Source organism: Lagenorhynchus albirostris, chromosome 8 (assembly GCF_949774975.1).
Source record: "Lagenorhynchus albirostris chromosome 8, mLagAlb1.1, whole genome shotgun sequence".
NCBI lineage: Eukaryota > Metazoa > Chordata > Mammalia > Artiodactyla > Delphinidae > Lagenorhynchus > Lagenorhynchus albirostris.
Window position 1 is genome coordinate 65039908 of NC_083102.1, and position 72089 is coordinate 65111996.

At 35.7% G+C, this 72089-nt stretch overlaps 1 protein-coding gene across 1 annotated transcript; it reads right to left on the reverse strand.

Moving 5' to 3' along the window:
• Positions 1-1917: 1917 nt before the first annotated feature.
• On the reverse strand, positions 1918-44021 carry VWDE (von Willebrand factor D and EGF domains). Its single transcript, XM_060156178.1, is given in 23 exon segments — positions 1918-2052; positions 4588-4691; positions 7327-7419; positions 8061-8156; positions 8263-8358; positions 11512-11607; positions 12866-12961; positions 13543-13636; positions 14140-14180; positions 14658-14753; positions 14835-14930; positions 19173-19210; positions 19440-19540; positions 27908-28044; positions 30307-31079; positions 31081-31259; positions 31261-31273; positions 31428-31481; positions 32048-32132; positions 32313-32443; positions 33749-33849; positions 35149-35333; positions 43964-44021. Coding segments are annotated over 23 exon segments (2778 nt in total). The 3' UTR covers positions 1918-2037.
• Positions 44022-72089: the final 28068 nt, after the last annotated feature.

Consider the following 72089-nt stretch of genomic DNA (forward strand, 5'->3'; position numbering starts at 1 on the left):
TGGGATTCTTGGTGTGGATCTAGGAAATATTTATGAAGATTTTAAAGTATTAGTTTAGACATTTCAGAATAAATCCTTCAGCTGTTATAACATTTTAACCATAAAAAGTGTACACTGAAGATCAACTTAGTAAAGCTACTAATAAAATTGCAATGTTGTATACTCAGCAAAGGAGGCAGAAACAGTTTAAAAATTATAGCTGGGCTTCCCTGGTGGCGCAGTGGTTGAGAGTCCACCTGCCGATGCAGGGGACACGGGTTCGTGCCCCGGTACGGGAGGATCCCACATGCCGCGGGGCGGCTGGGCCCATGCATGCGGAGCCTGTGCTCCACAATGGGAGAGGCCACGACAGTGAGAGGCCCACATAACGCAAAAAAAAAAAAAAAAATCATAGCTATTTCATTTAACTATTTTTGTAGGAATTTCAATTCTAATTATTAACTTAAAAAAATATTCACTTTTATCTAGAGTACTTTTTTCTTTCTAGTATTCATATTTTCACAGCAGCTTAAAAATTTAAGCACACACTAATTGTCAAAGGTTTATTTTGCATTTATATTTCTGTAATTTTGGTAATAAAATAAAACATATTAAAACATGTTATATTCTCTTAAATGATTCTTTAAAACTACCTTTCAGCAAATATTGAAATGATAAAATCTAATTGTGACATTGAATGCTATTACTTAAAAAGATTCTTATCAAAGTTAGCAATAATTTTATTCTAATAATGTCTTACTTTATCTTATAATTTTAGACATGGCTTAGAAATGCTTAGTCTTTCCACTTAAAAGAACAAAATGAGTTTTGTAAACTTACATGATTTAAAATAGGCATGTTCAAATTAAAATGTTTTTTGAAAAAGATAATGAAAAGTTTGAGGTCAAATATAAGATAGTAGAGAAAAGGAAGTTTTATAACTCTAGTTAACGTGTAATTATTTTCATCTCTGAGACAGATCTTTCAATTATTTGTATATTCCCTGTTGACATTCCCACTTCCTCAACAATCATGTCATTTAAATGTTCTTTTATTAAGCATCCAATTCTCTTTTGATATTTATAGAAGGATTTGATTTTGTGATAGTTTCTCTCTTGCTTCTGCACCAAAACAGATCAAGGTACTGAAAGAACAGATAAATAAAAGACATTTTCACGTAAACACAATGACTAAGTAAGTCTTTTAAAACACCCAATTACATTTTTTCTTCCCCTCTGTTCAGAAATGGTACAGGTCAGAGCAGCAGAAAGAGTAGAGGTGAAAAATAAACAGATGAAACTAAATATGATGTTTTATCAGTGAAAAGTAATAGCTTTATCTCTGGAATACAGTCCAAAGCAATAAGATGCAGAACTTTTATTATGTCTTGTGTTAGCTCACTTTCGTCCCTTTGGCACCACTGTCACTTCCTTCTAAGGCTAGGGTCTACATTTTCCAGAATCCCCTTCTCTGTGTGGTTCTGGGTTAGAGTTCACCAATGAAGAAAACTTTCTAGAGAGTTAGAAGATGGAAATGAATAGGAAGCCATTATTTTTTCAGAGGTGTTTGCAGCTGGATGCTTGGAAACAGGCTGACATCTTCATTCTCGGTCTCTGACCTTCAGCAGCTGCTTTCTGACCTCTACCCTATCCTTCCCCCATCTTTTACCCCAGCTCTTCCAACAGTCCTGAGAGTCCCTAATTCCGCATTAACACTTTATATCTGGATACATCAAATGGCTTCTGTTATGCTGACTGATCCCTGATAATAAAAACACCATCACAGTAAGGACTGGGAAAATGTTCAGTTTATTAAATATTGTGAATGTCAGGAATATCAGAAACATCGTTTCAATATGTAAATATCAAATCACATTTCAAAGTAAATTTTTGATTATCTGGATTTCTTCTTTGCTTTTCTCTAACAACTGAGACCAGTCTGTATTTATTAGTTTCTTCAGCCTTTAAAATAGCTTTAAAAATGATGTTCAAATAAACTTCAAGTAGTTAACTTCAATGTTTTCTGAATAAAAATTTCCATTCTTATACTTGATACTACTCAATGGTGTTTTATCTGTAGTAGGAAGAGGGAAATCAAATTTCAAAGAATGTTAAAAAACCAGTTAACTCTGACTCATTATTTGCTACTTCCTTCCCCCTGACATGATACATAAAGCTCTTTCAGGTTCTGTGTTTGCCACTAGAGACTAAGTACTGCTTTCATAAAACTGAGACCTAATCAAGATCATATTTAAATGTCACAACAGTTGTGACTGAATGGAGCTTGGATACTACATGACTCCATCTTGGCAGAGTTACATTCAAGAAACATCCATGCTCAATTAAACCAAATAAAATTTTTTATATCCTTCAGGAAACGACTTTTGATATTCATAACACATTGCAACATTTCTCTCAAGTCTCTTTGCCCATCCTTGTCCTTCTCCACCTCTCTCTATTCCTCTATTCAATGCAACTACCAACGAACTTACATAGTATTTTCTACATACCAGGCACTGTTCTAGGTACTTCACATATATTAACATATTTAATCCTTACAACAACCCCATGATAGGTGTTACTATTAGCTCCATATTACAGATGAAAAAAATTAAGGGTCAGGGTGGCGTACCTTGCCCAAGGTCACAGAGCAAACAAGTGGCAGGGATATGGTAAGTACATTTAGCAGCTAGGCAGCAAGTTATGAAACCTCTCAAAGCTGTTCATCAACCCACCCTCTTTAGCACCATCCTTCCCCATTTCCTCTTTATTTGTGTCTTTTGTTTCTAGCCGGTAATTCCTGGTCTCTTTTATTGAAATTCTAGCAATCCATAAGAACTTGGGAGAGCAGGTTATAGTAAAGCAGGACTTGAGGTCCTTGGGCTAGTCTTTTTGTTTTGTTTTCCTTCTCCTTCCCCATGACCTTCTGTTCTTCTTTCCTTAATATGTTTCCAGATGCAGTCTCAGAAGCAACATTAATGGGGATGAGGATGATCTGCTATTAATCACATGAGGAAGGATTCAGGCAGTAAAGAAATGCATAAAAATAGAATATAGAGAAGTAACCTAGTTTAGTCTGTCAAAGTGGAGTTAAAAGCTTTTGAGGTCGTAGGGTTTTCTGTGCCATAAAAATCTCAAATAAAATAAAAAAAATATATTTAGGCTGCCTACAAACCCAGGTAACTCAAACTTTTATATTTATTTTTCTCAACAATAGCTGATCAAATAGTCAATAACTTTTGTTTCCTAGTTTTCAAACCATAGTACTATTATAATCTTGTTTTTTTCAAAATGGGGGACATATCCTTCCAGGATGAACACCAGTGCTAGAAGAAAAACATATATATACATCCACTTTGCCGCTAAGCCAGACTGATTCAGTATCTTGCTTTGGGAAGAAAATTCCTTATCATTTTTCAAAATATAATACTCCAGCATACTTTGATATTCATGACCCTTGGGTTTTTTGAAGTGCTAAATAGCATATAATTGTGGGTTTTTTTAAGATTTTTTTTTTGATGTGGACCATTTTTAAAGTCTTTATTGAATTTGTTACAATATTGTTTTGGTTTTGTGGCCACAAGACATGTGGGATCTTAGCTCCCTGACCAGGGATGGAACCTGCATCCCCTTCACTGGAAGGCGAAGTCTTAACCACTGGACCACGAGGGAAGTCCCTATAATTGCTTTTTAAATTAAATCTAATACAGATTAACTTTAAGAAATTTTTGGAGAGTTCTGCTGCAACTGTTTTTTTTTGTGTGTGTGTGTGTGTGTGTGATCGTTAGAGTCACCCTGGTATATGTAGGCATTAGGACAGAAAAAATATCTTGGCTATTGATATTTAGAAATTTAAGATTGGAGACCTAAAAAATTCAGTTTCATTTTATAAGTACCGATATGATCACAGAAACTTTTAAAATAGATGTTTACATAGCACTGGCCTTGTAAGTTAAGTGTGGGGCAACTGCAAGAAAGCCTTTCTTCTTCCTTTGCTTTCTTGATTTTCCAAATACAAATAAATCCTAATTGTAATGATATGAAGAGTTTTTTATTGCTTTCCCTGAAATGGATTTTAATAGGGAGTAAATGAAGAGAGAACTACTATCAGGGAAAAGAATGAAGATATTCAAGGCTTCAGTGGCATATGATTCACTGAAAATGTTTAGAAACACGCACCCACCAAAATCAATGAAGTCGTGATTCATTGATATAAAAGTGGGGAATTTTTTTAAAGGGTGAAGGTGGTCTTTTTACCTAGTATTTGACCAAATATAAATTATTAGTGTCTTAAATCCATATTGTGAGGTATTTGCTTTCTTTCAGCTCTCATGCCATGATATATTGCATTATGTTTGATGGTTGTTATCTACACACTGAAATTCCTTAAGTGCACATCAAAATTTTGAATAATAAGATAACTCTATAATGATACAAGAATGATATTACTTTTAGTTTTGGGGGCAAATAGAAAAATCTTATATGTTTTCTATTTTGGAAGTAAAAGAAAATAAAACATTAACAGATAGGTTAAAATCACTAAGTAGAATATCTGAGTAGATGGCATATGTCGACATCTAACATATACTTTGTTTAAAATGTAAAATACCTGTATTTTCTTTTCACGTTTGACTCCAGTATATCCAGTGCAGCAAGAACATATGTTGGGGAGTACGCATCTGCCTCCATAAAGACACTTTTGATAGCAGATTGCTGCAATACACAAGTTTTTACAGTTACCACCTTTCGACACAAATGCTTGTGACATATTCTATTCCAATGGTCTGAAGCCATTCAGCAACTTGACTATAAAAATAGTCATAAGAGTCTATGAATGACCAATTGCACTCCTGTATTTCTGCAGCCAGTGTGCAAACACACACATACATACACATATCAAAAGACAAAACACCCCCAAACTCAACACAACAGTTTCAGTATTTTATAAAGATATTATTAAAGCAAACAAAATTTTCATTGGCTACATTTTAAAGTATTTAAAATACATCTTTTTGTTTTCTATAGAGAGAAGATTCAAATCAGTAATATACGATAGCATTCATAATTTGCTTTTTAATAAAAATTTTTTTAGCAAAAATTTAAAAGGGACAATTCAGTACTGACCAATGTATGGAAAAACAGACAATTTTATATACTATCAATGGAAGTTTAATGTGAAACAACTCTATTGGAAGCTTCCTAAAGATCTTCACACTACCTGTACTAGAAATTTCTTCTTTAAAATCTCTCCCTATGCAATTTTTAAATACTTGTATCTATTTATCTTTTGTCTTTTCTTTCTTTCTTTCTTTTCTTTCTTTCTTTCTATCTACCTACCCACCTACAGAGCAAAATGCTTATAATAGTAACAATTTCTAAATAACAGAAATGTTCAATATGAGAGGAAAGGTCAAGTGAATTATAGTATTTATATTATGGGATTTAATATATCATTTAAAATTACATCTTTAAGGACATGGAAATGCTTTTAAGTAATATTGACTAAAAATAGGAATATAAAATTATATACAATACACTTATTTTTCATGGGAGAGGAATCTGTTTCAAGAGCTCGTATTGGAAACTTGCATAATTCAGGAATAATATTCCCTTTAATATAAATGCAACGTTGAAAGGTATGTTTTCATCAGAGCTATTGTGTATGGCTGAGCAGGTTATGTAATGCACAAGATTCCACAGCTAAGGAAGCACTGTTCATATCACAGACATCATAGATTCAAATATTTATTACAACAATTTTCCAGAAGATGGCAGTAAGACATCTTATATAAATAACATCATCAATATTTAGACTGTTTCCAGACAGATGGAAGTAAAGCATTTTGAGGAAGGGGACTTCAAAAAATTCACATAAAGGTGCAAGGTGGAAACACAAGGTGCAAAAACAGGGTGCACATCTTCAGGCTGTGCTCAGAGTACCTTAATCCACAATTACTGGAGCATATTTCCACATTAATGTGCTTTTAGCATCTTATCATTCTCTCTCATGTTCCATACAAACTCTCTTCAGAATGAGTAGCCCAAACTGAGGTTGCTAGTTCTTTTTTCTAGCATTTTATCCCATCTAACTTTCAATGAAAGTTATTTATTTTTGAGCGCATAATTCTTATGTAAGTACTAGTACTTAATGAATTCTTTGAAAATATTTTCCTAGGATGAGAAATGTGTAAATTATAATAGCAATTACTAATAAAATAAAGTCTAAGAGTCATAAAAATTATATGCAGAATCTCTGATACATGAAAAGCAGAGCAGGTATTTCTAGTAAAAAGGCACAGTCATTTTACAATTGTGCTATTTCAGTTTACAATACACTTGGATCACCAGTTTTGATATTATGTAATTATTGAGCATTTGAAAATATTTTGAGGAGATTTTCCATTTTTCCCATTGAGTTATTAATCTTTGTTAATATTTTAACATGTTATTTCAAGTTTTCATAAATTTCATAATTGCATTAAATTTGATTTTCCTTTATACCCTGTGATCCCATCTATGTAAAAATTTATGACTAAAACTGAATGGAAATAACTAAAAATGCTAAAATCAAGGCAGAAACTAGTTCTGGGTGGTGGAATTTGGAGTGATTAATTTTTAAAAACTTTTTCATATTTTCTATAATTTCCATGATATATACCTACCTTATAATATGGAAAAACATTTAAACTTATATTAAAACCTTCTTTATCCAGTTCCCCCTTGGATGAAAATAGTCAAAAGATACAAATTTCTAGTTATAAGTTAAATAAGTACTAGGGATGTAACATACAACACAATAAATATAATTAACACTGCTATACATTATATATGAAAGTTTTAAGACAGTAAAAGTTCTCATCACAAGGAAAAACACATTTTTTTTCTGTTTCTTTAATGTTGTAGCTATATGAGGTGATGGATATTCACTAAACTTATTGTGGTAATTATTTCATGATTTATGTAAGTCAAATCGTTATGCTGTATACCTTAAACTTATACAGTGCAGAATGTCAATTATATTGCAATAAAACTGGAGGAAAAAGAAAGATCTTTTAAAATAAAAAAAAAAACCTTCTTCAGTCCACCTAAGAGAACTTCACTGGCAACCCACAGATCATAATTTGGAGTTATCTATGTCACATAAAATATTAATATACTATACCATACTTTCTTTTTTAAAATGGGTATAGAAATGGATGATATCCTTTTATTTCTAAAACTCTCTTTTTAATGGATCAGCATGCTGGGATTTATTTTACCCTGTATATTTCTCCTAAAGCTATACTTTGATAATTATAATAGATTCAAATTCAGAACATAGATTAGAAAGCAAATTCTGTAGCCTTATGTATTTGACGCTGTGCTCCTTCCCATGTCGTAGGACAATGGCATATGATAGCAATACACTCACCACCATTTTTACATTTCTGAAAGCAGATAGCTGCAAGTAGAGAAATAAGTTAATAATTTACTAGTCAAATCCTATCATAAACCATAAAAATTTTCATTAAAAAAAGAGAAACAGTTAAAAATCAATGATTAAAGGATCTTTTCCCTTAAAGCTTTTCCCCAATTGTTAGACATTTATGTTGCTTCTCATTTTACACTTCGGCCAATACATTATAATAGCTGCTAATTTTAAATAATTATAAAAAGAAAAAAATGAAACATTTGAATGAGGAGAGCTGCCATCATCTTAAAAACTAGCAAGACTTGAAAGCAGTGGTACCCCATCTCAGGAGGTTCTGAATTGGTCTGAGATGGGACCAAGGAATCAGTAATTTTTTAAAAACCTTCCCCTGACTCCTACTTAAGACTGAGAGACCAGGACTTAAAGACTTGTCATTTATCCTGGCAACTGTAGTGAACAGACCGGAAAATACAGGATATCCTCTACCTCCACTAACCTGAAAGAATGAGTTCAGAGGACTTGGCATTTTACTCTTTCTATTTCGAAAAGATATATTCTAAAGTAGGAACAAATAAAAACAGGGAAACAGAAAACAAGGAAAATGCTCTTTGTCTGAAATTCTGCTTTATGTTCCCATGTAGACTTCAGCATTTTAAGAGTATTTCTCTTACGTGTGTTGCATTGTTTCCCTGTCCAGCCAGAAGGACAACAGCAAAGACTTGGTCCCACGCACTTTCCTCCATTAATGCATATGGGATCACAGATACGTTAAGGTAAAGGGATGAAATATCAGTTCTTAAATATCAATAGTTTTGCTATTTAATATGTTTGCTTTACATGTAGTTGGCAAACACATTTAGTAGTGTCTTACTTTTTTAGCATCTCCTACCAGTGTATATCCTTGAGGACAGGCACACACGTTATTTCTCATGCAGTGACCACCATTCTTACAGGGAGGGTGACAGATAGCTAAAGGAACACATGACAGCAGTCTGTGAATATCACATATTCAATTATTATATATTACATATTGCATCATGTGCTTATATCTATGGGGACATAAGGCAGAGAAATGTGTTATTAAAATAAAAGATCACCACTGCAAGTCATTAAAACCGTCCTTTCTAAGTCATAAAATACAATGCTTATAGCTGTAAGTTGCTAGTGGGTTAGCACAATTTGAAATGTATTGGTGAATTATGAAATGTGTTGTTCGTAACCAGTGGAGCCTTCAGTATTAGAGTGCATATAGAGTGAAATGACCTGGGAAAAACCAAGAAAATAAGTCAAAACCGAGCTCAAAATAAGAATATCTGTTCCTGTGGAAATTAGAAAAACTCAACATTGGTCACATGATGTTTAGAAAAAACTTTGAAGTTAACTTTTGGATACCTACTGAGGTCACGAAGGCAGAGCTTTATATGTGACTTATTCCTGTGAATGCCTGGCAAAAAATCTTTTTAACAATAAATCTTTGGCTTTGTCAGGAATATTTATTGGATAATCCTGAATACGCTGTACTAGTATCTTCTATGTATATGATTCTGTTCCATGGAGTTCAGAAGTTAATGTTTATAATCTTTTATGAGAGGATTTTTATTGCTTCATATTTCTTACTGATATGACAATTAAATGCAGTTATTTAAAAAACAATAATACGTAGGCAAACCTGCCTATAAATTATTTAATTTAATTTTCCTTAAATGATGATTAAGTGGATTTTAGTTTGTGTTTTAAAAGTGAATGTCAAACTAACTGGTTTTGGTAATAGGGCCTTGGTAGACAGACCCCCATTTGAATTGAATTAGATCCATCTTTAATAGCTGCTTTTTAAATTTCCAAACACTAAGAAAACTTCAGCTGATTTCAAATAGATTTATAAGTGAAAATAATGAAGTACTTATGTATAAAAACAATATTAACTGAATGTTTCAGCAAATGGATAATTTCCACTATTTTAGACTGAGCCGTTTCTGGTTAATGATTGAGTTTACTTTCTCTGGCATTTTTATTGGTACTTTTTATTATGGAGAAATGCTTTTACATTTTCTGCTTCCTAATCTTTATACAATTTAAGATTATTTCTATTTATTAAGAAAGGTGTACTCTTTCCATTACAAAAGCACCATGGGAAATACCTGTGGTTAGAAATTTAAAACTTGCAAAGAATAAAAGACCCTTTTATAATGGATAGCCTTGTTATAATCAATACTCATCTACTCTACAAAACTTGAGTGTAGAGATAAATACTACCTGTATACAGAAAAGTATATATAATTAAAGTAATATAGAGAAATGACATAAACTTGGGCTCGGTCATGCCCACCCCAATCACATTTTAAGAAAAGGAGGTTTAGGATAAAACCCAGTTTCATGTATATATTCATGAGATTCTCCAGGCCTCAGATGGATCTTCCACCAAACTCCAAAATGAGCCAAGTAATCTGGCCTCACTTTCTGTATGGAATGGGCTCATGGCATTTAAGGGATGAAGGAAACTGGAAGATACATTTAATCATCTCTCCAGCCACACATTTTAAGTCTTGCTTATTAATAGAGTAGTTTCACCTTTCATGATGTTTCCAGCTCAGTGTCTGTCTTCCTCTTTTGAAATCCTATAGAATACACAGAATATACTCCTCATATTACTTTTAACCATATTCTGCCTAATTTTATTCAATGGCTTTCCATGTGTATACCATCTTCCCTTCCCTTCATTCCCTCACAAGGGGATGTGATCTAATAAAAATAAAGATCATGTTCTCATTTCTTCTGCACTTTCTGTAACATGTCTTATGACAATACCATTACTTAATGGTAGCTAGCCATGTGCTGACTGTACTTGCAGGTGGTCCACTGTATGTGTCATTTGCACTTGACAGCAACTGTCTAGTTCAAACTTGAAAGTAAAGAAGTCTGAGGCCTGGAGACTATAAGTAAATTTCTGATATCCATGCCACTAGGAAATTGTAGAGACTGCTAATTCCAAAAACTATAACATGACATATGTTCATTAGATAATTTTTAGTTCAATTTAGTAATTTAGAGTCCCTGCTTTACCCAGTTATATCGTTGGCATATACATTTTACAGAACTTTTCTTACTGTATCTTACATCTACTGCAAATAGCATGATAGACATGCTTTTTATTTACCTCCTTATATTCTCCACTCAAAACCCTACCTAAAACTCTTAAACGTGCATATACTAAGTCTCCTAGTTTTCAAGATTTGCCTTAATTTAGTCTTAACTTTCCATTTTCATAACCTAGTTTCTTAACAGAAATCTGAACTAGAAAAACTCATTTGTGTGCTCAAATTTCTAGTATTAGAATGATGGTTTCTTCTCCACATTAATTTCAATCTCAGAATCCTAGCTAACCTCCAAGTTAAAAAAAATAGGATTGCAAATCAAACTGTAACAAGACAAAGAAAGTGTATATTTTAGGAGTTAAATTATGACATATTCTGACATGTTTTATACTAAAAATCTACTCTATATTTGCATACACTCAAAAATATGAAGATGCAGAAGATACATTTAAAATTTCATTTATTGACATTATTTCATGCCTATGTGCTCAACTTCAGGTCGTGCCCATTATTCTGAAAAAACTTGTAGCATTAACTCTATGAAGGAAAGTGTTAAAATAACAGGCCATGAGGGGGGAAAATGGTACATCTTTATGTCCCCATATCACCTTGCACAGTGCTGTGCATAGCTGGCTCTTCATAAGTGTTTAATGAAACTGAAGCATGAGAGATCATGAGATAACAGTGGACATTAGATTGACAGTAAATCAAAAATTTTTGCTGAGAAGGCAACAAAAATTACATCATTTCACATGAAAGACTGCAAGAGAACTTTGCTTTTTTGTTTCACATCTTGGTCCTACAAATGTGCCAGGGTCGTGAGCCTAACATATGTTGAATAAATAAACATTTTACATAATAACTCATATATTTCTATGAACTGGTCATTTGGTGACCAAAACTGCAACAGAACAAGAATTAGAGTAAATAAATAGCATCTTCCCTTTGAAACTTGTCTTGTGCTTAATCAGAGCTCTGTTTGTGTCTAACTTTCCCTTTGCCTTTTTATTTATAAAGAAAGAGTAATTACCATTCTGACACTGTGCACCAAAGAATCCATTTGGACAGAGGCAAGTGTTTGGCTTATTACAGGAACCACCATTGAGGCAAACCGGGTCACACAAAGCTAATGAACAGCAGGAGGAAGAAAGACCATAAAAGTTTTATTATTTAAAAAAATGAAAGCTGTACTGAAGTACAAAATGGTGCATAATGAAATATTTTATTTTCACTGCCAGTAAAACCCATAACCTATAGTTACTTAGACTTTGCCAAACATAAGAGAAGAGAAATAACTGGATAATAGCTTTGAAAGTTTGTTCATTAAGTTTACAGATATTACCAAGCTAAGAATGTGGAGGCTTTGATTAGAATTCAGAATGCCCTCGGTAAGCTGGAAAAATGATTGGAAGCTAGGAGAAGGCAATTCAACAGCACAAACAGGATAGTCTGTAATCTGCTCAAATACATGCAGCCATGTGTAGCTCTTTAAGTCACCTTCCCAATTCAAATAGGAACACTGCATTTAAGTCCTAGCACACTTCGAAAACATGCTTTGTTTTTGCTTCTTTACATTTGTTTCACTTTGAAAGTCACCTCCAATTCCATTTTTCAATGCAGATTTCGCCAGTTCTCCAAAGTCTACACAATTTTCTTCCTAACTGCACTTGCCAGAATTAATTTCTCTTTTCTCTGCTTCCAAGGAGCTGTGCATTTATTACATCACTTGTAACACAACTTGTATCATAGTCTTTTTTATAATTGTATCCCATGTCTCCTTCACTGATATGCTACTTGAAATTGGGGAAAACATGAAATTGATCTTTGTTCCCCCCTGCATCATGCTTCATACACAGTTGTCAAGCTATGAACATTTAATTAAATTAATGTTGAGAAAAGGCATTAGATCATAATGGATTAAATTAAACATAGATAATTGCAAACACCGCTGCCAAAGAATTAAGCCTGATACTGTGAGAAATAATAGAATAATGTATGGTGTCCTCTTAACTCAGAATTGCTTGAATGTTTAATGAAATAGAATGTGTATGTTGTGATAAAAAACTTGAAAGAGACCTGAATATGTAACACAGATATGATTCTCTCCACTATAAGGCAAGCGGATGAGGGAAAAATAAAGGCCAAAAAACAAAGTATTGGTTGGGTTGGATAACAGTAAAGCTGGAATACACTCTGTGGTCTAATACAAGAAGAAAAAGAATGAAGATGAGACATTTCTGTCTGAAATAAAACCTTTATTTGTCAGACTCGCTTTATGTTTTTGTCAGACTAGTTTTATGTTTTTGGGTGCAAGTCCTTAGGACACTGATGAATTTTAAATTTCTTTTAAACGACATATTTATTGAAAATATTTCTGATTTTACCTATGCTACAGGTGGGTCCATAGCAGCCAGGCTTGCACTGGCAAACATCTGGTGTAAGGCACTTGCCTCCATTTTCACAGTGCCTGTTACAAACTGCTAAGATCACAGGATAAAAATAAAAGAAAGGTAAATTAGGCTTGGAATTGGTCATATTATTGGCTATGACCTAGTTGCTCATAACTGCCAATCACATCATCTAATGAATAAGATCAGAGAGAGATAAAAACAATTTATATTTTGGCTTTAAATGGTTTCCAGTTTTCACGTTCAGTTATGTTTTGTTGTTGTTGTTAATAGACCTGGGGAAAGTAGAAACCCACTCAGATGAATGGTAAACAAGATTTGGCTATTTGGGAAAATTATTAGTTACTGATGAAAGTAATCATAGACATAAATTAAATGAGATAAATTTATATACAAGCGAACAAATTAGAATTCTTGTTATCTCAAAAAGTGGTCATGGATAGGGTCAAGAAAGCAGTTGTTTCTAAGAACAAGCTTCTTTATCTTAGTACTAGCACCCAGTGCTCCCACTGGTAGGCAGAATGGTAATCGTCATAGTAGATCAGGAAGAAGGTATATTTTTTGTTTAGGGTTTGGGTTTATCTCAGTTAGCATTAAAGCAATCAACTATTCAAAGGAGCAGTTATATTAGAGTGCAAGAGAGCTTTGCTTACTTGTTTCACACCTTGGTCCTACAAAACCATAAGGACAAGTGCAGAGATTTCCAGCCAAGCAGGTGCCACCATGTTGACAAGGTGGTCTACAGTTCTGCAGACACAGATTATGTTAAGTCAGCTCTTAATTAAGAAGAAGTTAGTTTATATTTATGAAGCACAGCCACCATAAAACCTTCTGGTAAGAGCAATTTGTAGTACACTCAGTTCTATTTTAGCATGAAATTTAGTTCTGTGGGATTGACTGTGAGTTCACACTCTAAAAACACCTATAAATCATCAGCATGCTTTGGTTTATAAAACTTTTGGTTAACTGGATGGAAATATACAATCTTAGGTTTCTTCTGAAAATTGAAACTTGGACTTAGGTATTCCTGCCCTACAAATAGTTATATTCCTATAATTATTTTCATATGCAATTAATATTGAATGTTTCTGTTAGTTCACTCCATTTACTGTAATTTGTTAATTTGTGCCTTGCCTTGTCACGAAAACATTTAACATTGCTCTCAGTTTATTAATAATTATACATCTACAATCTACTAAAATACATTCTTTTAAAATATTATTTAAAAAATAACAAATTTGTTTCCTTACAATATTATCCATTTTAGGAATGCCATTTCCTAAACTCTCCACTTAAGATTTCAACCAAGGCAATAAAATTATATGGCTATAGACATGTGTTTAAAAATCAGTTTTTAGGTTTCTTCCTACTATCTGATATCTTCTAATTATTTGGTATTTAAGAGTTTCTTGGAACCATGCCTGACAAGTTATTCAATAAGCATGTGTCCTTTGTTTGAAGCTAAAATATTTGTTAGGGATATGGTACCATATAACTAAAAATATAACAAAAAATTATTTCTGAAGATACTTTTACCAAGGATGAGTGAGCTACTGCTCTTTGACTCTCTGATTTTGTAAATTTAAGTTTTTAAAATCTTCAATAAATTATTTTTAATAAATATTAACAAACCTGGATTCCCTCACCAGCATTAATAAGTATATATTAATATGTACACAGTAAATGTGAATTATCTTTAAAAAAAGTTTTTAAAGAAAAGATTGAATTATTTTGGCTTTATTATTTGATTTTTAATTTGAATTATCACCTTCATCACAGGTAGCTCCACCATGTCCTGGGGGGCATTCACAAATGTTAGGCTTAATACATTTTCCATGGTTTCTGCAATCAGGATGACATATAGCTGTGTAGAATAAAGCTCATGGTTTAGAAATATCAATTATCCATTAAATTTGTTATGCAGACTAATGAGTGCTGTACCTACTGGTTTGGCAGTTAGAACCAGCGTAACCAGGTTTACGTTCGCATATGTTTGGGGCAACACACTCCCTGTTTTTTCCACATGGATGCCTACAAATGGCTGCAGAAATCAAGGGAAAAGGCTGAATTGTAGATACAGTATGTACACATTGCCTGTAAGCTTAATTGTATAATAAAAGTAAAATTCTCTGAAATTGAAAATTTTGGACATTGCTATTAAACAGTAACGACTGCATACATCCATAAAATTATTTTTTCCCCTTATATTTGTTTTACTACTAGAATGACTGAGGTAAATGATTAATAGGGTAAGAAAAACATACCATATGAGGAAATTACTCCCATAGCAAAACCTGATGTTGGAGATGGCTGCTAACCATAAATGGAATTACAGTCTTTCAGAGAGCAATGAAGTTTCAGATACCAATTAGGTAAACGTTGGTGAATGGCAGGGATAATCAGAACGTAAAACAGCAAGATGCCAGGACCACATCATAAGCTTATAGGTTCGTATTTCTTAAGCTTCTCTAACAACCTGAAATATTCTAACTATTAGTCATTTAACACTTCCTGAGGTAACTGAAATGCATGAGGTTTTTTTCTGTTTTATTTGCTAATAATAAGGAATTTTATACTATAAACATGTAAGAATTGAAGGTTATTATCATTATTCCTACAGAAGAAAGAAAAAATGAAGTTCCTCTAGGTAACTGAGAACAAAGGAATACTCCAACAGCTTTGTTGCTTAAGTTGGTCTCAAACAAATCAAAACACAAACAAAACAAAACAATAACAACAGAACAATATCAACAACAAAAAGTAGCTTCTAAGCCAGAAATTTGATTTGTATCAAAGAAAACAATGCTGATGATTGTGAAAAGAAGTAAACACTCCTTTCAAAATTAAAGTGATGCCTAACTTGTTTTATTCTCAAGAGGTGGAGGAATTACAGAGAAACCTAGTTTATACAAATAAGCAAATATGCCAAAATTAGTAATTTAAAGTGCTAAATACCCTCTGTGAGCTGAAAAGAACCCAAACCACAGTGTTATTCACACCATTATTTTATATCTAGCTGCTTATTGCCAGGAAAGTCAGTTAACCCTGTAAGGCTCTGCTTTCTCTTCTGTATAATGGGAAAAATAATACCCAGTATATGGGGTCCTTGTGGATTATATGACATAATTGATACAAAATTTTTTCCAAAGGCCCTAGAACACAGTAGGTACTTAATACATATATTTATAATGTATTATATAGTTATAATGCTATTTAATATTAACTTTATGAAAAAAATTAAGAAACATCAATATTTTTTTTGAAATGTGAAAAGAATATGCACAAATAGTAAATAAAATGAATAGAAATTAGTGAACTAAATAGAGTAAACAAAAATTAATCAATAGAAGAGCATATCTTCTTAAGTACTTAAACGTGAACTGGATAGTTTTCTTTTCTTTGTAAGTTTTGAAGAGTTTTCATACTACCTCTGCATTTGATACCATCTGCGTAATATCCAAAGGGGCAGCATCCACACTGGAAGTGACCATCTTTGATTGGCACACAGGAAACACCAAGAAAGCAAGGGGATTCAGCACAACTTAATATTTTGGTCAATCCAGGCTTTTCTGGCAAAATAGTGATGGCTCTAGTAAGTGATGATGCAAACCCATCCTAATACTGTGTGTAACCTTGGGGAGACCTGTTAGTTTGAGAATTATATCCTCCTGCCTCTGTTTGGATGGGGCCCTGGATAACATCCTTTACTTTGCCATGGAAACTATTCAGGTTAATGCTTAAAGAACTACGGTTGTTTGTAGGAACTTCCAACTCCTCCAGACTGAGGTTTGTACTGTGGGGGTATGATCCACATGTTCAAAATCTGATATCTGATGGGAAATAGCCTTCTTTGAATGATTCATTCGAGTTGTGACTGATTTTAATGAGAATTGTGAGATGTCGATTGTATCCAAGAACTTTTTCATAGTTGCAGAACTGTGGATAGAGCTTGCATCAATTAGTGAATGTTCTGTTGATAGTTGTTGCAAATTTATGTCTAAACAACCAAAAAAGAAAAAGAAATGTTAGTCAATAACATCTGTTAATGCTCTGCTCTCCCCACAGTATTTAACATTAGGTAATTCATTCCTTCATTTAATGTCTGTTACTTATATAAACACTATACTAAGATTCTTGCAGCAATAAGAAGTCATCACATGGTTCCTGCCTTCTAGGAACTTAAATAATCTATTTGGATATACAAGATAACACAGAATATTAAGCAGTATATTGACTACGTAAAATCTTAATATAAAGACAACATAGATAAGGCAAGCCATAGAGATAAAAAAGATAATTTCAAGTACACATTATGTAAAGGATCAGTGGCCAGAATATGTAAAGTACTCTTACAAATCAACAAAAAGTCAAAAGTTACAGATAATTAACAGAAAGGCAAATTTCAATGATTATTTGAAAAAAACAATTAAATAGATAACCCTTGGCAAGTTGTATCTGGAAAAAAAACAATGGAAAGATATAACTAAACTACTTTGAAGATGAGAAAACAGAAAAAAGTATATATATGAAAAGAATTTTAAATTATATAAGAATACTACATATAATTTTAAACTAAGAATTTGAAATCTCAATGAGATAAATGATTTTTTTGCAAAATATAAATGATTAAGTTGACTGAAGAAGAGATAGAGTAGATGATAGAAAAATTACTGTGAAAGAAATAGAAAAATAATCTATAATAACCTCCTAAGATGATGCCAGGACAGCTGATCTAATGGAAAAAAATTAACCAAATTTCAAGGAAAGAATATTTTACAGAACTGTTGCAACACACACAAAGAGATGAAACATAAACATTTTGTCAGAGTGGCATAATCTTATAGCCAATATTATTTATGAAAATACATAAAAATTTAAAATGAAATACTAGTATTTCATTTAAATCAGATCAAGTGCAGCAGTGTAGTTATATATTATCACATCAGGATAAAATAGACTTGTATCTCAACTAACATAATTATATCAAGATATTAGTGAAGAAAATAATATAAAATAATGTTGTAAAGTAATTTGATACATCAATTTTTTTTGTTAAAAACATTCTGAGAAAGTTAATCCATGGAAACATTAACAGAAATTGTAGCAAGTAATAATTGATCTGAAAAAGCATTTGATAAAATGTAAAACCCACTCATGACTTAAAACTAAAGAGAATTCTGAGAAAGCAATCAGTGAAAGGAAAATTCTAGCAGAAACCTACAGTGATATCATATTCACTGGTGAAACATGAGAAGAATTCCCATTGAAACCATTAAGAAACAAAGCTATTCCAATCCCTACACACTTTGAACTGAAGGTCCCAGCCACTACAATCACAGCCTAAGTTTGAGAACTGGGACAGGTCCATTAGATTGCTCAGGTTCAAGTCTTGCCTCTGTAATTTACAAACTCTGTAAATCTGAATAGAGTGCTTAACCCATAGACGCCTCTGTTTACTCATCTGTAAAATGGAAATAAGAAGAGTTACTATATATAGCTATCTATTAGGATCGAATGAAATAATATATTAAAAATATTTTCCTAATGCTGGCACATTATAAATACAGACAATCTTAGTTACTATAAGAAAGTAAATGAGAGACAAACTCAGTATTTGCAAAAAATATTATTTTACCTATAAAATTAAGAAGAGAATCAACTATAAAAAATAGTGTAAATAAGAGTATTTAGTAAGGCAACCAGATGCATGAATAATATTACAATCAAGATAGCTTTCCTATATTGCAGTAATAGACAGCACCTTGCAAAATGAACAAATGCAATGATATCTTGCAAGATAAACAGCTGATATTACAGTATGCAAAGGCATAAAGAAAGGTAATGAGAAATGTGGAAGACTGTTATGAAGACACTAATAGAGTATTATTGAATAAAACAAAGAGTTATAAAGAAAACACTATGAAGAAGAAAAGGCCTTATGAAATAATGAGCCTCTCATACGTTTAGAGTTTGAGTAGATGATGAATGACCAGGGATTTATAGAATGTAAGTTTGAAATGGTCACTTCCAACCATAAGCTTCTCTGAAATCACCTTAATTAATGATATAATTTGTTCATTACACAACATGAATCACTTTTCTAGAATATAAGCCAGAGGATTCAAAAGATTAGCAAGAAAAAGAATAATTTGTAAACTGCATTATGTAATCTTAGGTGAACTTTTTGAAAATAAAAATTCCTGACGAGTAAATACGGTAATCTTCTGGAAAACAAATGAGAGGTATTACTTGTCATTAGAGTTTAACTAAGACCATTACTTACTAGAGGCATTTCCATTTGTTGGCTTAACATTCCTCTCCCTCTGATTGGCATATATATATATATATTTTTTTTTTTTTTTTTTTTTTTTTTTTTGCGGTACGCGGGCCTCTCACTGTTGTGGCCTCTCCCGTTGCGGAGCGCAGGCTCAGTGGCCATGGCTCACGGGCCTAGCTGCTCCGCAGAATGTGGGATCTTCCCGGACCGGGGCACGAACCCTGTCCCCTGCATCAGCAGGCGGACTCTCAACCACTGTGCCACCAGGGAAGCCCCTGATGGGCATTTTTACCATCCTCTTCCTTAGTTACACTGTTGTCAGACCTTGTGAGAACCACAGTATGTGTAGTAAATTTATTTAAAAACTGTTTCAACTGTAAATGTATACATGAAAAACAGATCAGAATTAAACTGTTATAAAGCTAAAGCACTGTGAATAAGAACATAAAATAAAAATGTCACTTGGATTGAACTCCTTGCAAATTAGATCAGAGAACTAGCTTAAATGTCACATCTTCAGCAGATGCTTCTGTTAGGGACTGAATTGTGTTCCCCAAAATTTCTCTGTTGAAGTGCTAACCCTGAATGTGACTGTATTTGGAGACACTTTAAAGGAGGTTATTAAGGTTAAATGAAGTCATGAGAGTGGGGCACTAATTCTGTAGGAATGACGTCCGTCCTTATAAGAGGAGAAAGTACATGAAGAGTGTACATGTGAGGGTACAGTGAGAGAGCAGCCATCTGCAAACCAAGGAGAGAGGCCAGAAACCAATGTTGCTGGCAACTTAATCTCAAGCTTCCAGTTTCCAGAACTGTGACACAACCAGTTTCTGCTGTTTAAGTGACCCAGTCTGTGGTGTTTTGTTACAGCAGCCTGAGCTAACTAATGAATGTTCCTAGAGTCACACTCACCCACTCAATCAGTGTCACCCATCTGTGTTCATTCACAGAACTTTGTCCTTCACACTTATGTGTCTCTTTACTACACTAGTTAGGAACTTCAAGAATAAGAACTGCACTTTATTTTATAGTCATTGACTCTGGTGCCTGCCATAAAACAAAGTAACCAACAATAAAAAATTACTTTGTCTTAACAAGCATTTTCCTAAAATACACAAATGCCTCTGATAGGGTTAAGAAACTTACTAGTCACTCACGTGTAATGGAATTTGGTTCAATGTGCTTTTGTCTTAAATTCCACTTGATAAAGGTCTTATTGAGAAAATGGGCCACTGTTTGGAAAAGACGGATGTTAGATCACTTTAGTGCGCAGAGTGGAAGGTTCAGTATTTGAGACTGGATATTGATGTGAGTAGCTGAACTAGTAGGGAATTTCTCTCACCATCCTGCAGTGTGCTCTTCAAATCTGTATCTCCCGTGCTAGACAGGTCCACCGCAATTTGAAGCACCAGGTGATATCATGTAATTAATATATATTTTTCATCAAAATATGCCTTGTTTGCTTAATAATACCAAAGATACTGACGTTTTATTTATTTATTTATCTGTGCCAGGTCTTTGTTGCGGCATGCGGGATCTTCATTGCGGCATGCAGGATCTTTTTAGTTGCAGGATGTGGGATATTTATTGTGGCATGCATGCAGGATCCCTGACCAGGGATCGAATCCAGGCCCCCTGCACTGGGAGCACTTAGTCTTAGCCACTGGACTGCCAGGAAGGCCCCAAAGATACTGACGTTTTATAATTTACTTTTCTTTGACATTAACTTTTTATAATTTACTTTTGTCTTTGTAAGTTTTTAAAAGGTTGATATCCACCAATGTTTTTCCTCTTTTCTCTAATTCTAGGTGCTCTCCCTGGGAAGTTTCACCCCTGACTGGTGACCCTAAGAATTATATCTTTAACGTTATCCCCCTTCCTGAGCTCCACTTGGCTATTCCATAGTCACCTCAGTGTCTGTGTTTCCAAACTGAATTCCTTATCTTTCCTCTCCGAAACTATTTCTTCTTCCTCATATTTCATGTGTGTCTTAGTCAGCTCGAGCTGCCATTACAAAATATCAGAGTAGGTGGTTTAAACAACAGGAATTTATTTTCTAACCATTTTGGAGGGTGGGAAGTCCAAGATCAAGGTGCAGGCCCATTTGGTCCCCGGTGAGAGAGCTTTCTTCCTGCGTCCCGGACAGCTGCATTTTCCTCGTGTCCTCACCTGGCAGAGAGAGAAAGAGATTAAGTTCTCTGGTGTCTCCTCTTAGAAGGACACCAACCCTGTTGGATCAGAGCTTCTCCCTTATGACCTCATTTACCATTAACTACTTCCTTACTCCAAATACAGCCATATTGGGGGTTTAAGATTCAATATATGAATTTTGGGAGGACATGATTCAGTCCTTAGCAATATGAATGTCAATTCTGCCCACTCAATTTGCCTAAACCAAGCACTGTAACTCTCTCCCTCACCGTGCTAATCCCAATCGCTGACCAAGTACTGTCAACTTGCTTTCTTTTTTTTGAAGTATAGTTAATTTACAGTATTGTGTTAGTTTCAAGTGTATAGCATAGTGATTCAGTATTTTTGCAGATTATACTCCATTATAGATTATTAAAAGAAAATCGGTATGATTCCCTGTGTCACACAGTATACCTTGTTCCTTGTCTGTTTTACATATAGTAGTTTGTATCTATAATCCCATACCCCACATTTGTCCCTCCCAACTTCCCTCTCCCCTATGGTAACCACAAGTTTGTTTTTTACGTCTGTGAGTCTGTGGAAACAGACTCAACTTTCTTCTTTAGTGTCTTTTTCATCCTCATCTTAGGTCGGAATATCTTCATGCCTTTCCTATGTTTGTAATATTGTCTTAACTCTTCTTCCCACCTTCACACTTGTACAGTTCCTTACCTGCAAGTGGTCCATCCTCTACACTGCTCTTAAGTAGACTTTCTCAGATGTAAACCTTATCATGTTTCTCATAGTTTGTCAGTGATCTGTCCACTGGATACCCCTGCTACTCTTGTAGCAGTCCCCTTACCTTCTCTATTCCAAGCACACTGAATCCTTCTCAGTGCCCAAGGGGATGTTACATGCCTCTGTACCTTTGCTCATGCTGTTTCTTCTGCCTAGAATGTCTCTCTCTTGATCAGATACATCAGATTCAGCTGTAGTGATACTTCCTTTTAAAAACTTTTCCTTGTCCCTCAAGGTACTATTCCTACTATTCTCTCTAGACACTTCTATCGAAGGACACAGAACATCATATTGAACTATGTGATTACGTGTCATATTTGCTGCTACTATACTCAAACCTATTAGGTCAGAGGACATATCTTATATATTTCTGCATCCTCTGCATCTAGCTTAGTGCATGACCCTGAATGAATTCATGAGTACAAGAGAGAATGGAACTAAGTGACCTGAATTAATTAAATGCAGCAAAAACAGAAACAAAAACATTTCACGCCAGAAAATAGGGACTTTTACCATGACATATTTTTCCATCGCCGTAAAATGCTTTTGGACATGAACACAATGATAAGAACCAAAGGTATTGAGGCACTCTGCTCCTGAAAAGCAAGGCCTGGATTCACACTCATCAACATCTTCCTGGCAGTTTTTGCCTAAATAAAATATAGATTGAGAATTCAAATTATTTAATTTGAAAAACATTACATGTCAAATCAGAGATTCATTTCTTTTACTCTTTATGTATGTCCTGGTAACTCTCCCAAAGCTGTCATATATAAAGAGGAGAGAAGTGTACTGTTTAAAAAATTTACTATATAATTAAACATAAGGTTATTAATTAGATTCTATTTAACATTAAGCAAGACCCTTCAAGTTTAAAAGCTTTTCCCTATAAATAAGACTTAAGAAGGCCATTAATATTTTAAGGCAAAAATTATCATATTATAGCAGTAATTTGTACTTTGTTAAAAAACTCAATGATTCTTTAAGAAGTTATTAGAATGGTTGCCTGCTTAGCTTAAGGACAACAATTCAGTCCAGTTATTGAATTGGCTGTAAAAATCCATAAAAATTTTACAGTGTGCTAGGAAAGTCAGTCTTTCTTCAGTAAAAATTTTTGAGATGAGGTGTTGCTCTTTGAAATGTTTAACAACTTATTTGAATGAATATACTGACAGTCATTAATGATGGTAACCCCTATTATAGTAAAATCCATGAAGAAATCAACATCTGAATTCTTTCAAAGGTAGTCTGTAGCAAAATAGCCCCAAATAATGAAAATTTTTATTTTAGATATGCTGAAGAAAATTAGAAGACGTAAATGTCCTGCCTAGTTCTATTATTATGTTAAAATAGATGTCTTCAAGGAAAATATCATCTCAGTAACTGCACATTTACTTATTTAATATTTATATCTATTTTAATTAAAGAAAATATTGGTATGAGTTTTTTAAAAGCCTTGGGAAGTTAAAATTGTCAATCATATACTTATTTGGGGTTTCTGGAATCAGACATTTTGGAATAATTAATGAGTTAACAAATATTCTAACATTTCATTTGATTTCAACTCTTATGATATTTTTAAGTTAATGAATTATCATTAAATTTTTAAATGATAATTTTTATATTTCCCATGGCAAATTTCTTTATTATTCTATACTATATTTAAATAGTAATACATTTAAATATATTTCTACCTACCAAATATAGATAGAAATGTTTAGGAACCTGCAAAATACAATATAGACACAGAATATTGCCAAACTATAGAAATGAGCAAAAATTTAAGAGTATATGTAAGCAGGGCTTCCCTGGTGGCACAGTGGTTAAGAATCCGCCTGCCAGTGCAGGGGACACAGGTTCGAGCCCTGGTCCGGGAAGATCCCTCATGCTGCGAAGCAATGAAGGCCATGCGCCACAACTACTGAGCCTGTGCCCTAGAGCCCGCGAGCCACCACTACTGAGTCTGCGTGCCACAACTACTGAAGCCCACGCGCCTAGAGCCCGTACTCCACAACAAGAGAAGCCACCACAACGAGAAGCCCGCGTACCGCAATGAAGAGTAGTCCCCACTCGCGGCAACTAGAGAAAGCCCATGCACAGCAACAAAGACCCAACACAGACAAAAATAAATAAATAAAATAAGTCAATTTATTTTAAAAAAAGTTATGGAGCTGTTGATGGCCACGTTTTTCACTATGTGGAGAAAGCTAATATCTAATGAAAGGGAAAAATGAAACCCACAAACAGAGAAAAGCAGAACTGTGACAGATACACACACATACGCACACACACACACAAATGCAGACAAACTGAGTCTTTGTGGTGTTCAAGTCCCAAGTTTAAGCTTTTTTTCCTGAGAATTCAGCAGTCATACTCTATCCTGATTCTGTGAAAAATGCATTATCCTCATAATAAATATCATTTTTGCTCAAGCTAGTTCAATTGAATCTATGTAACTTAAACTAAATAAATTCTAACCAGTTCACCCTATATAATAACTCAATGGCATATCATATTTAAACTTTGAGTACTATTTTTCAGTATTGAAATGCATTGTTGTCTAAAGAAGAAAAGCAAGGATAATGTTCTGGGTACTGATAACTACACAGAAAACTAAAAAGATGTATCTTATTACTAAAATTGAGATTCAGATTTTTAAAAAATTTATGACTGTGTAATTCTTTCAGTGGCTCAGAAATAGTAAGTGTGCTGATGCTTTAATATTGTAGGTCAGCAGGAAAAAGAATGGAAGGCAAGAACACACTAGTCTGTGGCTAGTAGAAACTATGTTGCTGAAAGAGTGAGCCCTAGAACAAATCTCCGTATTTAAGGGAGTGTATACAGTCTGGTCTAGCAGATACATCAGTGGTTCCCTTCTAGCAGAGGGGAATGACAACAATGTCTCAGGGTAGTCATGATGTCGACACTTAGATGGGTACAGGGTCTCTTGGTTTTGTGTGTAGAAACAAGACTCCAGGCAATGACTGGGAATTTAGGGGTTATTTCCACCCCTCTGTGTGGAGAGCCTACCCCAAATGAGGAATAAACAGGGTTCTATTTCTTTTCCATTCATCAATATTTTGGGAATATCTATAGGTACTGAGGATATTCTGATGAAAAGAGATCACAGAGAAAAAGACAAACAATAAAACATTTTCTTATTGCTATAACCAAGATTCAAATAAGGTGTAATGAGAGAGAAAGAAGCCACTAAGTCTAACCAGCACAGTCACGAAGCCTTTGAAAAAGAAGACAGCACTTCTCTTGAAAGTAAAAAAGGAGACTGCCATTTGGACACTGGGAGCAGAAACAGAGTGAGTGCGAGTTAGCAAGGTTGGAGTGAACACCATGTGAAAAGACAGCGATGCATGAAATAGCATGGGATTTTCCTAGAGCACATGCAGGAAGTTCAAGCCTCTAAAAACAGACAAGAGCTGGATCATGAAGGGCCATTTGTTTCTAGGATAACAACTTGGATTTAATCCTATAAGTAAGTTGTTTAAAAATTGGATTCTGTAAAGTCCTAGCAGCTTTGGGGGAGAGTGAAGGAAATGATTGGGTGGTTGGCTCTCTGGCTAAAAACTTGTCTAAAATTATTACTGCAAAAGTAGAAAAGAACATACATAATGTGCTAGTATTCATATAAAAAAAGAAGGAATTTACCTTCTCCTTTGTGCAAAAGAAACACAGTAAGGAAAAACTAGAAAATAATGAGAGTGGATACCTTCAGGGGATGGATGGGAACAGGATGGAGAGAAGGGGTAATGGGAAGAGGGTAATGGGAAGAGGGATAGTGACATTTCTCTGTGTTGTATACCTGTTGTATGGCATCAAGTGTTAGAACCATGATAATATTTCACATACCTTCCAAATAAGTATATAACTAAAATCAACCAGAGTGTGAAGGAAATTCACAATGGAATATAAATATTAAAAAATAAACCTAATTGTATTACAAATAAAATACATAAACATTCTAAACGGGGTGAGAAAGAAAATAGTTAATCTATGTAAGATTGTTTTGGCTAGTGAATATATTTTCTTCCTTTCTATAGTGCTGTATAGTGTTAATGAATTCCAGAGTGTACTCTTTATTGATAAGCTATTTGGAGGAGGGAAGTAGTATGAGAAAAATATCACAGGAAAATATATATCTGAAAGTAAGAATAAAATGTACTTTCCAAGAAAATATAAACCTATAAAATTCTCTCTTGTCAAATTGCTTAATTATAGTGTGATGTCATATGGTTTATTCTGCCAAGAACAATGTAATGACAACTCTCTTGAGCGACTTTGAAGTGAATGAAATAATACATATATATTACATTTTCTATTATGTGTCTTATTTCATTGGGGTTAGAATATTTCATGGCTCATTTAGAAAGGCTCTGCTCATAAAATCAGGAAATAAACATAGTTCTTGTGTATAACTATTTGATAAAGACACAAACAAAAGTTATTTCCTTCTTAAATTCTCAATCTCAGAATCAATTTAGAGAAAAGGTAAAAAGAATGCCAAAATATGATTTTCTGTTTTAAGTTTTTATCTTATCCATGTAATAAGTACTTTCTAAATTCAAAGTGCTTTCCTTAAAATAAAATTCCACTTAAATAAAGAAAAGGAAGACCATATAAATAATCATCAAAAATAAGGTGTACACAATGTTCATTGCAGCTCTATTTACAATAGCCAGGACATGGAAGCAACCTAAGTGTCTATCAACAGATGAATGGATAAAGAAGATGTGGCGCATATATACAATGGAACATTACTCAGCAATAAAAAGAAACGAAATTGAGTTATTTGTAGTGAGGTGGATGGACCTAGAGTCTGTCATACAGAATGAAGTAAGGCAGAAAGAGAAAAATACCGTATGCTAACACATATATATGGAATCTAAAAATTTTAAAAAATGTTCATGAAGAACCTAGGAGCAGGACGGGTATAAAGACGCAGACCTACTAGAGAATGGACTTGAGGACACGGGGAGGGGGAAGGGTAAGCTGTGACAAAGTGAGAGACTGGCGTGGACATATATACACTACCAAATGTAAAACCGATAGCTAATGGGAAGCAGCCGCATAGCACAGGGAGATTAGCTCTGTGCTTTGTGACCACCTAGAGGCGTGGGGTAGGGAGGGTGGGAGGGAGACGCAAGAGGGAAGAGATATGGGGATATATGTATATGTGTAGCTGATTCACTTTGTTATAAAGCAGAAACTAACACACCATTGTAAAGCAATTATACTCCAATAAAGATGTTAAAAAAAAAAAGGTGTAATTTGATACACCATTGTTCAAACTGAGTGATCATGTCTGTCTTTGGTGGTCTCAAGAAAGAAAAAGGCTATTTTTTTTTTTTTTGGTAATTCTCCCATATGAAATCCATAGTAAAGGAAATATAAAGGATGAGCACAATTTGTCCGAACTTTCTGGTTTGTAAAGGGGAATTGTTCCTATCTCTAAATCCTATAATTCATGCAGAGTCTTATATAAAAATGACCTCCGTTCTTTGTGTTTTTACATTTCAGTAAATACAGAAGCTTATATATCAAGTTTGATATTATTTTAGTTTCTGATTATGGCTTAAATAGTGAGTCAATACCTCAATAAAAATTATATAAAACAGTTTAATAGAGTTGGCAAATAGGGAAGATTTAAGGTTAAGCAACTTAATAATTTTCCTGTTCAGCTCTCTGAGGATATGACATCCTTTGGGATTATGTTGCTAATTGATACTCCAAATTAATCTAAGAAAATTAATCTGAATAACTCATAAACTTAATTGTTGTCAACATTATAATTAACATACCTTCAGTTTAGTAACTTCACATTTAATTGAAGGTGATTCTTTGAAGCCTTGACCAAAAACTCTCACCATCATACAGTTATATTTTTGAATATTACACAATCCAGCATTCTCAAGTTCTATAATTTCAGGAACCTTGTCTTTGGAAAAAATAGGACATATTTGCTTTAATTCCAGAAAACTAATTATTTTTCAAGGCCAAAATTAAAAGCATATATAAACTAATATTTTAAAGTCTACCCCCAATAATATTTAGTACATTAATTAAACTGTTACATGTTAAGAGTGATCTGGTATTAAAAGAAGTGTTACCTACTATTCAACTCAATAGAAATAGCATTACAGATACTACCAGTGCCTAACTATACAGGTTTAATTAGTGTTTTAATAATATTTGATACCAAATAAGTATGAGTACTAACAAATTACTTCTACCATGGCCTATGTTTTGGTTTTACGATTTTGCTTTATGTCATAGAGATAGATTATAGAAAAAGTGCTTTTGTAATAATATAGTGTACTTAGCAATGTGATGTATTAAAATTTTTTCTTTAAATTCTTAATTTGTTTTAGAAAAGAATTATCAAAATTTGTGCATGCTGTTGTCCCAGTACTGTTGATATTTTTGTGTATTATTGCTCTCCTACATGCTACCATAATCTTAGGTGTACTTCTCAGTCATAGGAGAAAAAATTTCTTTTATCAGTCAGTTAACTGACCTTCATATGGTTATTTCTGTGGTTCTGGTCTTGGTAAGATCATTCATTATGAGCAAGATCTGGTGGTCAAAATAGATAAATGCAGTATAAAAACAATTGAGTCCTTTGTCTAAGTAGTGGCAAAATCCAAGTGAATATAACTTTAATAGCAATAGGATATAAAAATCCGGTTACATGTATTCAGAACCCTAAAATATTTACGAAAAATTTAAAAAACACGTATAATTCTTTCATATATTCAACAGATGTTTACTGAGCAACATCTATTTTTCTGGTGTTATTCCAAATATTGGAGATATAGTAATGAACAAAATAGTCCCTGCCTTCATGTAACTTACATTCTAATATGGGAGGACAAAAAAACAAACCAATGAAAAAATAAAGTGTATCACGTAAGTGTTTTTGAGGTAATGGGGAAAAAGCATATAAACTATATTAAGGGAGATAAAGGCCATGGGGTTGTGTGAGAAAAACTACTTTATTTAGAATGATGATGGAAGGATTCTATGATAATATGATATTTGAATAGAGAAGAGAAGGAAGTCAGTCATGAAGATATGTGGTAGAATGTGCCAGTGAGAGGGAGCAGTAAGTGCAAATGTTCTGATGTAGAAGCAGACTTGGCCTTTTTTGAGGAACAGCAAAGCAACCACTAGAGAACTCTGGAAAGTAATGACCTATGGAGACAATGGTAGATGAATTCAGTGAGAGAGGAGTCTCAGACTATATGTAGAATAGTAAACAGAATTTTCTAGGCCATAGTAGGGCCTGCCAATTTTATGCTGAAGGAGATGAAGAGCTAACAGAAGGATTTAAGCAGGGGAGTAATACGATCTGACTTACATTTCAAAGGAATCACTTTAGCTGCTGCATGGAGAATAAACTTTGAGAGAATCTATAATAATCCAGGGAGAGAGAATAGTGGCTTGGACTAAGCTGATAGCAGGGAAAGATATGAAATTCTTTGAAGCTAGAGCTGGATTTGCTGCTAATGGATCAAATATGAGGCTTGATATAAAAAGAAAAGTCAGTGACTACAAGTTTTTAATGTGAACAATTAGAGGAATGAAGTTTGCATTTACTGAGATAGAAAAGGGCAGATGGGTGGTGGTAGGAGCAAAATCAGGAGTTACTGGTTTAATAGTTAAGAGAATCAAATTGACTTTTTGAAATGTCTTTCTCTAATATATTGGGACAAAATAATTTGTACCATTTAGATAGGTTAGAGAAAAAAATTAAGCATATTAGTAAAATTAGCAAAATATAAACAGTGCTTCAAAAATACTAAATTTGAGTTCTAGAAGAATGATTATCCTCTGCAAGTAGAGGGATCAGCTATGTGCAAAGGCCCTGAGGTCAAGAGAACTGGCATTGTAAGGAACAGCACAGAAACCAAAGTGGGTGGAGTGGAATGAGTGAGGGTGATAGTAGTAGGGGATGAGTCTCAAGAGATATTGTGTGCCTGATCACATTGTGTCTTATAGGCCATTATAAGTACTTCAGCTTTTATTCTAAGATGAGACTGTTTTGGAATATTATTAACATATTGATTAATATAATTTGGGTTCTTTTCCATATATAATCTGAATAAAGCCTGTTAGGATACTGAAGGTAAAAAAGAACAAAGAAGGTTTCATAATTAAATAACATACACAAGATCAAAGTTGGAGTGTATTTACTTACTGTGTGAATCACTGCAATCATAGGAACTAAAGCCTGGGGAGCATGCACATCCCCATTCCATACACTGCCCATGGCCACTGCATAAATTGGGGCATTTTAATGACAAGAGAATGTCTTTAATTGACTTGATGTATTCTTCTCTGTTATATTTCCCCTCTTCCAAAATCCTCTTTTCACATTCATTTTCTAAAAGGGCCACACCTGCTTCTGCCCAGCTAAGATGATCTTTTAGGAGAACATCCTTAAAACACATCTCGATCACACTGTCTAGTCTCTTGCCAAGAAAGGCAAGACAGTGCATTCCTATGCTGGAGTTGGCAAGAGTGTGCTGGCATAGTGCCGATGTGCTGTATTCGGTGTGGCCAGATGGTGTGGGCCACGTGGGGACAAACTCTTGGTGGACATCCTCAGTATGGTCCTCAGGGAAAAAGTAAGTAAACTCTTCTAGGTCACTTTGGCTGAGACTTTGAAAAGCAAACAAAGGAAGAAACTCACTGAAGTTTTGCTGTTTCCATCTGTTTTGTCGATCCCACCTTATTTCTTGGCTGTGATTACCCTTGTCCTGTGTACGTCTCCCCTTGTCCAAAGTTTTTGATGCATCTTGTTTTTCATTCCCAGGATGTTTTTGTAAATTTAAGTCCAGACTGGTTAGATTCACATGCTTTTTTTCTTGAGGAAAGAAATCCAAATTATTTTTTTCTCGAGATGTATGCTTGTTTATTCCTCTGACAGGAGCTTCTGAATTAATATATTCAGAGGTGACATCTAGCTCTTATCAAGGAAGCGAATTTGACATGTTTGGGGTCTTTGCAAGCTGAAACAATCTCTGATTGAGAAACACTTTCCAGATGATTAGAAGATGGATACAATGAAGTAGTGTCCATTGAGTAGCTACAATAGGATTGTTTTCTAGGTGATGGCAGAGAAACTGGCATTGTGTCAAACATGCTTTTTTCCTGGTAAAATCCTTCCAGATGGAAAACAGAAAAGAATAGTAATTTGGACAAGAACAATTTTTTCTCAGTAACGTGTTGCAAAAAAAGCAGAGCGTTGAGTCACCCACCACTCATGTTAAGTCAAATATTAATATAATAACAAACGAAAATAAGTTACTTTCTTACCTCCATTCATTAATAAAAGCAACACAATTATTAAAAGTTTGATCAATTTTGGGGCTTCACTGGTGGCGCAGTGGTTGAGAGTCCGCCTGCCGATGCAGGGGACACGGGTTCGTGCCCCGGTCCGGGAAGATCCCACATGCCGCGGAGCGGCTGGGCCCGTGAGCCATGGCCGCTGAGCCTGCGCGGCCGGAGCCTGTGCTCCACAACGGGAGGGGCCGCGACAGTGCGGGGCTTGTGTACCGCAAAAAAAAAAAAACAAAAAAAACCCTAAGAAATTGACTTTAGGACTCTACTCTTAAATAAACTGAAGACTCTGTTCAGTTTTTATCAGTTTTCCATGAATGTTCTTTTCTGTTTCAGTTATCCAATCCAGGATATCTTCATAATGTATTACTCGTGTTTCCTTAGTCCTCTCCAATATTTGACAATTTCTTACTCTTTCATGGTTTTCCATGATTTTGACACTTTTGAATAGTACTATTCACGTATTTTGTAGAATATTTCTCAATTTGGGTTTATATGAATTTGATCATGATTAGACTGGGATTATGACTTTGAGGAAGAATACAACAAAGGAGAAGTGTCCTTATTGAGTGTTATTAGTAGATAAATGGTATCACTATACATTATCACTGCTGATATTAACTGTTGATACTTTCACATTAACAGATAGTTTTGAGGATTTGAACATCTTGGCAAAGAACCCTGAACAAATCTGGCCAATTTAAACCAGAAATTTAGCCTCATTTTAGCAATAATAGCAAACCAAATCTCTTACTGAGATTTGCATTAGCTCCATACATCCCATCCAGAGGATGGCACAAACACACCAACACACAGAGTTCCATCACTAGCAGTTCATGTGTATTAAACATGTTTTCTTACCTTCTGCACAATATCCCATACATCCCTGAGTGGGTTGTAGTAAGTACACAAAAAACTTTCCACAGTTTCTTATGGACACTGGGATTTGAAAAAGACAGAAGTCTTTTGTAGTGCTGAACAAAAACTGCCATGTGTATAGCTATAATCACTCCTTCTATTCAACATTTTCCTGGAAACCCTAACCAATATAGTAAGGTGAGAATAATTTTTAATTTATAAGGATTGAAAGGAAGAAATAAACTTTTATTATTCTCTGATGATAAGATTCGCTCTGTTGAAAATGCAAAAGAATATATAGAGAATTATAGGGAATTTAGCAAGTTTGCTAGGTACAAAAATCAATGTAAAATCAACTATAATTCTGTACAATAGTACCAGTTAGGAAGTAAATTTTTTTAAAAAAATAGTATTTACAATAGTGCCAATAAAAATACAAATAGGAATAAATTAAAAGGTATAAAACACCTTTGAGGTGAAAATTATGAAACTTTATGAACAATGTTAAAGAAAATCTGAATAAGTAGAGGAGCATACTGTATTAATGGATTGGAAGACTCAATATCCTAAAGTTGACAGCTCTTTCCAAATCCTTCTATCAATTGAGAACAATTTCAATCACTGATATGTGGTATTTTATTTTTTATTTATTTTTTAAATGGAAGTACAGTTGATTCACAATGTTGTGTTAGTTTCAGGCATACAGCAAAGTGATTCAGATGTATAGATGTATACATCTATAAATATATTTATTCTTTTCCAGATTCTGTTCCCTTATAGGTTATTACAAAATATTGAGTATAGATCCCTGTGCTGTACAGTAGGTCCTTGTTATCTATTTTATATGTAGTACTGTGTATATGTCAATCCCAAACTCCTAATTTATCTCCCTCCTTTCCTCTTTGGTAACCATAAGTTTGTTTTCTATGTCTGTGGGTCTATTTCTGTTTTGTAAATAAGTTCTTTTGTAACATTAAAAAAAATATTTTGTAGATGTGTCTTACCCCTTTCGCCCCCGGAGTGAGATTTTTGACAGTGTTTTCAACCCATTTTGTCAAATTATAAGCATATTTTTCTTAAGACATGGCATAAACTTTGTTTAATGTAAAACTTGTTTCTGAACATGTTTTGAAGGGAGTTTTTTTTTAGTTTTTTTTTTTTTTTTTTGCGGTATGCAGCCCTCTCACTGTTGTGGCCTCTCCCGTTGCGGAGTACAGGCTCCGGACGCGCAGGCTCAGCGGCCATGGCTCACGGGCCCAGCCGCTCCGTGGCATGTGGGATCTTCCCGGACCGGGGCATGAACCTGTGTCCCCTGTGTCGGCAGGGGGACTCTCAACTACTGTGCCACCAGGGAAGCCCTGAAGGGAGTTTTTAAAAATCAAAAACATGTTTATACCTGAAAATAAAGTGCTATAAACAACAACAAAAAAAACTGCCATGTGGCACAAGCTGTCAATTGCTTGATCTCCCCAGGTAGAGGTAGTGTTTCTGAATCGTTCAGAGACAGGCAGATGGGGGCCAGTGTTGCGCAGTGGTTCATCTTTTGGATCAGAGAAAACAAAAGTTGAAAAGCCAGTTTTTTTCATACATGGTAGATAAATCAACTTTGCATTTTCTTTTACACAACCTTTAAAATATTAAAGTAATAATCATTTAAAAAAATCTAATAACTTGTACCCATAACATAAAAGAAGTAGTAACTTCATGGAAGAGTAAATTTAAGGGTACATCCCTCATAATTAATATAATCTTTTTCAATTAAAATACCTTTATTCCATTTATTACATTTGTTTTGTGAACAAGAGAAGTTCAGTATCAGTTCATGAAATAGCTGATACATCTAAGACAAGTCAATCTGAAGTCATCTTAATATACAGCACAAAGATAAGCTGATCTTGGAGATTTCTTGAAAAATTTCTGGAAATAGTATATGTAAGAAGTTAGTGCACAGTAGAGGAGGCATCAAAAATCAGGGGAGGAAGAAGACAGGATTGCTCAAAATTTGGTGATGGACCAACAGGCTCGCAATTTGGGAAAAAAATGAGGTTAAAGCCTCACTTGAAGCCAAATTTGGATATCTTTCCTGAGTTCTTTTTACATTACATACCTAAAAAGGAAAATAATTCCCACTTATGCATAATTTTTTTTTTTTTTGCGGTACGCGGGCCTCGCACTGTTGTGGCCTCTCCTGTTGTGGAGCACAGGCTCTGGACGCGCAGGCTCAGCGGCCCAGCTGCTCTGTGGCATGTGGGATCTTCCTGGATCGGGGCACGAACCCATGTCCCCTGCATCGGCAGGCGGACTCTCAACCACTGCGCCACCAGGGAAGCCCTTCTGCATAATTCTTAAAATGTGGGTATCGATAAGGAAAATGAGCCTTCTATTAAGACATAATCCTTCTATTAAGCAGACAAGAACTGAAGCACTTAAAATATGCAGTATTTTACTGTTTGAAAGTTACTGAGGTTAAGTACCTGAGCCCTGGAGAGTGACAGCCTGTGATCAAAACTTGGTTGTCTGACCTGTTATCCAGGTGACTCTAGGTGTGTTACGCCTAAAAATATGTTTTCTGTATTATATGGTGGAAATCACGATGATAGGCTGTCTTCTATAAGATATTGTAAGTTAAAACACTTTGGTGGACTGTTGAACATTACATTAACTATTACTATTGTCAGAACAGAGAACCTTGGAATACTCCCTTTGATTAACTTAATCTTGATGCAAAATTAAAATAATATTGCAGCGTGATAAATAAATTGGTTGTAACAAGATTCAATCCTTATATGAAAAAATACTTAAGAAAAAGCACGTGTAGTTCACATTAGTGAGTTGATACCTCGACACATTTGGTTGGCATCTTAGCAGGTCTGTCAAAGAGGAGAAATCGATACCATCAGGGAGAAAGGGAGTGGTCACATATCAGGTCTTGAATGGCTAACTGCTGGAGGCCCAGGGAGTCAAAATTGACACTTCTATAAGGGCTCTGAAGAAACTGGTATCCCCCAGGAGAGCACCCCTGAGCTAGAATGGAAGGACAGATGATGTTATGTATTTTCTTCATTGACATAGTTCAGCCCTCGATTAAAACTGACTACTGAAACAAAAACAGAAAATAAACCTACAAGGGCATGTAAAGGCCATCTGAAATGTTATAATCTCTTAGTAGAACAAAGATGACAATATGCACTTTCCATAAATACAATAAGCCAATCAGCAAACTCTTTAGAATGTATTTTTGAGTTATTTGAGCTTCAAGGACTTTATTTTCATTTAATTTGGACAGGCAAAATTGCTGATTGCTGTTGAGTCAGGATTTGTTTATTCCTACCATCAGAAGGTATAGGCCTTACAAGGACTGCTCTTGAGAGTGAACCTCCAGATTTGAATGCAATTTCTGACCCTCCATGACCTGCTTTCTGCCACAGTAGCCATGTGCCCCCCCAAATCCCATCTCTGCCAGGTCCTAGAATGCAACAAACTAAACCAAACTTTTAATGCTAACATAATTTTTGTAAAATGCCCTCCTAGTGAAGTTTCCTGCATTTTTTTACTGCAGGAAAAAATATAAAGTTTTCACATTTTTTCTTATTTTTACATATAAAAGTAGTGAAGTTCATTTTCATTTCTAAGCATAGGAAAATGAATGGGGTAGAAGGGAACAGTTTTGAAGGAAAAACAAGAAAAAAAAACATGGAGAAAGAGCTAGTTCTGTATATTTTTTAGGAAAGCCATTTTCTGAGCAGTAGTTGGCCTGGAAGATACCTTTTTCTGTCGAATCTGCAGAGGGAGAACATAAAGCACCTCTTCCCAGCAAGAAGAGAGAAGAGAAGAGGAGGCAATAAAAACAGTTATCCTGGAAATACAGCCCTTGTTTGAGGCTGCTGTCTCCTAATAATAAGAAACACATGGAACTGTCCTTATTTGGAGTATCTTATTGACACAATAGGCAGAAAATCTCCCAATATTAGATATTGTATTTGTTCAAGGAAAACACTATAGTAAAGATAATATCTTTGAAATAGAAATGGGAGAGAAATTTAATCATTACTAAAGTAATGGAAAAAAATCTATCTAACTGAACAAAACTCTCAAATGTTTATTACATAATTTTAAGCTACAGTTTACGAACAAAAATCAGTTTCCAAACAAATTAATAAAGAGCACAATAAACTAGAGATAATTTGCATGTCAGTCTCACAAATGTAGCTTATAAAATTGTCTTTATTATATAGGTTTTTGCTTTTTATTTTGTTTGTAGTTACAGCAATTAAACTGTAAAAAAGGTATTGTTTTGCAAGATAAAAGATATCCCTAAAGAATTGTTTTTTAGTAAAAGATTTTAGGAATGACCACAAAAGGTTCTTCTTCCTTTTGTCTCTAGTTTCACCAGTTATAAATGTCCCAAAAGGGCTCTAGTGACTTTGACGATCTCAATTTGTCAACACTAGATAAATATTTTATAAAATGAATGTGGGTAGAAGTCAGAGGATGTGCTATCATTTCATTTAATTTTGAAATAATTCTAACCCCCTGTCAATATCAGAAGATTGCACATGGTTAGAAACTAAGGAAAATATTTTAAAAGAGATTACTAGTGAGGTTTGTATAAATTATTGAGATATTTTCTCTGATCTTATCCTACAACAGAATTTTGTCTTGGGAAAAAAGTCAATAACTCCATCTTTATTCTGTGCAGTATTTCTCCTTGCTAAGCACTTCTGAAGTTCTCACATTTCCTGTGATTTTGCTGCTTTAAATAACTGTTTTCTAATCCAAAGCTAAAGATGTCATAAATGTAGAAGCAATCACAGTGTGACATCAACAATACTAACTGTATAATATTTAAACAGAAATTTTAAATTTTTATTTAATATTAATTTTAGAGGAAAATTCTTAATTTGTATAATTAATAATAGCTCATATTTTGTATCATTTATTTCACAATTTTTCCCTCCAAATCGACTTGTCACTCATTAAATGTTCAAGGTCTCTGAAGAAAAATTTAAATCTTAATAGCAATGAATAAGTCACACTCTTAAAAATCTCATTACAACCTTAACTCTAGAAGGGAGGATATAGTTAACTATGGCTGGTTTGGGCTCCCATTTGGGAATCTGGGGGCCTAGCTCCTGAAGTACTAAAAGAATAACTCTACAAGCCCATTTCACACATCAGTCAATTTCATGACATGAATGATGTGCAAAGCTTTCTAGCAAATGTCCAATAAAAGTTTTTTCCCTCAAAACAAAAGTACATATAAAATATACATTAAAATTTACATTTCTATTTATTCTGTTTTCTTCTTAATAGGATTTAAAGAAGCTAGGTAGTATATAATAGAATCTGCAATATTTGCATTTCAGATACTTTGGGGAAACGTGTCAAGTTATAAATAATAGATACATAATGATACAATATGCAAATAGTTTTCTAGTTTTGTTTGTAGGTATAAATAACCTGTATTAGATTAATATATTGGTTAATACAATGGCTAAGACTAGTATGCTTTAAGATTCATAATTGGGTGACAGACAAATATGTTAAGAAACTAAATAAATTATTGTATTTTTAAGAGATGAATACGCTTAATGCCTAAAGACAGGCACTTCATAATATCTGAGTTTATAATTATAAAACCTTTGGTATATTGCTCTATGGGAATTTCAAATATCTGTGAATTTTAAAAAATCGTATAACTTCCCCAAAGATGTGGAAAAGAGAAAAACCACCTTTTAGCTCCAAATTCAGTGAGAAATAAAAAGTTAATCATTAAGCTTCTAATATTCAAAATTGTATTATGGATTCTGCAACAACACAAAAGGCTGAAAAGCAAGGTCAAATAGAGAGTGATGGACTTGCTAAGTCTCTTTACTTTGTCATCCTTTATATATTAAAGGATGAATGCGCTTGAAAAGAATACAAATAGACTGAAAGTAAAAGGATGGACAATAACATTATGCAAACAGTAACCACAAGAAAACTGGACTGGCTGTACTAATATCAGACAAAAATATCTTAAAACAAAAAAAAAATGTTACTAGAGACAAAGAGAGACATTTTATAACAATAAAAGTTTCGATCCATGAGGAAGATATACACCTAATAACACAGCACAAAAATACATGAAGCAAAATCTGAGAGAAACAAAGGGGAAAAAAAATACATACTTCAAGAGTAATAGTTGGGGACTTCAATACTCCACTTACAACATGAATAGAAAAATGGGCAGAAAATCATCAAGGAAACAGAGCCAGAACAACACACTATAAACCAACTTGACTTAACGGACATCTATAGAACACTCTACCCAACAACAGCAGAATATAAATTCTTCTGGAGTGCACATGGAACATTTTCCAGGATGGACAATACATTAGACCATAAGACAAACCTCAATAAATTTGAAAAGATAAAAATTATACAAAGTATGTTCTCTGACTGTAATAGAATGAATATATAAATCAATAGCAGAAAGAAATTTAAGAAACTTACAAATACGTGGAAATTAAACAACCGATAAAAGCAAGAGGTCAAAGAAATGAAAATAGAATGAGAAAATACATTGAAAAGGATTAAAAGAAAGATACAACACACCAAAATTTATGGGATGCTGCTAAAGTAGTGTTAGAGGAAAATTATAGATATATATGCCTATATTAAAAAAGAAAAAGATCCCGATATAATGAACTAATCTTTCGCCTGAAGGCTGGAAAAAGAACAACATACTAAATCTAAAGGAAGAAGGTAAGAAATTTTAAAGACTAAAGAAGACATTAATGAAATTGAGAATAGAAAAACAGTAGAGAAAAATCAATGAAACCAAAAGCTGGTTCTTTGAAAAAAATCAACAAAGGTGACATACTTCTGGGTTTGCTGAGAAAAAAAGAGAGAAGACTCATTTACTAGAATCAAAATGAAACAGTGCACACCACTACAGATCTTATTAAGGAATACTATTACAGTTGCATGCCAGTACATTAGATAACTTATATAAAATTGAGAAATTCCTAAAAAGACACAAAGTACAAAACTGATTCAAGAAAAAGTAAGCAATCCAAATAGATTTATATCATGTGAAAAGACTGAATCAGTTTAAAAAAAGAAAAAAAGAAACATCCAAAAAGAAAAGACCAGGTCTAGATGGCATCAATGTTCAATTCTACCTAACATTTAAAGAATAATACCAATTCTTCACAAACATTTCCAAAAAATAGAAAAAGATGGAATACTTCCAGACTCATTCTATGAGCCCAGTATTACCCTGATACCAAAGCCAGAAAATGATATCGCAGGGGAAAAAAAGCCTATGAACCAATGTATCTTTTGAATATAGATACAAAAGTCCTCAGCAAAATACTAGCAAATCAAATCCAGAAATACAGACAAAGAATTATAAACCATGACCAAGTAGGATTTATCCTAGGCATGCAAGGTTGATTCAACATCCAAAAATGAATTAAGGTAATATACCATATTAACAGAATAAAAAACAAAATATGTGCTTCTCAATAGACACAGAAAAATCACTTGAAAAAAATCTAACACATTATGATAAAAAACTAGGAACAGAAGAAGGGCACTTGCTCAACCCAATAAAGGAAATCTACAAAAAACCACGTAGCCACAACATACCTGATGGAGAAAGACTAGATGCTTTCTCATAAGATCAGGAACAAGACAAGGATATCCACTCTCACCACTTCTATTCAACACTGTACTTGAGGTTGTAACCAGGACAACTAGGCAAGATAAATAAATAAAGATATCCAGATTGGAAAGAAAGAAGTAAAACTATCTTTATTCACAGATGACCTAACTTTTTATGTAAAACTCCTAAGAAATCCACTAAAAAACACAACAAAATATTAACACTAGTGAACAAGTTCAGCAAGGCTTTAGGATATAAAATCAAGATGCAAAATGTGATTTTATTCTTTTTTTAAAATTCACATACCATAAAATTTACCATTTCTAAATGTAGAATTCAGTATGGGGTGTTTTTTTTTCTTTTTGCATATTCACAAAGTTGTATACCACAATCAAGTTTAGAATATTTTCATCACCCCAAAAAGACACCTGTATCATTAGCAGTCACTCCTGCCCATTCCCCTCTACCTCCAGCCACTGGCAACCACTAATTTTTTTGTCTCTATGGATTTACCTACTCTACTCTAGACATTTTATATAAAAGCAATTATATAATATGTGGCATTTTGTCTCTGGCTTTACCATGTTTTCAAGTTTCATCCATGTTGCAGTACTTCATTCCTACTTATGGCCAAATAGTATTCCACTGGATATACCACATTTTGTTTACCCATTCATTCATCATTTGATGGGCATTTGGGTTGTTTCCACTTTTTGCCTATTATGAATAATGCTGAAGTGGACCTTAATGAACAAATTTTTGTGTGAACATATGCTATTTCATTCACTAGGGGCAGTAGAGATAGCCCAATAGTTAAGGATGTTAGAATCTGAAGCCACCTTGCATGTGTTCAAAGTCTGGCTCTGCTACTTAATAGTATGTGACTTTGGGTAAATGGCCTAGCATATATGTGACTCAGTTTTCTTACTTGTAAAATAGGGTAATAATAATATTTATCCTGTGGGTATTGTGAGAATTAAATGATTTAATGTGGGTAATGTATTTTAAAGTGCTTAGAATAATGCCTACACATAGTAGATGCTTTCTACATTTGCTGTGTTAAAATAAGCCGGCAAGGTTATTACCTTTTCTATTTCACAAATGAAGAAACTGGGAGTTGCCTAAAGTTTTATGGGCCTTAGGGTGGTTAATTATATTCTTAAACATGTGCAGTAAATAGACTAAGAAAGAAATTAAGCAAACAATTCCATTTATAATAGTTTCAAAAGAACAAATACTTAGGGATAAATTTAACAAAAGCACAAAACTTATATTCTGAATATAACAAACACTGTTGAAAGAAATTAAAGACCTAAGTATTTAAATGGAAATTCATCCATGTTCGTGGATCTGAAAATTTAATGTTGTTAAGTTGGCAATACTCCCCAGATTTACATGCAGATTCATCACAGCTCCTAACAATACCAGCTGACTCTTTTGTAAAGAATGACAAACTAATTGTAAAATTCATATGGAATTTCAGGGGACCAGAATAGCTAAACTAATCTTGAAAAAGAAGAACAAAACAGGAGGCCTCACATTTTCTCATTTCAAAATTTACTATAGAGCTACAGTAATCAAGAACGTTTAGTGGTGGCATGAGGAGAGACATAGATTGGTGAATAAAATTGACAGTCCAGAAATAAACCCATGTACGTATGGTTTTTAACTGATTTTTGAGACGGGTACCCAAATCAGTCAATGGGGAAATGACAGTCTTTTCAACAAAACTGGATATCCACGTGCAATATAATGAAATTGGACCCTTTGGTTATACCATATACAAAGTTAATTCAAAATGGATCAAAGACCAAAAGACAAGAACTAAAACTAAAAGACTTAGGAAAAATATTGGGGTAAATCTTCATGACTGTAGATTTGGCAATGGATTTCAAGATATGACAACAAAGCACAAGCAACAAAAGATAGACAAACTGGACTTCATCAAAATTAGCAACTTCCGTGCTTCAAAGGACATTACCAAGAAAGTGAAAAGACAACCCACAGAATGGGAGAAAATAACTGCAAATCCACATGTCTGCTAAGATAATTGTATTTAGACTATACAAATAACACATACAACTCAATAACAAAAAGGCCAATGACCCAATTAAAAAATTGGCAAAGTATTTGCGTAGGTATTTCTCCAACGAAGATATGTAAATGTTCAATAAACACATGAAAAATTGCTGACATCATTGACCGCCAGAGAAATGCAAATCAAACCACAATGAGACGTCACTTCACACCCACTAGAATGGCTAGAATCAAAATTTCAGATAAAAAAACGTTTTTTCAGATAATAAGCGCTGACGAGGCTGTGGATAAATTAAAACCCTCGTACACTGCTGCAGGAGTGTAAAACAGTGCGGCCACTTTGGAAAACAGTCTGGCTATTCCTGAAATGGTTAAACAGAGTTACCCTATGATCCAATAACTCCACTCCTAGGTATATTTCTAAAAGAAATGAAAATGTGTCCATACAAAAACTTATACCCAGATGTTTACAGCAGCATTATTTACAATAGCCATAAGGTAAAAACAATCCAAATGTTCACAAACTGATCGATTTATATACAAAACGTGGTATGTACTTATAATGGAATATTATTCCATCACAAAAAGAGAGGAAGTACTGATATGTGTTAGAACATGAGGAACCTTGAAAACATTATGCTAAATGAAAGAAGTCAGTCACAAAAGACAATCTGTTATATGATTCCATTTAGATAAAATATCCTGAATAGGTAAATCTATAGAGCAGAAAGTAGATTAGTGATTGCTTGTAGTTGGGAGGGTGGAGAGGGTGAAGGAGGGTGTAAGGGGAGGATAGCTAGAGTGTGGTATTTCTTTTCAAGGTGATAAAAATGTTCTAAAATTGACTATAGTAATGGTTGCACATATTTTTGAATATACATAAACCCATAGGTCACTGTGTCCTGTAAGAAACCACTGTACACTGTAAATGAATGATTTGTATGATATATGAACTATATCTTAATAAAGCTATTTGAAAAAGTCTCGTGTGCTCCATTTGTCTCCACTTTTATCTCTACTACATTAACATAAAGAAGTTTAGCATAAACTTTATTATCAACTTTACCACAATAGGAGCTTAGAACATGGCAATGGTTAATATTCACCTTTAGTAGAGAGATTACAAGGCTATTATATAGGGCAAGAAGTCGTTATGTGATCTATAGTAAACACTGAAGTAAATTCCTTTATAAATATTGGTCATTTTTCTGAAAACATATCGTCTAACTGTTGTAAGTACATATTATATATTATTACATGTATTTTTTGAAAAGTTCTTCATGAAGATCTACTTAATGTGTAAGCAACCAAAGATGGCACAGATCAATGCTAGCTTGTTGAGGTCTATCATTTTAGGAAATAATTGTGTTCTAATATTCTTTGTACAGTTTTCAGGGTGAGTGCTGCTCTCCCTTCCTCTTTTACAGAGCAAACTTACCTTAGCAAACTAGATTAAGATCAAGATGATAAAATAAAATTATATCCTGAACACTTATAAATTAGGGGTAAAATGCTAATCAATTTATTATTTCCGGGGGTCGGGAGGGAGTGGTGCAGAAATCGTGCAGTTTGGAACTGAACTCCTTTCGGATATTTCAGATCCAGTTGTCGCTAGGATGCCTGGAAGATCCAGCAAAAGTTTCTTATGGTAATAAAGGGACATTAAGGAGCGGATATCAGCAGGAAACAAAGGAACAAAAAAGTGACTGAGGGTCTTAAGAGCAGAAAAATAGGAGGCAACAGTCGCCTGTGCACAAAGGAAAACTGAAGAGTGCCAAGGCTGTAAAGTGACCATTTCAAAGAAGGCGGTAGGACAGGGAGGAGGTTGGTATGGGACAAGTATTAGATGCGGCCCTAAAGATGCACAGGCACGCTCCACGTGTCATCCGGGAAGTTAGCCTCCCTCCTCCAAAGGCCCAGGTGGCGCCCCTGCGCTGCCTTAACGCCCGTGCCCTACCTGGCCGACCTTTCCCGGCCGCCAGGAGCATCAGTGCCAGCGTCAGCACCCGGACTCCATCAAGCATCGCTACTGCCGCAGGTGGGACGAAGGCGTCGCTGATCCCTGGCCAAGGGTGCGGGCAGGAGGGTGCCACAGCAGCCTCTTTGTCCTCCTATCACAGAACTCAGTCCGTTCCTGCTCGCCCTTCAGGGTTGCCGCGCGTCCTTGCTGTGGGGTGCGCTGGTCTTTTCCAGGGATAACCCAGCGAGCCTGGTGGCGCCTTCCTCCCAAACCCCGCCCACCCGCCGGAAAGCCACGCCCAACTGTCCCCGAGACCGCCGTGCGCCCTGCGTGTCCTGGCTGTGGCTTCACCACCCTGGTTGTCAACAGCAGTCGCACATTCTCGGGGAAGCCTCCCAGGATGTAACGGCATCCCGCGTCTCGCTGTTCTAACAAATGCTTTAGGAAAACTTGGTATTCCTAGAAACTGTTCTGATGGACCGCCAATAAAAGAAGGCTTGCAAGTTTCTCTTGGCAGGGAGAGGGCCCCTGATCATACCTGCAGATGGACTCTTCACCTGGTAATTGGGGTTGCTGGTTTGCCTCCACAGGTGCTTCTCAGAAGTTGCACCTGCCACTTTCGGCCTCAGTGTGAACGATGGAAGGAGGAAGTAGAGATTACTGCTGCAACAGTAGTAGCTCTTTTCCTCTGTCTATATGGCAGGTTTTTCAGAAGTGAACTGGAGGGCGTTTAGACATTTTCCAAATACGTGGGCACAGTCATCATGTATTTGCTGATGATTCCCAGAGCTCTCTCAGTTGTCCAGTGGTGACCCAGTGACTCAGGAGTTTTCAACACATGGTTACATGACTCCCAGGGTTGCCCTGGGGATGGTTTCCAATCCACAGTTGTCTTCAGATGTGTGGTTGCTTCTGCAGAGGGAAGGGGCCTTTTTTTCTTCTTCTTCTTAACCGATTCTTCATCTTTTTACGTCTTTAAACGAAACCTCACTCTTCTAGTTTTTCTCTGGTATTCTCAGTTCTTGAGTCCTTTTATCCATCACCTGAGACTTCACCCTTAGAGCCTGTACCTGAGGGGAAAGAAGACACTGGTCAACAGATACAGATACAGATACAGATACAGATACAGATAGATACAGGTAGTCCTGGAGTCCTGGTGAGCATCAGGGTTCAGGCCACAGTTCCATTTATAGATTTGGACGATTAAAGCATGGACTATGTATGGTGATAAAGACAGCAGGTGCCCAAATGTATAAAAAAGTTCTTTTAAAAATTGTTTATAGTTTGTTTGAAAGAAATTACCATTTAAAAGTTTAAAAACTGTTTCCAAACGTATGAGTATTAGTCCATCTTGGAAAAAATTTCTTTGTGCTGTGCAAAACTTGTGTTTAGCCCCCTTTTAGATGCAGAAAAGGCATCCAATCTTCCAGGAAAAAACTGAAACATAAGTTTTTAGTGGGTGTGGAAGATGAGTCTCATCTTAAAGCCTAATTGTGGAAGAACAATTTAATGTGAGCAGGTTGAAAACCCAGAGAGTTTTTAGCTTCCATCTTTTGTTTCAGCTTATCAAAGCCCTAATAAAACTGGGACAGAAAAATAAACATCGATTTTTCTCAGTCTATCTGTGAAATCACCAGAAATAAGGTAATGGTTATAATCAGGATTAAATAACATCAGGCTTTTTTGTAAATTTATTGTCCAGCAATATCTGTAGAAATGCAATCAACTTTTATACTTTCCTGGAGGACAACATCACTTGCCTAACTTCCAGCAAACCCTGAGCATACAATGTGAAGTATAATATGTCTCATTTTCCCCTTCAGTTTTGGTTGATGAATACCAGTTTATGAGTTTACAATAGACTTGTAACAGAGAACAGATTTTCCTCCATGTAAGTGAGTTAAGATGGAAAAAAACCTGAAAACAACTTAATTGTTTTTCAGATCTCAATAGTAAATTCATCTAAACTGGCTTGAGTCTGCAAGAATATACTGAATAAAAATTAGTTACAGGACTGTGGGAAAAACAAAAAGTAATAAAAATAATGTTTTAACATACATTATGTAGTGAGATTCATCAAAATTTGGTATAATGTTCAAATTTTTAAAACTTTTTAATCTTTGAAAAGCAGGATAAAGAATGGAGGCATGGTACTCTAATTATAAATACCAGTGGTACGTGTAAAATGCAGTAAATACCACTGAGAGAGAAATAATACAGAATGTCTGTGTGGAAGATAAAATGAAGCCAAGTACAGTATAACTTGAGTGAAAGGAAACACTAATCAGGAGAAAATTTCAAAGGATAATTTCCTTGAAAAAGGAAATAACTCAGCTCTTCTCAGGTTCATTTGCAAAATTATGCTGAACTTATATGAGTAAATCCCCCAAATTCAGGGGATAGAAAGACACAGTGATTAAGTGCACAAATCCTGAGGTTAGGACACCTGGGTTCTAATCCTAGATTTGCTACCTGTTTACTGACTGTGTCACCTTGGATGGCATTCTGAACTTCTTTTTTTTGTGCCATGGGAATGATGGTAATAATACCTACCCCGTAGAGTTTAAGAAACAATAGTGTATGGGATTTCCCTGGTGGTCCAGTGGTAAAGAATCCACCTTACAATGCAGGGGACACGGTTCGATCCCTGGTCAGGGAACTAATATCCCACATGCTGCGGGGCAACTAAGCCTGCTCGCCACAACTACTGAGCTTGAGCGCCTCAACTACAGAGCCTGTGTGCCGCAAATTACAGAGCCCATGTGCCCTGGAGCCTAGGTGCCACAACTAGAGAGAAGCCCACCTGCCGCAACGAAAGATCCCGCACGCCTCAACAAAGATCCCGCGTGCCATAGCAGGACCCGATGCAGCAAAAAATAGATAAAATAAATAAATAATAAGTAAATTTTTTTTAAAAAAGAAATGGATTCATAAGACTGGCTGTTTTAAAAAAAGGAAACAATAGTGTATGTATGTGTGGGGTGGGGGTGGTGTGGAGGAGGAGGGGTCTGGAGAGAGAGCATTTAGGTAGTGTCTGGCATAGGGTAGCTACCATGAGTATACATAATAGTTTACAGATAATAAAACCAAGGTGCAATACCACATAACTATACTTGTCCTTTTGTTATAGAACGGTTCATCATTTCTCAGTGTTATCCTCTTACAGTGCTCAGGATAATTTGGAGTAACCTTACTGAGAAACACACATTTATATAATATATGAATTCCTTGGCCCGTGTATATTTTACTAAATGAGAGAGTCTGGGTCTCACCTGGATATATCTTTTTTTTTTTTTTTTTTTTTTTTTTTAGCAGGGGAAGAGGAGGTTTGATAGAAATGGCATTGGGGAAGAGAACAGTGTCATCAAATCAATTCTTGAGCTTCAAAAATTAATGTTTTGGCTTTGGCACTGAGTTTACATTCAGGAGGCCATTGCTCCCAGACAGAGACACTAAATGGGACAGACATTTTGCCCCCAACAGTAGTAAATTCCTTTTTCTTAATGAGGAGTCAGCTAGACACTTGATATATTAAAGAAAATTCACTGAAAGCATCCATTAACTGTGAATTTTATAATGCTTATTGTGGCATGTCTCTATGAAATAATGTAAATAAGCTGAGAGAGGGGAGCTGCATGCTTGGCATGAATGCTTGTTTTAAGAATCAATCTTTTGGGACTTCCCTGGTGGTGCAGTGGATGGGAATCTGCCTGCCAATGAAGGGGACACGGGTTTGATCCCTAGTCCGGGAAGATCCCACACGCCACAGAGCAACTAAGCCTGTGCGCCACAACTACTGAGCCTGCGCTCTAGAGCCCACGAGCCACAACTACTGAGCCCATGTGCTGCAACTACTGAAGCCCACATGCCTAGACCCTGTGCTCCGCAACAAGAGAAGCCACTGCAAGGAGAGGCCCACACAATGCAACAAAGAGTAGCCCCTGCTTGCCACAACTAGAGAAAGCCCGTGCACAGCAAAGAAGACCCAACACAGCCAAAAATAAATAAAATTAAATCTTAAAAAAAAATGAATGAATCTTTCTGCATCCATGTTCATAGAAGCATTATTCACAGCAGCTAAAACATGGATGAAACACAACTGTCCACTATGGATGAATGGTAAGCAAAGTGTAGTATATAGATACAATGCAATATTATTCAGCTTTAAAAAGGAAATTCTGATACAAGCTACAAACATGGATGAAGCTTGAAGATATGTGAAAGAAACCAATCAGAAAAGGACAGATACTGTATGATTCCACTTATATGAGGTACCTATAGTAGTCAAGTTCACAGAGACAGAAAGTAGAATGGTGGATGCCAGGGACTGGGGGAAGAGGACAATGGGGAGTTATTGTTGAATGAGAACAGAGTTTCAGTTTGGGAAGATGAAAAAGTTCTGGAGGTGGATGGTGGTGATGGTTGCAGACCAATGTGAATATACTTATTGTGACTGAACTGTACACTTAAAATGGTTAAAATGGTAAATTTATGTTATGTATACTTTGTCAAAATAGAAAAAAATAAAAAGAATGAGCCAAAGCAATCTTGAGAAAAAAGAACAAAGCTGGATGTATCATGCCTCTTTGACCTTAGACTATACTACAAAGCTACAGTCATCAAAACACCATGGTACTGGCACAAAAACAGACACAAAGATCAATGAAACAGAATAGAGGGTACATGTAAAAGAATGAAATTAGTACATTTTCTCACACCATATACAAAAATAAATTCAAAGTGGATAAGAGACCTAAATGTAAGACCTGAAACCATAAAACTCCTAGAAGAGAAAATAGAACACTCTTTAACATAAATCATAGTAATATTTTTTTTTGGATCTGTCTCCTAAGGCAAAATAAACAAAGGCAAAATAAACAAATGGGACCTACTTAAACTTAAAAGCTTTTGCACAGCAAAGGAAACAATTGGCAAAACGAAAAGACAACCTACTGAATGGGAGAAAATATTTGCAAATGATATGATGGATAAGGGGTTAATATCCAAAATATATAAACAGCTCGTATAACTCAATATCAAAAGACCAAATAATCCGATTAAAATTTTTCCAGAGACAATATACAGGTGGCCAAAAGACACATGAAAAGATGCTCAACATCACTAATCATCAGAGAAATGCAAATCAAACCCATAATGAGATATCACCTCACACCTGTCAGAATGTCTATCATCAAAAAGTCTGCAAATAACAAGTGTTGCTAAGGATGTGAAGAAAAGGGAATCCTGTTGGTGGGAATGTAAATTGGTGCAGTCACTATGGAAAACAGTATGGAGTTTCCTCAAAAAACTAAAAATAGAGCAACAATATGAGCCAGCAATTCCACTCCTGGGTATACATCTGAAGAAAACAAAAACACTACTTTGAAAAGGTACATTCACCGCAATGTTCACAGCAGCATTATTTACAATTGCCAAGATATGGAAGTGACCTAAGTGTCCATCAACAGATAAATGGGTAAAGAAGATGTGGTGCATGTATATATATATATATATATATATATATATAATTATATATATAATTGAATATTACTCAGCCAAAAACTAGAATGAAATTCTGCCATTTGCAACAACATGGGTGACCTAGAGAGTAATATGCTTAGTGAAATGTCATAAGTGAAATAAGTCTCATGAAATAAGTCATGAGAAAGACAAATACTGTATGTTATCACTTTCAAATGTATGTGGAATTTAAAAAATAAAACATACTGTGTGTTATCACTGTTAAATATATGTGGAATCAAAAAAAATAAATGAATATAGCAGAACAGAAACAGACTCAGATAAAGAGAACAAACTAGTGGTTACCAGTGGGGAGAAGGAAGGGGAGAGGGACAAAACAGGAACGGGGATTAAGAGGTACAAACTACTATGTATAAAATAAATAAGCAACAAAGATATATTGTTCAGCACAGGGAAATATAGCCATTATTTTATAATAACTTTAAATGGAGTATAATCTATACAAATACTGAATCACTTGGTGCATAGCTGAAACTAATATTGTAAATCAACTATTCTTACATTTAAAAAGTAAAATAAAATCAGATAAAATAAAAAGAATGTATCTTTCACTCATCGGCTAGAAAGAAAGCCCTTTATTTCAACATATCTCAATGTCATTGGCCCTAAGGAGGTTTCTTGAAAATGTTCAGCAGAATAGAAATGGTTCAACCCCTGACTGAGCTTACTTTTGACATAAATTCATATAGCGGTGACAACCTGATTACATATCAATCAACCATGCAAAATCACATAGATTGCAACACGGTGACCATGTTTTACCGCCTAAGCAGTTTTTCTATCTTGTAGATCAGTATATTTTACAGAAGACTGAGAAATTACTACTTTTCAAAGATTTTGTTTTTGTTATTTTTGTACAATAAAAACTTTTTAAATTATTTTTCTTCCAGTTTTATTGAAATATAGTTGACATACAGCACTGAATAAGTTTAAGGTATATAGCATAGTGATGTGATTTACATACATCATGATATGATTATCATAGTAAGTTTAGTGAACGTGCCTCATCTCACATAGATACAAAATAAAAGAAAAAAATTTTTTTCCTTGTTTTGAGAACTCTTAGGATTTACTCTCTTAGTAACTTCCATACATAACATATAGCAGTGTTAATTATATTTATCATGTTGTACATTACATCCCTAGTACTTATGTATTCTATAACTGAAAATTTGGGGGGGGGGGTTTGTTTTATTTTATTTTATTAGTTTTGGCCATGCAGCATGTGGGATCTTCATTCCCCGACCAGGGATCGAACCTGTGCCCCCTGTATTGGGAGCATGGAGTCTTAACCACTGGACCGCCAGGAAAGTTCCTGGAAGTTTGTATTTTTGACTACCTTCATCCAATTCCTAATCCCCCCACCCCCACCTCCAGTAACCACAAATCTAATCTCTTTTTCTAAGAGTCTGTGTGTTTGTTTGTTTGTTTGAAGTATAATTGACCTACAATACTATGCTAGTTTCTGGTGCACGAAGATAAAAGCAACTTTTAAAAATCATAATTTTCATACAAAAATGAACTTGTTTCAACTTACTATCTTTCACAGTGTGGTTTAAAAATAAGATTGGAATACTAAAATTCCTTTGAATGGAGTTGGAAAAGGTGTATATTTTCCCTTTCAACAGCCATCCATATACGTAAGCAATAATGTTTGCATCTGAAGTATATATTATACAATACCTTTATAATTGAAATGTATGGCTAGTGTCATGATTATACTTAAATGTTATTTAGGTTCTTCTGGAAGCCTTAAATAAAACGTTGTAGCAGGTGGTAAAGCTATGTGACATTTCTGTTTTTGTTTATATGATTTATGTTGTCATCCTTTTCTAAATCTCAAAGCATTTTGATCCTCAAAATTCTAACTTGTAATATATAATTAGTTAAATTCTTTAACTCTAGAAGGAATGCTTGGTAATATTGGAGCAGTAATTCCATTATTTATGAAATGGTTAGATTTACAAAACAATCTAATAGATGTCAGATATTTCATTTTTGTCCAACTGTCCCAAACACCCACTCTAGTCCAATTTGAAATAAGCCATATTTTTACAAGATGTAAAGTCATTTTTTAAAATAGCTTTATTGAGATGTAATTTACATAACAAAGAACTGACCTGTTTTTAGTGTATAATTCAGTGAATACTAGCATATTTACAGGTCTGTACAAACATTACAACAATCTAATTTTAGAACATTTCTGTCACTCTAAAGATAAACCTCTTGCCAACTTATAGTCTTTCTCCATCTCCAATCTCAAGCAACAACTAATCTCCTTTCTGTCTCTACATATTTGTTTTTTTTGGATATTCCACATAAATGGATCATATATGTTCTTTTGTGACTGGTTTCTTTCACTTTTTGAGATTGTATTGTAGCTTTATTAGTACCTTATTCCTTTTTTTACCCTTATTTATTTATTTTTTAAAGTATTATAAAATGTATTATTTAAATCACATGTAATTATAATGAAGATTATTTTAAAAGATTTATAAAAGCACTCATAATCTTACCAACTGGACACAATGGTGTTCGTTTTTCTTTCCAATCTTAATTCCTCCTTATGTATATTTTACTTTGCTGTTGGATTCTATACTTTTCGTCCAAACTCATTGTATAAATGCTTCTCCATATTAGCTGCTGTCTTTGCCTGCATTGTTGTTGTTGTTGTTTTTAATTTTTATTGGAGTATAGTTAATTTACAATGTTGTGTTAGTTTCAGGTGTACAGCAAAGTGAATCAGTTATACATACACATATATCCAATCTTTTTTAGGTTCTTTTCCCATACAGGCCATTACAGAGTACTGAGTGGAGTTCCCTGTGCTATTGTTTTAGAGGCTGCATCCCATTCCGGCTGAGGGAGATTTGTTATGGGCCAATGAACTGAACATGATTAGCAAGGGTGACTCAGGTCTGTTGTGGTCCTGTCACCCATTAGTGAATAGGTAAGGCTCTGGGGGAAGCTGAACCTGGCCCCTCCTGGCTTTGGGGGACTGTATCTGCCCTTGCTGCCCTACTGGGGATGAAGCCCTCAGGGTGCTTTATAAATGTTTGTAGCTGCCAGCAGGAAATACTCTTTCTTTAAGTGGGGAGGCAAGCCAAGTATTTTCCTCTTCTCTTCAACCTTGCAAGGAGCTGTTGGTTTCTTAAATCAGTTAAGCTAGGGCACAAAGGTTTAGATTTCTCATCTCTTACAAAGGTTTCCATTTCTTCCGGAAAGGGGATTTAATTTTACTGCTGTAGCAATTTTTCACCACAAGAATCTGCTTACTTCTTTTCCTGATACTGAAATGCCAGGTTTGGCACATTCTGGGCAGGTATAGGGCATCCCCCTCGAGCTACATTGCCCTCTGCTCTCCACCCATTTAAATCCCATTTCACATCATTCCATGCTCTCCTTGAAACTATCCTTGGCCTTTCACCCACATCCAGGTTTCTGACATCCTAAAACATTTCCTATTTGCTTATAAGTCACATTCTCCTAGAGGGCAGCATGATGTCATAAACAGACCCTTGACTGCAAAGCAAGATACTTCAAATCTTGTCCCATTGTTAACCCTCTGTGTGACCTCGGCTAAGTCTTTGCACCCCTTGGGCTTTAGCTGCTCCAATCCTTATTCCTTTTTATTGGCAATATTCCGTCGTATGGATATACTATATTTTGTTTATACGTTCTTCAGTTGATGGACATTTTGGGTTGTTTCCACTTTTTGGTCATTGTGAATAATGCTGCCATTAACATTTGAGTGTAAGTCTTTGGGTGTACACGTATGCTCGTTATTTTGGATAGAGTTCTAGGAATGGAGTTGCTGGGTCATATTATAAGCCTGTGTTTCATTTTTAAAGAAATTTCCATATTGTTTTCTAAACAAACTTGCTTTAGGAGGGCAAGTAAATTTGTATATCATGTGTGTTCTTGGCTTGTGTTTATTTTTCTCTGAAATAAAAATCTCTCAGAAATATTTTGATCAAAAATTAGGTCTCTTGTTTTTTCCATGACTCAATTTTGAAATTTTATTGGCAAAATTGTTATAATACTTTAAGCCATGATTTTTAAAAAATGAATTGCCTCAAAAATGTCAATGCATTTCATTTGATATTAGGTGAAGTAAAGTAAAACCTCTTGAAGATTTGTTTGTATAAAATTGGGATGACAAATTTTGAAGTCAATCTGTAGAAGATTCTCAAACTTTTATGAATACTGCACATGAAAATTACTGTCAACATTTTTGAAATTTTCAGCAGCTTTTCTTCATGAATGATTCATCTATTAGCAGCCCTTTCAGACCTCAAATAATGCTTAGAACATTAGAAGAAAAACCAAAGGCTTTAGTGTACTTACTTAAACTCCTGGATTTCCTGATACTTTAGGTATCAGGAAATTAAATTTTGTGCACACGTGAATTTCGTGATATGAAAAAAAGAATAAACATTACTGGATTAGACCAACTTTGATTCAAAATTGGAATCTGATTTTAAAAGCTGTATGTCTTTGGGCAAGTTAATAGTTCAGATAATTAATTTCTTGATTTATAAAGTGAGGCTCAATAACTCAATGACTATCTAAATAGAGAGGGGTCCAAGAATCTCTAACTGATGGCCACATTCATCCCTGTGACTTCCTAATGTTTTGAATCTGTCGACTCTTTTACTTTGATATTCCTGTCTATACGAATAATGAGCAATAACTAGGAACAACTAATGAACACTGTCCTTGTTTTAATTGCACTGTGTATTAGCTATGTTTTCTTTGCCTAGATTAAAGGAGTTGGGGGCGGGAGGGTCTTCCCTCAAAAGAGATCTAATTTACAGTAGCAAAAGGAATTGGAACAAAATCAGTGTCTGATTATCCTTTTTGCTAATTAGAATTTCCTTGCCGCTAGAATGCCTGGCAGGCTCTAGAAGTTACATACAGATTAGTGAGGGAATTTTAAGGAGCAGGACATCAGCAGCAAAAATACAAGACCTCCCTCTCCTCGGGGAGAAGACAATTGCCAGTACGCAAAGGAAAACTAAAACCACTGGAAGAAAAGTGATCACTGCAAAGGCCGGAGCGAGACAGGGTGGCCGTCGGTCAGGGTCAGTCACAAGCTCCAGCTGTACATTAAGATACTCAGCTACACTCCGCTTACCTTCTGACAGATAGAGCCTCCCACCTCCACACCCAGCGGCATCCCCCTACCTCTCTGACCTTCCTCGTGGCTAGGAGCACCAGCCGGTGCCCTGGCTCCAAAGACCTCAGGGAGCCCAAGCCGCGGGGACGGGAAGGATGGGGCCGTCCCGGGCTTCCCTGTCTGTTCTTGCTACAAGTTCAGTTTGGCCACGGGTCTTCACTCATGTCTCAGCCAGCCCTCTTCTTGACAGCGATGTCAGCCTGTGTGCTGCCCCTCTTGTCTGCGACCCCGGCCGGCGGGTCCGAAAGCTGCGCCGTCGCGCCCGCTCCCTCTCGCGGCGTTTCCAGTTCCCGCATCCCGCCGGCCGCTTGCACCTAGTGCCAGCGCTCACCGGAAGTAGAGTGGCTCCGCGCCCTTCTCTTAGTGTAATTGTTTTGGGGGAAGACTTGGTAGTTTTAGAAACTTCAGAAATGGACTTTCAGTAGAGGAAGCCAGGTATGGTTCAGTTGGCAGGAGCACCGTCCCTGATTATCCCTGCAGACAGATTCTTCAACCTCTATTGGTTCCTGTTGGATTGTCCACGAAGAGCGTGCTTCTCAGAAGATGCTCCTGCCGCCTTACGTCTCAGTGAGGAAAGGTAGGAGGAGGGAGTAGACGGTTAATGTAGCAGCAACATTCCTCTTTCCCTGCAGCTTTCACAACATTTCGGAAATGAAAAGAGCAGCCTGAGACACTTTTCAAACACGTGGCACCAGTAACCACTGTATGATGACGTTTCCAGAGTTCCCTCAACAGAATCTCTCTCCTGACTCCATGCCCGTAAAACCAAATGCCGATTGAATAGCTAGCCCGTGGTCTCCACATCCCAGGATGCCAACTCTGCGTATCTGCACCATCCACACCCTTACTTTTCAAAATTCTCCATGATTTTCTGTCTCAGGAATAATTCCCTCATTTCCTCTCAGCTGAAAGCCTGCAGGTCATCCTCACTTCCCTCCACTGCACCTCCCACAGCTAGGCAGTCCCCCAGACCTGTCTGCTCCTTTAACATCCCTCAATTCCATTCATTTTCTTCCTTCCCTCCTGACGCTACATGGGCAGATAGCCATCAATTCTCACCTAGTTTATGGACAATAACTTTTTTTTGTTTTCATTTTTGCCCACATGTCTATGTAAATCAATTCATCCCCATCCTTTGCATGAGCCCCATGTTCAAAAGGTAAGCTACAAGAGTCTTCAGAGTGGCCCCCCTCCATCCTCACTCAGCCTCTTCTTCCACAAGAATGCACACCTCCACTCTCACACAACAGCTCACAATTCTCTGATGTGACCAGACTCTTATTCATTTCTTTCATATGATAGATCCCTGGCCTGAAGGCTTTCTGTTCCTTATCTTTTACCTGACTATCACCTACTCAGGCTTGGCTTTCAGCTGAGACATCAGTTTTTCCAGTCTTTTCTTGACAAACCGAGGATTCCTATAGCTCCATGTACTTAACATTCTCACAGCTCTTTTTTTTTTTTGGTAACTATTTTTTTTAATTGGTGTAGAGTTAATTTATAATGTGTTAGTTTCAGGTGTACAGCAAAGTGATTCATATATATATATATATATATACACACACACACATATATATGTGTGTTTTCTTTTTCAGATTCTTTTACATTCTAGGTTATTAGAAGATATTGAATATAGTTCCCTGTGCCATACAGTAGGCCCTTTATCTACTTTACATGTAGTAGTGTGTACATGTTAATCCCAAACTCCTAATTTATCTCCCCACTCCCCGCTGTCCCCTTTGGTAACTGTAAGTTTGTTTTCTATGTTTGTGAGTCTATTTCTGTTTTGTAAATAAGTTCATTTGTATCACTTTTTTAGATTCCACATATAAGTGATATCATATGGTATTAGTCTTTCTCTGTCTGACTTAATATGGTAATCTCTAGGTCCATCCATGTTGCTGCAAATGACATTATTTCATTCTTTTTTATGTCTGAGTAATATTCCATTGTATATATATATATATACACCACATCTTCTTTATCCTTTCAACTGTTGATGGACATTTACCCATCATATGGAAGTTCCCCACTTCCCTAACTGCCTACCTCACCAAATTGTGAGGTCCTTGAAGGTAAAGATTGTCTGGATCAACATGTTTGCAGAAGATGGCTCAGTAACAGACACTGTTGACACTCAAAAAGTACTTGCTTGGTTAAACTGAATCCAGTAAAAGTATGAGTTATGCTGACGAGGAAAGCTAGGGCAAGGGTCTGAATGGATATAGTTATTCACTAGGTTCATGAGGGAGTTAGGCTCATTATTGGCCTCAGAAGACAGAGTAGCTTCTGCACCCCCAGCTGATAGACGTGGCTTTGATACATGAAGGTGCCAAAATAACCTACTTTTAAAAACTGCTTTGTCCTTTCATTTTTCCCCTCAAATATTTAAAAAACAAAAGATACAACCTAAGTGGATATACAGTTGTAGCCATTTGGCTCTAATTGTCTATCTGGTCAATGAAATGCTCACTAATTAATCATATTCTCAAAAATATGTCTAGCATTTTTTTTGAAGACAGTATAATCTATTCCAGTTACACTTGCTTAGCATGACATAACTCAGTGTTATTATATCTAGACTGCAGAATATCAGATGATAGGGGGGTCTTGTATTTGAATTAGGAAATTGAGATTGATGCACATCGTTTTCTGTAATTACACTGTATTGCACTGTGACATCAAAATGTACCACGTTTCCACATGGCCATACCCTTATTCTCACTGTTTCTTTTGCCTAAACTGTCTTTCCCCTTATTTCTTACTGCAAAGAGCATCTTAATGATTCAGCTGAAATATATCCAGTGTTACAGAAGTTATAAATTCCATGCCAAGAAAAGTAAGTCATCTCCAGGGTGTCACATGCATAGCTCTCTATGCCCCCTCATTGTTGCAACCATTAATCTTCATTTATACTCACGTAGTGATTGGCAAGCTGTATTTTAATAAACTTTATATGTCTCTTCCCAACATTAAAAATGATTTATTTCTTGTAAATAAGCAGCACTGGCAGGCTGTGTTTGGAAAAAAATGTTGCTGAACAGGCAGCACTAGAGCTGTAAAGCAAATATGGCATTTTTCTAAGGGTTAGTCTCAGTTGCATTATAATACATGAAAGTAGACGGACTTAAATGACTACATACTCTTTGATTCCATTTATATGAATTATTGCAAGGCAATACTATCTGCCCAGAGAACAAATAAGTAGCTTCCAGGGGTTGGCAATGTTATATTTGTTGATTTCAAATGGATAAATAAGTTCATTTTGGAGTGAGACATCTGCTCTATATTTTCCTTATAGAGGTAGGTGCACACTGATTATGTTTATGAAAACTCTCAGAACTGTGCACAAAGAGGGTACGTTTAGTGTGTGGAAATAATATTATTTTGAAAGGAGTAAGAAGAAAGAATTGGAAACAGCCATATTGTTGTTTTTATACCCATAAACCCAAACCTTATTTGTGGTTAAGCTTTCCAGCTGTTCGAGGAGTGAGGAGGTTGAGGAGAACTTGCTGTTAATACTCCTTCTCTTGACTAAGGCGCTGTAACAGGAAGATCACTTTGTACTCATATCATAGATCACTGTGTAACTCTGGTTTATTCATGTTTATGTATGTGTGTTATATGTGACATTAAAAAGTTCACAAAAATTTAAAAAATCTAAGCCACAAATAACCTTGTTCCTAAATATCAGCCTTTGAAAAATACATGCCAAATTTAGTAAAATATGGAACAAATAAGTGGCAAATTCTGAGATAATATGCATAGCTCTATACATTTTGAGTAGCTCACAGAATTCAGTAGAAATAAAGAGCAGCAACTGAAGTGTCAATGTATTATTTCTCACCTGAAATGACAAAGTGAGGGATGTGGTATGCCCTAATTTTTAATAAGTCCACAAAATGATGTGGGGCATAATGAGGAAACATACCATCAATATAACAAAATGGTTATTAATGTGTATGTGTGTGTGTGTGTATTTGACACAAGGGTTTTTTGGAAGACAGAAGAGTGCTTGCTTCTTGTGTTATAACCCTGGTACTGTCAAGGTACTGGGGGCCCTGCAGAGTGGCAAGGCTTTGTCAGGATGGGGGCCCTGCCCTTCTGCTTATCCTCTGCAACGGACATTGCCTTGCTTGTCATGCATCCTCAAGTCCTCTCAGCTTGCTGCTGCTTCACAGCCATATTTAGAGCACTGAAAACTTTCTTCAAGGCTGATCCTGGTCTTTCTGCCTAGATCTGCCCTATAGCCACTCCTTTAAAGACTCTGTCCCTACCTCTCTCTTCTCCCTTTTCCAAATCTAGAGTAGTCTGGTTGGGGCATGGCCATGTGTCTTTGTGTTTGACGTGGTGACAGGGGAAGGGGAACATACTGTTCTTGTCATCTTTCTCCCAAAGATATTTCATTCAGTCTGCAAATACTCTCTCTTAAAAAGGTTTAAGCTTTTCAAAATAAAAAGCTAGAACATATGGAACAAATTTCTGTTATCTTCCTGTTTTACCATTCTCTCAGAGGTTATACAAAGAGGCTAATTGTAGGAAAGAAAGGAGGGAAAAAATGAAGGAAACAAAGATTAACACCTTAATATATTATATTTGCATAATTATTGGCAGGTTAAATTGCCTAAAAACCAAATAAATGTGCAGCATGTGAAAGAAGAAAACTCTACTGAATATATAAAAGAGAGTTTAATTAAATATTCATGTATGGTTTTCTGTGGATATGAGGCATCATTAAAAAAAAGTCAACTTCCCCTATGATAATCTATAAAATTATTATTAAACCAATAAAAATCTTAATAGTAGGTTTAACTGGGGCTATGGAAGAAACTCAACTAAATTATATTGGACTCATCTACAAAAGATTAAGTATATCCAAAAAATGAGAAAAATTCCTAAAGACAATGAAGAATAAAAACACTAATAAGTTTTGCCAGGGGTTCGTTGTTGTTTTGGTATTTTCATGCATGTTTTCTGTTATTTTCAAAACCAATCATCAATTACTAAAATAAATATTAGGTTATTTGTACAGATTTCTTAGTATACTTGATAGTGTATAGAAGTAGACTTTAATGTTTCAAATATCTCCAACTGATCATGTCAAGCTTCAATTATGGCTGAAGTAGTCATGGACTAATTTATTCATTTAAAATACAGTACTTACACAGTTGAATTCTGGGAGGTCCAAAGAAATGAAAATAATGTATTAGTAAGAGTTATATTTCAGCCATCTGTATTCTGGAACTACTCTCTTAGGAGCTATAAAACTTTAATAAGGCAAAATGCATCATCAGTTAAAGGGCAGCAGTTACACTAGAAAAATATCAATCAAAATTTCTTTAAAGAGAGGAAAACACATCAGATCTTCTGCTGTGAGTATGGACATGCGGGAATTGGCTGCTCTACGGCTGAATCAAACCTGCACATCACCCTGGATCCCTGTGCCTTCATATCCCTCTCCTCCCCTGGGCACCTGAGGATGCAGGGAATGCCCTGACCCTCTCTGGCAGCTGCCCTGAGCTGCAAGTGGAATAGCAGGTGCAAAAGGGTCTTTTGGCAAAGGATGGATTCTAAACTCTGATTCTGCCCACTTTTCCCTGTTTTGATCATTTTCTTTCCTTAGCTCATTGAGCTTTCAGTTAACAGAGCTGCCAAGCAACTTCAGGTTTTTTGTCATAGGAGAAAATCCTATGTGATAGAAAGAAGTGGTGCTTTCCAATTCTTTCTCCACATTTTGGCTATCTTACTGTAGGTGTCAATGTGTAATGCTGATGTTTTCATAAACTTTGGGAAGTTTGTACTCTCTTCGTCTCCTTTTTTTTTAACCAACGAATTTATTCCATCACAGTTCTGGAAGTCAGAAGTCAGAAATCAATTCTCTGGGTTAAAATCAAAGAGTTGGCAGGGACTCACACCCTCTGGAGCCTCCAGGGGAGGATTCCTTCCTTGTGTCTTCCAGCTTCTGAAGGCTGCCAGCATTCCTTGGCTTGTGGCCACATCATTCCTATCTCTGCCTTCCTCTTCACATTGCCTTCCCCTCTGTGTATTCTATTCCATTTTAAGTTATAAATTCCCTCGTCAATTGATGCTGTGTTTCATATTCATGATGTAGTTTAGACAGTTTTTGAAGTCTCAGCTGAGGCTTTTGAATCTCATGTTCAAAATAGGAATTTTCACACTGTAAAGATGCTCTCTCAGTTTGAGACTTTTAATTTGAATTGTTTCACTCATTTGATTGGCTTCACATAACTTTTAAAATATCACTTTTTTTTCTCTTTTAAGTCTGTTTAAAGAAGTATTTAAGCTTCTTCAAGTCCATTTCTGACTGATTATCTTGGTCTCATTCTTCTGAATCACTTTTTTTCCCTCTGTTTCCAAATTGCCATCATCATTGTAATCTTCTCTAATGAGATGCGGAACACTTATATTCAGGAAAGTTTCAGTCAGAGATTTTAACTGTCTCTATCATTTACAATGAGTTCCCATTGTGTGTCGAAGTTGTCAAGCATTTTGTTGTTGTTCCTTTAGTTTCCACATTCTTTCTGCCGTTCAGCATCTTCTTTAAGCTTTCTCGCGTTGAGCGTTTGCATCAAAACCATTATTCCCCTGTGACATAGTTCTTTATGCTTCTGAGACGACTTTAAGTTATTTTTGGACTCAGTCACTTTGAATTGTAGGGATTTTGATGCCTCTTTATGTGATTGTGACTGCCTTTAGAGATAGACGATCCTCATGCCATTAAATGAAATTTTTTGTAGCTCTCTTTTCTGTTCTCTGCCAAGACTTATTGTATCCCTCAGGGACCTGTTCACAGCTCTACTAAGTGCTACCAAACACAGAGTTTGTAACTTCACAGGGCTGGGCTCCACTGCAGGTGATTCGAGGACTTTAGAGTCTTTTGCAATCAGTCTAATCTTCTCACTGATGCCCTGATATTCTTTAACTCAAACAGAAAATCTTTTCCTAGCCTTTTCCCTCCTTAAAGTAAATTGGCTTTTTATGTTAAACACAATCAAAGCAGTTCATACTAGAATTTCATAGGGAAATCCAAACAGACTTGAGCCTTGTGCCCATAATTCAGACAACACCATCAGAGCACTGCACAGCTGCTACGGGACTGGCTGGAAGTTCATTTATTTGGCCTCCAGGAGGCCCTCTCTGATTCCAAAGGGCATTACAGCTCTACTGTGGAAGTTAGCTTGCGGGTTACAAGTGCTTGCCTGGAACCCTGCAAGTGTTTTACTTCAGTCCAAACAAGTGCCTGGCAACCAGGACAGACCATGAGTGGGGCTGGTGCAGGGATGGGGGACAGATTTTACAAATTAGTGCTCTCTAACTGTGTCCTGGTACTGTAACTATCTTGCAGGTCATAAGGGTGGGGCCCTAATCTGATTGGACTGTGGCCTTCTAACAAGAGGAGGAGAGATCTCTCTCATTCCACCGTGTGAGGACAGTAGTCATCTGCAAGTCTCCTTCTGACCTCTTTTAACCTTAATTACTTCCTAAAGACCCTGTCTCCAGAGATAGTCACAATGGGGCTTAGGGCTTCAGCATATGAATTGGGGGCAGGGGCCCCGAGGGTGGGTGGGGGGCGGTCAAATCAATCCATAGCAGGAGGCTCCAAGATAGAGCTCATTCTCTAAACCCATCATGTCCTTACCTTTGGAGAGTTTGAATTCAAGACATGGAAAGTCAGCTGGGTAGGGGGTGAGTTGCTGCCAGGTTCCCATTGCTTTGAGAGCTACTGCATTATACTAAAGGAGGAACAATGTAAGGCAGTTCAGCACAGTGGTTAAGAGACCTGGAATCAGAATGACTTATTCTGCAAACTAGTTCTGTCACTAACCAGCTAGATAACTCTGGGCAATTTATTTAACTTGTCTTACCTGTTTTGACATCTGTAAAATGGGGATAATAATATTTGCCTCATGAAGTTTTTGTGTGGATGAAACAAACAACGCATGTGAAGCTTTAGCATAACTGGTGTGTAGAATGTGCTCAACAGTGGGGAAACTTTTGTTATTTTTAGTATTATTATTTCTCATACGGCCTATCGATGAAATCTCATTAACTGAGCAAATCTACCCAGTGCAGCCAGAAAAAGACTAAATTACATATTACCTGCAAAATTGTCAGGGAGTTTAGAGGTTACCTATGGCCTTCATATACCCATCCTCTCTTCTGTTTTTCTGGTTAACTCTTCCTCTTCCCTATGAGTTAGCTAATACATCACCTCCAGCAAACTTACCTCAGCCTCCACTCTCACACTTCCTGCTCCACATTTATACATTATTAAAGCTGAACTCTGCTCTTGCCCTGTAGTACATTTTCTTTTACCTCATAGTCTTGAAATTATATCTGTTTCTAGGTTTACGTCACCTACTAGACTATGAGCTCCTTGAGGATCAAAGCCTTGTTTTTATATCTCTGAATGTCCAGTGCTTAATTAAGTGTTTAATATTGATGATAAATATTGTTTGAACTGAATTAAACTGAATTAAAATGTATGAAACTCAAGCTACATCTGACATTCACTACTGTGTTACCGGTGGGTATTGGGCTGTCTTGATGCAAGCTGTAATACTCTATTCTTATCCATAGGTGGCAGCAATCCCCTAAAATAAGGAGGAAAATGGTCTGTGCACAGATAGAATTGATCAGAGAAGTTAAAACGACTTATTCTAACGTGTATTTTGGCCTTTACATGAATAACTGTGTAAATTCTCATTTTACAGAAATACTAAGGTGAATAGAATACAATCTATTAAACTAGGAACTCCTTGAAGTGAGTATTTTTTCTGTCTTAATTACTCAGTATCTCCAGAGTCACCTACAAAGCCTTGTCTAACTCTTTCCAGCTTATTCTTTGTAGAGGCTGTCGTGCTGTTTGGTGGTCGCTGAGCAAAACTGTGAAGTTGTTTGCATTTGGTTTTGGCAACATCTTTTTTCCTTGACACAAGTTTTTATCACTTATTCCATATCAGTCTTCCTGAAATACTCACTAATTTCTAATAAAATATTAGTTACATCTTCTGTCTATATGGCCATGGACAGAAGTTAGGAGTATTCTTTTTTTAAAAAAAAAAAACTTATTTATTTGACTTATTTTTGGCTGTGTTGGGTCTTCGTTGCTGTGCACGGGCTTTCCCTAGTTGTGGCGAGCGGGGGCTACTCTTCGTTGCAGTATGCAGGCTTCTCATTATAGTGGCCTCTCTTGTTGTAGAGCACAGGCTCTAGGCACGCGGGCTCAGTAGTTGTTGTGCATGGGTTCTAGATCGCAGGCTCAGTAGTTGTGGCCCACGGGCTTCGTACTTCGCCACATGTGGGATCTTCCCGGACCAGGAGTTGAAACTGTGTTCCCTGCATTGGCAGATGGATTCTTAACCACTGTGCCACGAGGGAAGTCCCAAGGAGTATTTTTAATATTAGGCTCACAAAAAGAAAAAAAAAGATAGGTAGACAGATGATAGACAGATATTTGATATAGATATAGCTGTTATGTATATGGGTATAGATACAGGTATAGGTACAGGTGTAGGTATATTTTGGGTGCAGTTAAGAAAGAAGGAGCTTGTGGTATCAGCAGCCCAGTTCCCCAATTTTACACTTCTTTCACTGAAGTCAATGCACTTGTGTGGTCCAGGCTTTCTTTTTGAACTTGATTGGTGAAAAAGCAGTTATTGATCCCTCCTTGACCATTGTTATAACTACTTCAGTGCAACCTGCTTTAGTATATAGTTCAAGTAGAAAGTCCAAATTTTGAGTTGGGTCTTTATGTGTAATCCAAATAAATGTCATGTTCAGTGCAACTGTGCCACTCAGTCCCTGAGGATCAGTTTTCTTCTCATGTTCCCAAGGTCTGTTCCACCATAAAAGCAGGAAGCTACTCTTCATCAAGGCATACTCCACAGAATTGTTACACCAAAAGTCAGGAGCTGTTTCCGTCTAATTCAGTAACAATATTACTGGCGGGCTTCCCTGGTGGCGCAGTGATTAAGAATCAGCCTGCCAATGCAGGGGACACGGGTTTGAGCCCTGGTCTGGGAAGATCCCACGTGCTGCGGAGCAACTAAGCCTGTGAGCCACAACTACTGAGCCTGCGCTCTAGAGCCTGTGAGCCACAACTTCTGAAGCCCGTGTGCCTAGAGCCCATGCTCTGCAACAAGAGAAGCCACCGCAATGAGAAGCCCGCGCACTGCAACGAAGAGTAGCCCCTGCTCACCGTAGCTAGAGAAAACCCGCGCACAGCAAAGAAGACCCAACACAGCCAAAAATAAATTAAAAAAAAAACTTTAAAAAAAGCAACATTATTGGCAAAACTGCTTGTTAGTAATTTATGGAATTAAATTTTTGTATATCTAGGTCTCAAGTGGCCCTATTGTTAGTACTGATTTATTTCAATTATAGATGCAGTCTATAATGAAACTTGATGCTTATCCTTTTTTCCTAATCCCCCAAAGAAATTACAAACATAAAAATCTTCCCATAATAAATAATCCACACAAACTAGAGAGTGAAGCAGCCAGGTAGAAGAAAGAATAGTTTACTAAAGATGAAGATCAAGGATAATGACGACGTTTAAGGAAACCAGTAATACATGGTGATGAACATTGTTTTCTTCTAAAGGAAGAGAGAGGGACAAAGCATTTTATGCTATTAAAATTTCATATCTAGTATTTGGTTCAAATAGAAACTGTTTATATCTGCTATAGTGTCTATGCTAATAGTGGGCACATACTGGATGTTTATATTGGTCAAATTATACATTTTAATCATTTATTCGGTCAATATTCACTTACTGAGATTATGGGATCCTAGGATTCTACTCCCCCTTCATCATCAGCGTACTAAAGGACTTTGGGAAATTTGATTATCTATTAAAATTATTTCCTAAATTTCTTCCAATGCCTTTCACACTAGAAGCAGTAATGACGCTCTGTAATAACAGAGTCCAACATTATAAGCAACAGCAGTAACAACAAAATAATTCCACCAAGGTCTTTCCCCTTTCTTAACACTGTTTGGAAGAACAAACTATTAACATTATTTTATTTGATTAAATCAACATTAGACTCTTGTTTCTGATACATGACTTGACACTGCCAATTATTTTACTAAGAAATACCTAATGCAATAATATCCTCTCTCACTGGTTTGCATATAAAATTTGAACAGCAGTAATTTAATTTCATCATTTAATGAAATTATGTATTAGTATTGCTTATATCATAAAATTAAAATGAATTACTCCTGAAGAAAAAGCATACAATGAAGTTTGAGAAAATTTCAATTAGGTGGAACAGAGTAAGAAGAAAATAGGTTTATGTTTGTGTATTTGTATGTGTGCAGGTGTCAATTCACACCTGTAAATATATATTTTTTAAAAGATGGAACATGTTTACTTATAGACCTTGTATCTGCTCCTTATATAATCTACTATGGCTTATTTTATGCCATATGGCTTATTTCATCATACTTTTAATTCTGACATGCTCTAAAACACCTTTGATTATTATATTACTTATATATCATCAATCCTTCATTCATTTAAAAATATTTCATTTAGCCAGTAGCCCCCATAGAGAGGCTAATTTTTCAATGAATAATTTTAATCTCTGTCTATTCTTTAGATAGAAATAATAAATGTAATTAGTTCATCTATCCCCAGTCTTTTAAATTTTGCTTTATTTTTAGTCAATATCTATTTTGAGAACAATGAATGAAAGCATTTTTAAGTAACAAATGACATTAAGGTTTAAGTTTACCTAGAACAGTATGATTCATTTTCCCCTTCCTTTATTGGCTTATTTTGTTTTGATAATAATGGAAATACATACTTTTAATAAATATTTTGCAAAGTCCAATATAATATTAAAAGCTAGAAAATATGGCTTATGATCCCAACAGCCAGAGGCAACCACTATTAACATATTCTGTTTTTATTCACTTACTTTTTCATATCCCCCTTTTTACATTATACTTGATCCCTCAGCATATAACGATTTCCTGTAATGTTCTTTTGTTTCAACATGGTAGAATAGAGTAGGCAACCTTCTTACATATTGGCTGGCTTTTCCCAGAGAAAGCATCCCAAGAGAACCAGGTAGAACTCGAATGGACTTTTCTGACCTAGTTCAGAAGTCATATAGCCTTACTTTTACTGTATTCTATTGGTGGAATCAACCAAAATCCTACCCAGATTCAAGAGAGGGGGCACTAACCCCCTGCACTGTCATGGGAAGAGAGTCGAAGAATTTTGGTTTATGTTTTAAAATCACCACAATACAAAGACATAAATATAAATCAAAGTCATAATTGGCATTATTTCAATAAAAGAAATAATCAAAATTTCTACAATGGACAAGTCCAAGTTGTTTCTCATCCCCTTCCACTAAAAGAGCTCATATGTTCTTTCTCACATTTAGTATGTGAAGATCTTTATAAATTTCCCCAATAAAATTTATGGTCACAGTAGGAATGCTTAAAAGGAAGCAGATTTTAGAAACACCTTACGGGGAAAATTTGGAATATCTACATTAACAGGAATTCAGAAGAAGTTGATTCCAACGCTCATGGATGACTTTGAGGGGTTCAAGATTTCAATGAAGGAAATTGACTGCAAATGTGGTAGAAATAGCAATAGAGACTTAGAATTCCTATGTATCATGAATGTTCTTAATGGCATTTAGAATGGTGAATCCTTTCTAGAAGGTTTTCAACTTACTTTGCCCAGATCCATCAGAGGAATCACAATCTACAGCAGCTATAGCCTTACAAAATGTATTTCTTAAATAGTAGGACTTAAAAGTCCAAATGACTCCTTGATCCATGAACTGCAGAGATGCATGAACTGCACGTCTTAGCAGGTGTGAAAACAACATTCATCTCATTGTACATCTCCGTCAGAGCTCTTGGGTGATCGGGTGCATTGTCAATGAGCAGTAACATTTTGAAAGGAATCTTTTTTTTCCTGAGCAATAGTTCTCAACAGTAGGCTTAAATATTCAGTAAGCCATGTTGTAATTAGATGTCCTGTCACCTGTTGTTGTTCCATTTAGAAAGCACAGAGTATATTCAGCATAATTCTTAAGAGCTCAAAGATTTTCAGAATGGTAAATGAGCACTGGCTTCAACTCAAAGTCACCAGCTGTATTAGTCCCTAATAAGAGAGTTAGCCTGTCCTTTGAAGCTTTGAAGCTATGCATTGACTTCTCCTCTCTAACTATGAAAGTCCTAGATGGTATCTTCTTCCAACAGAAGGCTGTTTTGTCTACATTGAAAATCTGTTGATGAGTATAGCCCCCTTCATTAATTATCTTAGCTAGATCTTCTGGATAACTTGCTTTAGAGATGGCTTTTCTTAAACTTCATGAACCAACCTCTATGAGCTTCTAACTTTTCTTCTGTGGCTTCCTCCCCTCTCTTAGTCTTCATAAAATTGGGGAGTTAGGGCCTTACTCTGGATTAGGCTTTTGCTTAAGGGAGTGTTGTGGCTGGTTTAATCTTCTATTCAGACCACTGAAACTTTCTCCATATCAGCAACAAGGCTATCTCACTTTCTTATTTGTGTGCTCACTGAAGTAGTACTTTTAATTTCCTTTAAAAACTTTTCCTTGCACTCACAACTTGGCTAACTGTTTGGCACAAGAGACCTCGCTTTTGGCTTTTGACATGCCTTCCTCACTAAGCTTAATCATTTCTAGCTTTTGACTTAAAGTGAGAGACATGTAACTATTCCTTTCACTTGAACACTTAGAGGCCACTGTTGGGTTAATAATTGGCCTAATTTCAATATTGTTGTATCTCTGGGGATAGGGAGGCCAGAGGAAAGGGAGAGAGATTGTGGAACAGCTGATCAGTGAGCCATCAGAACATATACAGCATTTATCTATGAAGTTTGCCATCTTATACAGGCACTGTTCATGGGGCCCTAAAACAATTACAATAATAACATCAAAGATCACTGACCACAGCGACTTCCCTGGTGGCGCAGTGGTTAAGAATCCACCTGCCAACGCAGGGGACACGGGTTCGAGCCCTAGTCCGGGAAGATCCCACATGCCACAGAGCAACTAAGCCCGTGCACCACAACTACTGAGCCTGCACTCTACTGAGCCCATGAGCCACAACTGCTGAGCCCACGTGCCACAACTACTGAAGCCCGCGCACCTAGAGCCCATGCTCCACAACAAGAGAAGGCACCACAATGAGAAGCCTGCGCACCGCAACGAAGGGTAGCCCCCGTTCACCACAACTAGAGAAAGACTGTGTGCAGCAATGAAGACCCAACGCAGCCAAAAAATAAAAAATAATAAAATAAATAAATTTATTTAAAAAAATAACATCACAGATCACCATAACAAATATAGCAATAATGAACGAGTTTGAAATATTGTAAGAATTACCAAAATGTGACACAAAGACACGAATTCAGCAGATTCTGTTAGAAAAATAGTTGCTGGGTACAGAGTTGCCACAAGCCTTCAATTTGTAAAAAATGCAATAAAATGAGGTATGCCTGTATACATAGGTATATGTATATGTATATATATATATGTGTTATATACATGTGCAGTATATGCAAATATTGTAAATAAAAATGTGTCTGTATTTTGAAATGTTGGTATTAGCTTGGTAAAATGTCTGTAAGGATACTTATCAAATTGTTATACTTGGAACCTTAAGGGGTTGGGATTGGAGTAGGGAAGGGCACTTCAATTTTTTTTATAGACCTCAAACTGTTAAAATACATGTATATTGCCCCTTTAGTGGTAAACAAATTCATGTCATAATTTTTTTTTGAGAGAAAGAATTGGGACAAAGGAAAACTGAAAGTAAGAAATGTAAAATGAAGCCAGGAGTCTAAACTGGGAGACGTGCAAGACATTCAAACCAGAGAAAAAAGTGCTGTGGGAACCTAAGGGACGGATGTTGGAGCTGCTTGTGAGGCTGGGAGAGGTTACTCTGCACTCTAAGAAGGGGTTCTCTGGACAGAGCGTGGTGACGAAGCCCGCACACAGGGGAGACTACTCGTGCAAAGATATGAAGGAGGAAAATGGGCTGGAATGGACCTATTGTGAGACGTCTCACAACAACCAAACATTGTGAGACGCTTGGTGGAATAATATTTTGAAATATTATTCCATCTTCTTTCTCTTTCTTCCAATATTTTGTCTTTTATCTGCTTAGATTTTTAGTACATAGTCTGCTCTGTGTTCATTGCCTCCAGGAGAATTCTGAGACAGAAAGCTGGAATATATTGAGAAACTTCCAGCTTTTGCTCTAATTGCACAAGTTCACAGGAGAATTTAGTGGTTAAATATCACTTGTGGATACCGTGATACCCTTGAACTTCTGTATTCCATGCAAAAAATACTCCACGTGAGCAGGGAGTAGAAAAAGGAGGGTGATACTTTGTGCACAGAGAACATGAGTTAGAGAATGGAGGGCCATGCTCTCTGTCATTGTCCCAAAGGCGAGGCTGGACCAGAGAAGCAAATATTTCTTGACTCATTATTATTTTTGTATTAACAATTTTCTTTGTCTTACCAAATCACAAAATTATTGCAATTAGAGAGACATCCTGTTTTGCAGGAGATGGCTGTCTTGTTTGATGTGATTATTATAGACTTTCTATTTCGCTCTCAAAAAATGCCATGGTTTGGGTGATAAATTATAGAGTCACTCTAATTATCATCAATGCATATCGAATGTATGCTCTTCTTTGTGTTCTTCCACTCTTCCTTCTCCACCTTTCTCATTTTCAAAAGAATTTGAAGCATCCTTGTAAATAAATATAAGACAACATGAAAAGATAAGTATATTGAGTTCAAAAGACCATAAAGATAGAAAATAAAACAAAACCAAGAATAATGTGAACACACACAGTGACTAATATAAGGTTTCATGTATCTAAGCTATGAACATGTATTTACCTTTAAAATTAGCAACAGGATTCATAGTAACAGCGAGATGAAAACATCAATAGCTCAGTGCAAAACACCAACAGGAAATATTTGAGGGCCCAAAGCAAGCTAATCTGAATGAAAAATTTTTGAGTCAGAGTTTATCAGTTTTCTCATTGATGCCTGCTGTAAACCATGCATGAAACTGAAGTGTTGGGGTGAACAAGACCAGGTTCTAGACCTCATGAAACTTACATTCTATTAGAGGAAACATAATTAACGGGTAAAATCAATAATTTTATTCTATTTAACTATAAAGGAAGTAAAACTGCTGCTAGTTTTAGATAGAGGTATCAGAAGGCAAATTTTTTTGGATCCAAGAATAAAATATGAGGAAGATAATGTGGCCTCAATATCCTTTAAACAAAGTAACACTCTCTCTGAGAACTAAAGACTCAATCAATAATTAAGCAATCTGTAATTTAAAACCATATTCATTAGACTTACATGTTTATAATGAACACCTAAAAACGTTTTTGGTTTTATGTGTGTGTGTTTGTGTGTGTGTGTTTGTGTGTATGTGTGTATACACAATAAGCCAAACTTAGATAAATGTATCATCAAATACTTTGATAGTCTTCACCAGTGCACAGGACTGGACTCTTCCTTGTGGTGAAAGCACCCACCTAAAGGGAAAGGACATGTTTTCACTGTCAAGAAAACCAGGAAGTATTTAAGAGTAGGATAGGAAATGAGAAAGGCCTTAGCATTGGGAGGTGAGAAGCTGCTGTCTCCTTAGAGCATAGGTAGTTGGGCCCAGACTGTAAGGTGAGAAAATGCCTGAAGCATTCAGTAATGGATGAACTGGCTTCTCTCTTGTAGAGAATGGCCAAGAGCTAGGCCTGCTTCGGAACGACTTGTTAAAAGACTTACTGAGGTATATTAAAAATTTTACGAGTTTGAGCAAAAATTGATTGGATTCAGGCAGTGCCAAATCGGCAGTGGTTAGGAGTGCTCAATGGATAAGAGCTCTGGGAGAAATTCTTATGGAGAAAAGGGGGAAGCAAAGCAAGAAAATTGTTGATTGGCAATCGCTTAAAGCCTAAGCTGTGTGTGATTGGTTGTCCTTGGGTTTTGATTTTGTAATCTTGAGGCATTTACAGGCTTCGATTTTTGGTTTGCTTACATCGGCTGCCATGGCATTTGAGCTGCCTCAGTCTAATAACCTCTTTGTTTAATGAGTTTAACAGACTCTAATGCAAATTGCAAGTTGCCCTAGAAGTTATGCCTTTATTTTAATTCAACACTTCAACAAATTCTAAATGTTAAAAGTCACAGCCCATTCTCAGTTGTACTGTGTGAAATAAGAGCACACAGTGTCTTCCCTGTACCAAGGCCTGAGAAAGCATCAGTGGTGTCCCCATAGAAGGATAGCTGTGAATCTTGGATACACATGAGGCAATAGCCTGGAAAACTTAAAAAGCTAGGAAGAAGCTTAGAGCTAACT